Source organism: Schistocerca americana, chromosome 1, assembly GCF_021461395.2.
Source record: "Schistocerca americana isolate TAMUIC-IGC-003095 chromosome 1, iqSchAmer2.1, whole genome shotgun sequence".
Classification (NCBI taxonomy): domain Eukaryota; kingdom Metazoa; phylum Arthropoda; class Insecta; order Orthoptera; family Acrididae; genus Schistocerca; species Schistocerca americana.
In genome coordinates this window covers 673,178,688-673,250,776 of record NC_060119.1, presented here as the reverse complement: position 1 = coordinate 673,250,776, position 72,089 = coordinate 673,178,688, and the positions used below count along the sequence as shown (strand labels likewise).

The following is a 72,089-nucleotide window of genomic DNA, read 5'->3' as shown; positions in this document are numbered from 1 at the left end:
ATGACACACCACATTTGCTTCTCATTTAAAACGATCTCATTTTTTCTTTCTTATTCCATCTGTACGACGTACGGGGTGATTCAGTTAAGTTGTTCACCTCGTATATTTCCTGAACCATTTGCAATATCTTTATTCTATTTTCACACAAATGAAATGTGGAAAAGTTTTCCCTAACTGATGTATTGTTCCTTTTCATAGCTATATTAATTACAAAAATATAGCTACCAGATTATGCTTTTCCAAATGAAACTATAATAATTTCACCGTCTCTCATACAGGGCGTTTCCGTAAGAGCATGCAAAAATTTAACAGGACATAGAGAATGTTCTACTGAGAAATTTGAGGTAGGGAAGGGGTCGGAAAAGCCAGCTTAAGGAGATATGGAAGTAAATTTGTCTACCGCTTTGTCTAGCATTACTGATTTCCAGCTTACTTACAACTAACGTACGAACACGTTTACACGTACTGTGATGTTTCTTTACATGTACATTCTTTATTTCTTGCGAGGAAACAAGGGCGACGAGCCTGATTACTAGGAGGTCATGATGCATGTTTTGTTTACTTTATTTGTCCACAAGGTGGCTCTGCTGTTTCGTATTTACTTTGTCCCATTACAGAACGTGCTATGAATCAACGACAGATCCATTCGTTACTCAGTGCTATTCATAGACGTACAGTTCAATCCAATGAAGCAGTACCGTTACAGGTTCGCAGAACTCACAGTCATGCACCTTGAGTATGGGGAATATATTGCAATGCTCTGGCTGCTGAAAGGCTGTAAAGGGAAAGATTTCCTAACCATCCGTCACGATGAGTGTTTATTTGTCTCGATCGACGAATGCGGGAGACTGGTTCATTGCAAACAAGAAACGAGGGCCTGGTAACATGAGAATCTTTCGCACACCCGATTGTGAAGAGGAGGTGCTGAAAAGTGTTGCAGCGGACCCCACTACAAGTACTCGCCGTATTGCACATGAAATGTGCGCTGCACATACTAGCGTGTGGCGAGTACTCCACGAAAAACAATTACATCCATACCAGCCACAACGAGTCCATGTATTGGTTGTGACTGACTTTGCACCAAGGGTTGCATTGTGTCAGTGGTTGCTCCAACAATGAATTGATCGACCAGAGCCGGCCGCGGTGGCCGAGCAGTTCTAGGCGCATCAGTCCGGAACCGCGCGACTGCTACGGTCGCAGGTTCGAATCCTGCCTCGGGCATGGGTGTGTGTGATCTCCTTAGGTTAGTTAGGTTTAAGTAGTTCTAAGTTCTAGGGGACTGATGACCTCAGATGTTAAGTCCCATAGTGCTCAGAGTCATTTGAGCCATTTGATCGACCAGATTTCCTCCAGATCATGCAGTTTACTGACGAGGACTCATTTGATCGCGGTGGTATTTCGCACAGCAGGAACAGCCATGTGTGGGATGAGGAAAATTCTGACGCTGTAGTGAACTCATATCATCAAGCAGGTTTTGCTGTGAATTTAGCCTCACTTCAGTGCGGATGTCCGCAACCATCTCACTGCTGTATTTCCTGCTAGGTGTATTGGAAGGGAAGATCCTCTTCCATGGCCTACGAGGTCACCTGACCTTAATCTCCTTGATTATTTCCTGTGGGGATATCTAAAGTCTCTTGTGTATGAGACCGCAGTGGATGCGTAGATGAAATTAGTTGTTAGAATTGTAGCTGTCTTTGATGTGATTCGAAACACACCAGGGATGTTTGTCAGGGTGCATCAGACTTTGTTCACTGATGTCATGCTTGCATTGAGTTTGATGGCCGTCAGTTTCAACACATTTTGTGAGATACAGTACAAATCGTACGTTCATTGTGACAATGATAGTGTCTGTAGTTAACTATAAATAATAAAAATAAAAAAGTACAAAGTAAATATTACTATTATATACTTAAGCTGGCTTCTCTGACCCCAGGATCCCTACCTCATATTGTTCAGTGGAGAATCCTCTATGTCCTGTTGCATTTTTGCACGCTTTTACGGAAAGAACCTGTACATACGAAGTGTGTGAGAAAGAAGCGAGACTAACAACACTGCGAGTGATTTGGCAACGCTGTATTGTTCTACTCGTGTAGACGGCGAGTTCATCCCTTCCAGATACTCAGTCCGAGTTTCACGTACAGCCATCACGTGATTTTTAAGATCGCTATCACTGAAGTTGTTTTTCTTGTGTGTTATGAAAATGGAACAGCTGAATTTAAAACAACCTTATGCCATCAAGTTTTGAGTTGGAGAATCCGCGAGTGCGATCTTTGAAAAGTTGAAACAGGGCTACGGAGAACATTCGTTATCAGGGGCACAAGTTTTTCACTGGCACAAATAATTTCTGGAAGGCCGAGAACACACTGAATGTGAAATTCGCTCCAGGAGACTTTCAGCTTCAAATACCGACGAAAACATCAAACGCGTGCGTGCCCTTGTGTGTTCTGACCGACTTTTAACAAAAAGGGTAATGAGTGACTTGTTGAACACTTTCATCATACATATAATTTTGACCGAAATTTTGCACATGTGAATAGTTTATGCCAAAACGGTGCCAGACAACCTCACAACTGAGCAGAAGGACAATCGAAGAAACGTGTGCACTGATCTTCTTGACAGGATTGTCAGTGACTAGGATTGGTCCAGTCGTGTGATCACAGGTGATGATTCACGGATTCCTGCATAAGAATGAGCTCGAATGAGTAAATCAAAGATCAAAACAATGCTGATTTGATTTTTGACAGTAGGGGTATCGCGCTTAAATAATTTGTTCCTCCAGGACAAACTGTCAACCAAGTGTTTTACAAAGATGTCATTCAAGCCTCAGGAAAATGGTGAATCGAGTTGGACTGGGCATTGTAGACAAGTTGATGCTGCATCATGATAACGTCCCATTTCACACGGCTACTTTCATCACGGATTTTTTTTCCTCAAAAGGCTTTCTTGTATTTCCACAGCCCCCCTATTCATCTGATCCGAGTCTTTGTGCCTTTCTTTTCTTGAAGTTGAAAAAGTCTTAAAAGGACGTCATTGTGGGACTCTGGGGAACATTAAAGCGAATGCGAGCAACATGTTAAAGACCCTACCAGTTGAAGCACTTCAGCGCTGCTACCAAGAGTGGGAACAACGATTCCGTCGGAGTGTAGCTGCCGAAAGGAACTGCTTTGAAGGGGACAGTATTGTTGCTTAAAAAAAGAAATAAAATTTGTAGTCGATAGAAAATCAGTTTTGTTGCTTTTCTCACACTCATTGTATATTACTGGAGTGCAAAACTTAAGACGAAAGTAACTTTTGTGTGATGTGTCCCTGCCAAGTAATATAGTCTAATGAAACTCGGTCCATATACAGAAAGAACTGCTGCAATATAGTACAATAGAAAACAGGAAGAAATAATGACATGAATAGAAATGATACTTTGATCCAAAGGCAATAATTACACTGAAGGTACCGTAGTTCATGATATGATGGTACACGGTTCTTAATAGTCCACATGACCACCAAGAAGAACAGCGTTTGCTCTGCATCATGTTCGCATGCTCGCCACAAGTGTGCTAAAGAGTTCTTGTGGGAGGGCTTTCCATTTCCCCGCCAGCGCCGTTGGCAATGGCCGAATGGCCATTGGTGCACGTTGGACATCCTGAAATGCGTCTCACCACATATGCCACACGTGCTTGATGGGATTTAAGTCGGGGAAACGGGCAACCCAGTCAATTCGCCGAATATCCTCTCTTTCCAAGAACTCTTCCACCTGCGCAGTTCAGTGTAGTCGCTCATTGTTATCCAAAAAATGAAGTTAAGGCCATATGCCCCCCATAAAGACGCACATGGGGAAGGAGCACACTGTTACAATAACGTTGACCATATTCAAAGATGCGGACGGCAGTACATCCTTGCAACTTTATGCCTCCTCACAAAATGGTTCAAATGGCACTATGGGGCTTAACATCTGTGGTCATCAGTCCCCTAGAACTTAGAACTACTTAAACCTAACTATCATAAGAACATCACACACATCCATGCCCGAGGCAGGATTCGAACCTGCAACCGTAGCGGTCACGCGGTTCCAGACTGAAGCGCCTAGAACCGCACGGCCACACCGGCCTGCGCCTCCTCACACCATAGCATGTGGGCCACCAAACCGAACACGTTCGACAATATCACTGGGTGCGTTACGCGTTCCCACCTCTCGCCATATGACGGTGCGTCTAGAATTACTATTCACACTTCGTCTCTGTGCATTTGGCACCGTCACAAACTGTGCCGCCGATGTGCGGATGTCAGTGGTATGCAATGTGCTTTGGAAAAGAGATCACACCCCTGCTGTCACAGTGCCACTGTGGAACGTGAGATTGTGTGTCTTGCAGTCCCGTTAAATTTTGTCGCAGTTGCACACTCTGTTTGAGATGGACCCCTTCTTGCCAGCTCCACAATGTATCGGTCATCTACTGCTGTAATTGACTGTGGCCGACTGCCTCCTCATCTTTAAGCACCAATGTCTGTGGTTCGGAATGCTCTCCATGCAAGTGAATCAGGCTGTACGGTTCGGTACTTTTGGTACACTACGTAAATCACGTAATAAATGGTAGAATTACCGGTAACAATGGGAGCATTAATAGGGAAAGAAGCACAAATGAATGTGTGTGAGAGAAAATGGGAGCCGAAGACATTTACACTCCTGGAAATGGAAAAAAGAACACATTGACACCGGTGTGTCAGACCCACCATACTTGCTCCGGACACTGCGAGAGGGCTGTACAAGCAATGATCACACGCACAGCGGACACACCAGGAACCGCGGTGTTGGTCGTCGAATGGCGCTAGCTGCGCAGCATTTGTGCACCGCCGCCGTCAGTGTCAGCCAGTTTGCCGTGGCATACGGAGCTCCATCGCAGTCTTTAACACTGGTAGCATGCCGCGACAGCGTGGACGTGAACCGTATGTGCAGTTGACGGACTTTGAGCGAGGGCGTATAGTGGGCATGCGGGAGGCCGGGTGGACGTACCGCCGAATTGCTCAACACGTGGGGCGTGAGGTCTCCACAGTACATCGATGTTGTCGCCAGTGGTCGGCGGAAGGTGCACGTGCCCGTCGACCTGGGACCGGACCGCAGCGACGCACGGATGCGCGCCAAGACCGTAGGATCCTACGCAGTGCCGTAGGGGACCGCACCGCCACTTCCCAGCAAATTAGGGACACTGTTGCTCCTGGGGTATCGGCGAGGACCATTCGCAACCGTCTCCATGAAGCTGGGCTACGGTCCCGCACACCGTTAGGCCGTCTTCCGCTCACGCCCCAACATCGTGCAGCCCGCCTCCAGTGGTGTCGCGACAGGCGTGAATGGAGGGACGAATGGAGACGTGTCGTCTTCAGCGATGAGAGTCGCTTCTGCCTTGGTGCCAATGATGGTCGTATGCGTGTTTGGGGCCGTGCAGGTGAGCGCCACAATCAGGACTGCATACGACCGAGGCACACAGGGCCAACACCCGGCATCATGGTGTGGGGAGCGATCTCCTACACTGGCCGTACACCACTGGTGATCGTCGAGGGGACACTGAATAGTGCACGGTACATCCAAACCGTCATCGAACCCATCGTTCTACCATTCCTAGACCGGCAAGGGAACTTGCTGTTCCAACAGGACAATGCACGTCCGCATGTATCCCGTGCCACCCAACGTGCTCTAGAAGGTGTAAGTCAACTACCCTGGCCAGCAAGATCTCCGGATCTGTCCCCCATTGAGCATGTTTGGGACTGGATGAAGCGTCGTCTCACGCGGTCTGCACGTCCAGCACGAACGCTGGTCCAACTGAGGCGCCAGGTGGAAATGGCATGGCAAGCCGTTCCACAGGACTACATCCAGCATCTCTACGATCGTCTCCATGGGAGAATAGCAGCCTGCATTGCTGCGAAAGGTGGATATACACTGTACTGGTGCCGACATTGTGCATGCTCTGTTGCCTGTGTCTATGTGCCTGTGGTTCTGTCAGTGTGATCATGTGATGTATCTGACCCCAGGAATGTGTCAATAAAGTTTCCCCTTCCTGGGACAATGAATTCACGGTGTTCTTATTTCAATTTCCAGGAGTGTATTTGCCTTTTCTTTTTATAAGCGATAAAAATTAGTTGACCGCTTTACGTCTGCCCTTCAATGTAATCAAAGCAATTACTTTTTATGGAGGTACAGTTTACAAGCACAAAGAAAAATGATGTATAATTATTGTTGTTATTTTGTTCTCGATAGAACTTTCCTCATAATGATCAAAGGCAAAAGTTTTCTGTTGGTATTGATAAACGCGAAAGTTGTTCACGAATAACAGAAACATGTTTTATGTAAGATGACGAAGTATTGAAGCTGAGCCATGGCTGGCTCATGTTATACGTTGGATTAAACCTGGATTGCTATTCTGTGTTTAGTCTCCCGCGGTTATCGCGATTATGCTGTTATCCTCTCTCTCCACGAGTGGCAGCAGCGGTGTATACCGATATTCGCACCTTGTACTATCTTTGGCCTGGTGCTTATAGTTTCTGGCTGTGCTGTGTGCGAGTAGTTGGTCGGTTGGCGTGAAGCAGCGAGGAAATCTCCGCTGCGCGTAGTTTAGCCGAGGCCGTTGGCGGCGTCCACGCGCGTCGGAGTATGTGGTGCTGTTCCCATTACTACGAGGTCCGTGGCTCACCGATCCTGGACGCGAAAAGTTGAGTTTTGACTTAATCTACCAGCAAGTCACGACTCTTCACATTGTGTCGTTCGGATCCCGTTGTCGGCTGTTGGGACATTCCCGCAAGCAATAACGTGTGTTTTCAAGTTGGCAAATCTCAGCCACCCTCCCGTGAGTTTAACTGTACTTGGTTATTTTGAATTGAAGTGCACCAGCGGTATCTTCTGCCTTGTAGCCGTTAACGTTCCGTTTACCTGCCCTGGTCGGTGGCGTAAATTCAGGCAGTATATTTTCCTCATCGTGTCGTCACTGTCCAGCACGGTGTGTAGTTTGACAGTTCAATGTATAATTGGTTGTGGGCGCCGATACCTTCTACGTTGTTCCATTGAACTCCCTGTTGTGTGCTGGTCGGGTGGACCGGAAGTTATCTTGTCGGTGGGTCCGTTGACTGTCTGTTGGTTGGGTTGTCGTCGAATCGAGAATGTTTGAGCCGACTGCCTGCCTCACCTAAGCGAACGTTAATGTTTGAATTCCAGGCTGACCCTCGGAAACTTCTCAGCGCCGTTGGGTGTACTGTTTCTTATTTGTTATTGTTGTTTGTATTTGTATGGCTTCTAACCGATTTTTAAATTAAGATTGTTTTGCCCTTAAGGTGTCAGATTGTTTGGGCCTTCAGCCTAATTGAAAGAACTGATTTAAGATAAGGCCTTCTGCCTTTTACATTTCTGATTTTGGTTTGAGTCTTAAGTTATTGGCTTTTAGCCGATTTTAAATTAAAGTGGTCTTGCCATGAAGGCATGAGATTGCATGACGAATTTAGGCCGTAATTAAGTTCCAAAACTTAATGCTGTGTTTTTTTTAAAAAAACTTTTCTTGGCTCTTGTAATGTTTGGTCAAATGAATGAAGTTGTATGTTCGAGTGTAACTGACAGCAGCTTATTTTGGCCTCTTTCCACAATTTAAACTACCTGTTCTGCCCTCCGGGTTTAGTAGGGCGTTTCAGAAGCAACGTTTGATACATTTTTCCTTTGAATTTTTTTATTAATCTTTTTGTTGAGGAAATTGCGTTTGCTGTCACTATTAATAGAGCTGCACTTTGTCTTTATTTTTACTGTAACATCCCTCTGTTTCACGTTACAAGCTAGCAATTTTCGAATAAAACTTGAATTAAACATTAACAGTTTCAGTGTTGCTATAAATAGTATTTATTGTTAAGTCACAGACACGAGGATAACCATGAAAAACAAAAATGTTCCATAGGTTAACCGCCCTTTTTATACCCTCCCTCAGTTTGTAGACGGTTCATCACGTCCAGTTTTTAGGGGAACCTAATAAGACTCTGATCGCATACATAAAGAAAGCGATCGTTGCGATCGTTGTAGGTATGCAAAACACCTAAGCAAAACTGACCGAAGCTTCTAGGAGAACTACTGTAGTCTAAGCTTACTTGTGGTAGTCTACGGTAGCAAAAAAAAAAAAAAAAAGTTCAAATGTGTGTGAAATCTTATGGGACTTAACTGGTAAGGTCATCAGTCCCTAATATTACACACTACTTAACCTAAATTATATACTAAGGACACACACACACACACACACACACACACACACACACACACACCCATGCCCGAGGGAGGACTCGAACCTCCGCCGGGACCAGCCCCGAAGTCCATGACTGCAGCGCCTTAGACCGTCTACGGTAGCCTACAGTAGTCTTACGACTCTAGCTGTGAACAATAGTAAACTCTTGGGCTACACTCGTCACAGTTAACCCCTCTTCCAGGTTCCCAGTCATTCTTTCAGTCATTTAAGTCATACAAATGTTGTTTCCATGCCATGTTCTAATGAAGAACACCGCCACAGTGTACCGTAAGTGCAGCTGATCGACACACACTGTCTTTTTAGATTCCTTCAACTGCCTCGCATTGTGGGGCCACCTCGCAGTTGGCTCTATAGACACGATGAACTCATGTCATGTGACGTACAGTACTCTCTGCACGACTTTGACACCTCCGGCATTATGTTCCCCACCTTCAGTCATTTCCATTGGCGCGCGCGCGCGCGCACACACACACACACACACACACACACACACACACACACGCGCGCGCGCGCGCGTACTCGCCGTCGGTGGGTATGTAAATTACTAGAACTAGAATTCTCTGTGACAGGTATAACAACGACCAGAGTGTATTAGTATTGTTCGTGTTTAGTGTTTTTACCAAGTAAGCTACATTAGGGCCGTGAACAGTGTCAGATGTTCGTTGATCAGTATGAAGGACACAGTGCTGCCGTATACTCGTGTGAGACAGTGTTATCAGCACCTGAAAAAGTTTCATTCGGGCCCCCTTGTGGGTCTCCATTCGGCTAGCTTATTGAATACTGCAATATCCAGATTTGTAGGGCATGCCGATGTGATTGAGGTACGATGGTGGATCGCACGGGAATGTGAGTGCAGGTATATTCGTCCTCAAGCTTCTGGTCGTCCACATCTGATCACCCCCACCAGAGGATTGCCGTATTGTGTACCAAACACATTGTAACCCCTTCACACCTGCGCCTGGTGCTCGAGTACAGATAATGAGCTCCCTGCAACGTTTTTTGTCATCCCGCACTGTTAGTGGGAGGATGTCTACAGCTAGACATACATTGAGAGCTATGTGTACTTGTTCATCTTCACTCCCGTGAGACACATTTCTTCTACTGAACAAGTGCTAATAACCCTTATGGTACGCAGTTTGGATCCCATTTTATCAGATAATTTTTTTTGTTTTATTCCATACTACCCACTCCAAAATATGGAAAGCAAAGAGCTTGCAGTAGAAGAGACAACGTCGAAGACGATGAAGTACTCGCAGCTGTTAAGGTTCGTATTTCAGAGCCCATGTTAACTAGGCTTTTTTGCTGCGAATAATCGCTCCTGTCGTATCTCTGAAAACTGACCATTGCTCCTGGAACACCCTGTAAATTTTAGCAAGATATCTCCAACAGAGATCATTTGACTTTCATTTAGGAAAGTTACCCTCCTGTCAGAGCTGAATTATTTTTCTGTTTGTTTACTTCTTGTATTATACTGCCGGGCTGGTGTGCTTTTTCTAGGACGTAGTGTTACTTATTTAGGCTGCCGATTGATTTTCAAAATTGATACGGGCAGTATTGATTTCAGTCGTGATAAAATTCACAAAAAGAGGTACTGTGGTAAGAGACCTGACATTTATAATTCATCTTTTGCGGGTTTTTGAAATAATGACACAAAAACTAATGTATATAACAGAGAAATCCAATACGATGTCTAACGCTCATGCGTTGGCAGCGAGAAGAAAACTGAGACTCCTTGGGCAACATTCACTTGAAATAACGATTGTGTGAAACATTTCAGTCCCCCACTTATTCACGTGATTATCAGGGATAAATATTACAGCGGAAATTTTAATGCGCCGCTGGAACCCCCACATTTGGGTCACGTTGCTGTTCACATAATAACTATCAGCCAGATTCAAGTATCCCGATTATAGATGAATGAATCTTTTTTATCAGAAAACAATAGCCTCAGATTTAAGCTGCAGATAAACACATTCCAGATGGCAAGTATTCTTTCTAAGGTATACTGTGGTTTAACTTTTGTTAGCCATTATAACAGCTACTGAGGAGAAATGGCTCTGAGCACTATGGGACTTAACTTCTGAGGTCATCAGTTCCCTAGAACTTAGAACTACTTAAACCCAACTAACCTAAGGAAATCACACACACCCATGCCCGCGGCAGGATTCGAACCTGCGACCGTAGCGGTCGCGCGGTTCCATACTGTAGCGCCTAGAACCGCTCGGCCACTCTGGCCGGCTACTGAGGAGAGACATCAGTAGCGCTTCTTTGATTTTCAGGTTTTCAACCAATGCAGTGGAAAAGTACAGAGCTTGGCTATGACTAAAACGTATACATTCCTCCTTATGATGGTTACCTCATTATAAGCAAAACAGTGTTTTCTCCGTTAGATTTAGTGAATATTGTGCAGTTCATGGGACAGGAAATGTCACGGTAGTAGATGGATGTGGGAGAAGGGAAGTGTCAAAATACTCTCCTGACAATCAGCATAAATGTCTTAACAGGCAACTACTCCTCTTCTGTTGAGAAGAAAAGGAGAAGAGAAAGAGCGATAGTCCTATTGTGAACACAGAGCTGGACTGTAAAAGGAGAAAAAAATTTTTAACTCTGAGGTTGTATGAGATTTTGTTTCAGAAATGGAAAGAAGTCTCGAAGAATGAACGGTAAAATATAGTTTCTTTTACAAATTGGTTCTTGAAAAGAATCAAACAGAATCCAGCAGTTGTTAATAGTGCTATAGCGCCATTACCGATTTAGAACAGAAAGCTTTGTCTTCAGATCGCTGTTACATTTATATAGCGTTTGTTGTTGTTTATAATAGTTGCTGACATTTTTTAGCCCTTGTGGCAAAAGTTCCTTGGTGTGATCGTGCCCTATAGTAAAAAAATTACATGAGAAACAGCCTTTTTAACTGTAGCTGCAGCTAGTAACGAATGAAAACTTTGTGAACAAATCTCTAACGAAGAACTCTTGGAGTTTTTGGTTGCTTACCTCAAAATGCCGGTGTCATTATGTTGCACTTTTTTATTTATGAATATTCACATAGTGTAATGCACCCTCCCCCTCCAGACACACACACCGAAGAGTTTTCGACACAGGGGTGACTGTATACGAAGATGGCGATATTACAATTGCAAACAATTTGTCATTCGGAAGAAGGAAGGATGGGAGATTGGGGCTTAGCGTCCCGTTGACACAGAGGTCATTAGAGACAGAGCACAACCTCAGAGAGTTTCATTTATGGGGAAGAAATTAGGCTAAAATAAATAAATAAAGAAACCAGTTCGTTAGAAAATATTACAAAAATAAATATTACGTAAATTTTCTGGTGTAGAAAAGGAAATAAATGATGAAAAATTGAAAAACAATTCTACGTAAATAAATATATGGTAGTAGTCATCATCTTAACGTATGATAGCGAGTTGAAAGTTTACATTAATTATTGCATTAATGTATGACTAGGCAGGCAGTTACGATTAAGTGTAGTATTTCATCATGGGTTAGTATCTACATGTTGTTTTTGTCAAATGGAGGAGTGTTTGTCTATGTTTCAAACTAGAAATTAGCTAAATGAAATTCTGTAGAAAGGCTGCACTAACTGACTCTCTGTTCGTTGAGGAGATGATTAGTGACTCGTTTTAATCTGCGTGTACTTCTGTCTTTGGAGTAGATTCATTAGGCTACTTCTCTCCTCGTTGTGCAATGTCTGAATGTGGTCTTCGATGCTTTTTACTCTATGTCTTTTGAGAGTTGTGTGCTTTGCAAATGTGGATTTTGTTAACTGTTCATCCATATGCCAAGTAAATGCTCTTTGAACCGAGTCACGAAGCTTCCGCTAGATTGTCCTATGTAGTAGGAGGGTCAACTTTGGCAGCTGAGTTGGTATATGTCTCATCTTTTGTATGGGAGGCTGTTGTTCCCTAAGTTATAAACGACTAGTTGCTGAAGTTTATTGTTTGTGTGGAATATAATGTTTGTATTTTTAAACAGATTGCTTTGTTTGTAGGATATGTTCTCTAACAAAGAAGTGTAACGTCTTTTCTGTTTTAATCTTTTCAAGAATCAACTTGTACATTGTATACAGTCACTGTCTCGAAATGTCACATTACACGCGGAATCAGACACCAAGTGACATAGTGTCGTATTTGTTGCCAAGCAGCACTTTCCAACAACGTTTATTTGGTCTGCTTCTGTTGTATACCCAATACAAAAATGCAAAACTCTCTTCGCTGTTTTCATATATCACATACTGTATCCCAAGAAAAATATCTTCCAAAGTTGCAGGCGGTAAAGTAGCATAATATGGGATTTTTAAGTGAGTTCCGATTTTGAATATAGCCTCTGCATTAATTGTGGTTGGCAATTTGCGAAGGCATTCTGAATACTTGCATATATTACCCACAGGCGCTGTAAGGCCAGCGTTCGTTCGTAATGATGTTTATTTTTGCTTATTTCATACTGATTCAGTGAACAGAAAATTTCCAATGAGCTTGAAATTCGCTCTTTGGTGCTTATCATTTGTGCAAAAGACGTGAAAGCAGCCGAAATTCATCAGTAGATTAGTGAAATCTTTTGAGATGAGTGGTAATAAAATGGGTTAGAGCGATTAAAACTGACCGTACTAATGTTTACAGTGGAGTAGAAAGTGGAGATGATCTATAATCACTGGACACTTCTTGCAGTAAGTTGATGGAAAAGTTCAGCAAAATAAAAATTCAGTCCATATCTAATGAGTTTCTTTATGTTTCAAGAAGAGTTCTTCACGAAGTGGGTGGCTGAAAAGCTGACTGAAGTGCACAAAACCAGTAGAACAGTCAGTGCCATGAATTTCCTTGAACGCTGAAGTAATGGGGCGATGAATGTCACTGGAGAGGAAAAACGAGAGTGTGTGTAATGGTACATCACAATCGAAACAACAATGGAATGAACGGAGTCACTAAACTCCACCAAAGAGAATGAATTTCTGGCAAACAATTTCTGCCCGAAAAATCGTGTGAACTCTGTTATGGAGTGGGCGGACGCTTTCGCCTTGGGTTAAAACAATTACTCGTGATACATTTTATGAGAGCTTAACTGGATCGAGCAATCTGAAACAAAATCAGCGTGGCTAATTTTTGCTTCATAACAATTTCGTCCACATCTGGCTCAATGAATACAAGATCTCACCGCATCATATACGTGGAGCGTTAAATGACTATGCAACGGGTAAATGAACTCAGAAATGGGTATAATTATTACTGGACTAATTATACTCGTGAGTACAGTGAATCGAAAGTAAAATTACCTCAGTCAGCACGTTGTCAAGCAACCTGCCGTCAGTATCATCCACAACTGTACCGAAAGACCTTCCTGCACGCACTGCTGATGACGTAGCTACAGAAATTAGATGAATGGACCCGTCACGTAGATGCAACAAGTATAGAAAATTATCTAAGACTTTTTTTGCTAGCAATTTATCATTCACTTGTGTGATAACTCGGCACAGCTCTCCACTTGCAATAGTCCTGTAGCATGCGTGCCTGTATCACTGTCTTTCCCCTCCGCGGACATGAGTAGACACGACGATAGTGTCCCGTTACTCGGGAACACAACCTGCCTTCTAGCCCAATGTTTGTAAACTGTACTGCTGTTGTTATGCTCATTGAAATGAAATGAGCGGAATCAATGTAAACAACGAAATGAAAACACGTAAAACAAAAAGATTACAAGTGAAATATTAAAAAAAATCGCTAAACCCACAATGCAATGAACATGTCTTGAAACGTGTATTTAATCGTCAGCAGAACACTGGGCTCTTGCTTATTGCAAGCAGACACGTTAATAAATTATGTCATCAGATGACACCTACATGACCGGCTGAATCATTCAGTATTAAGTTTTGCTTGGATTTTTACGAATAAACTGCCACTGGTCCACCCGTATGCTGTAATAACACCAGAACATCAGTTGAGACGGAGGGCTAACGTATAGCCTGGCGTCATACATCAACCGCATTAAACGAAAGGAAATAAAATGAATAGAATTAATGGAGACGAAATAAACGAAAAAGACAAGAAAGCCTTCCCCGCTCAGAAACTGTCATGACATATTCACTGCATTTCAATTTCACCATATAAACTGACGAAAAAAAAAACCGCAGCACCAAGAAGGAGTTGTGGAACATAAATGAATGCTAGTAGGCTCCAATCTACATCTGAAAAATGATGGCTATTCAAATTCCGCGTCAGTGGCATAAGTAAGAGTGGCGCTAGTAGCGCTACGATCAAGATGCAAATCAGATTTGCTTTAAATACACGCTATAACGGTCGCGAGCGTTAGTCACCTTCGAGACTGGACGTGGTGAGTTGATGTTTGTCAAGGAACGCCTGTAAGGCAACAAAGACGCCATTTCAATACGTCATTCAGTAGGAACGAGGCTATGTAATAGAGCTACGAAAAGTTGGACGTTTCTTCTGCGATACTGCAGAAGGACTTGGCAGGAATGTAGCCACTGTACGTGACTGCTGGCAGCGATGTTCACGAGAACTACGGTCGCAAGAAGACAGAGTTGTGGATGGCGGGCGTTGCCGAGACGGAAGACCATCGTGTTCGGTGTATGGCTCTGGCACATCGTACTGCATCTGCAGTAGCAATTTCAGCAGCACAGTGACACGACAGGCTGTTACAAATCGCTTACTTCGATGACAGCTCCGCGCAACCCGCCCTGTAGCGTGCATTCCAGTCATCCCAGATCACCGCCATTTGCGACTTCAGTGAGCTCAAGCGAGAGCTGATTGGAGAGCAGAGTGGAGGTCTGTTGTTTTTTACTGGTGAAATGTGGTTCTGCCTCGGTACCAGTGATAGACATACGTTGGTTAGAAGGAGACCATTTGACAGCATGCAACCAACCAGTGTGTGTGCTGGACACACTGGACCTAAATCTGGAGTTTTGATGCGGTGTGCGATTTCTTACGACATCAGGAGCACTCTTGTAGTGCACCCTGACTGCAAATTTGTACGACAATCTGGTGATTCGAACTGTTGTTCTGCCATTCACGAACAGCAGTCCAGGGGGTGTTTTCCAACAGGATAACGCTCTCCCATCTACAGCTTTTGTTATCCAGCAAGCTCCAGAGATAGTCGGCCTGCTCGATCACCAGATCTGTCTTCATTTGAGCACTTCATTGGACGACAGCTCCAGCGTCATCCACAAAGAGCATCGACCGTCTCTGTATTGACCAACCAAGAGCAACACGGATGGAGCTCCATTCCACAAACTGACTTCTGGCGCCAGTTCAACACAATGCATACCCGTTTGTATGCTTGCATTCAATATTCTGGCGATTACACCGATTATTCATGTATCAGCATTTCACATTTTCAATGGCTGATCCCGCGCTTACATTAACCATTGTTCTTACAATGTTAATCACTGAAATGTATTAATAATTTTTTGATGTTGAGATTTTTTCCGTCAGTGTATGAAGAGAATTACCAAACACAAATGAGTTGAATCAGGAGGTGTGGTACGAATTTGCGTTTGCCGATACGTATCCATTATACAGCACATTCAACATTTATGAATGGAGTTCATCATTTCGTTTAATGTAATTGCACTTTCCCCGCGGAAGAAAGTTTTTTTGTCGTCTTTGGAAGTAATAGGAGGAAAAAAAGACATTGCAGATCTGAATCGATCTCGGACAAGCGTTCGTATTGCTTAAGTACTCGTAATTTAGGTGGCAGCTCACGACAAGTAGGAGATCCGCCTTTAAATTCTGGAGTAGCATAAATTTTAATTTATCACGACTTATTCATTGAATATAAGCATAGTTCTAGCAAACATATAATATCTTAGAGTGTGAATGCCACACGACATGGAATGATCACACAAAGCGAGTACGAGGAAAAGCGGATTCAATATGAGATTCATTCGAAGAATCCGAAAAAATGTAAATTTGCGTGCAAAATCAGTTTTCTTGATTCTTTCGTATTTACACTCAGTATGGGCCCCTTGCAGGAGAGATTTAATGGAGGAGATGAGGGAGATCCAAAGAAGAGCAGTGCGTCACACTTTCGTTAAGTGAGCGCAAAGCATCACGCACATGCTCACCAACCTCCAATGGCAAACGCTTTAAGAGAAGCGTTGTGCATCACATAAAGGTTTAGTTTTGAAATTCCTAGAATGTACACTCACAGCACAAAAAGCGGGCGAAACCTGAATTCCAATGTGTAGGCCGCACCTGACTGTTTGCAACCATCATAGCGTAACTGTGTCGCAGGTCCTCCAGACCCTCTGCAGTACAGTAGTTTGACTACACACAGTGGGCACCAAAAAAGACTACAAGAGGATACTTCTCTTTAAGGCATCAGTCCAGTTGCAAATCAATACCGTCATACAACGAATATCAGAAAACTCGTTATTAGAGACGAGACAGTTCTTAACCCTTATAGATTACACTTAATTACACCAAGTGATAATGCAGGAGTCTTATCACACTCATTAAATGACATGACGAGTTATTGTTCGTGATCTGAATTTGGACCCTCTGTTAACCAAATAAAGCTTACGTGTCTGGTAGAGACTCGACTAGGCATAAAGAGACGTAAAACACCAAAGAATTCACCAGTATCAGTTTACGAAGCCGAATGTCCGAACCTGGAAATAAATGACGATACGTTTAGCGCTGTACCGGGAACCCCATGACGCTTATATTGCCCTTGAGAAGTAACCACGAAAGAAAGTGCAATGCACAAGTGTGAAACGCTCTGAAGTAAAGTTGTGGTGATGGACAGATAGTAGAACCCAGTGCTTATATGAATTGTTAACTAATGACAACCAGATGCCAGACGTTAAATATGTTCACCAATAGCATGATGTTGGAACCTGGAACGACGATAGAATGATTTTTACCTGGCAGAGACTCGAATCCAGTATCGTTCGCTATTCTCTTGTAGCTACGAATGGACATGAAATATTTATTGTTTCTTCACCAGTAGCGAGAGGTGCACACGTTCGGCTACAGGTAACGCAACGACTTGTTCAGTGTCGCCTGGGACTCCAACCCTGCGCATATCGTCGTTTTTGACCCTACACGGAGAGATGCCAACTATCAAATTCCCTTTCACTACTAGTAAGGACCCCGCCGTTCGTTGAGGTCTGGAGGAACTTGGCATCGTGAGAAAACAACAAAATGACGAGACAGTATCATCACGAAGGGTTCAAATACAGAGAAAAATTATAATCAGAGAGCGAATCCCATCCAAATTCCAATATTTCACAATTTCTAGGTCACTTAAATTAAAAATGAAGGTCTTATGACCTTATCTGACGATTGGTTCATGAAATAAAGTAACATCACTACATCTACATCTACATCTACATTGATAACCCGCAAGCCACCCAACGGTGTGTGGCGGAGGGCACTTTACGTGCCACTGTCATTACCTCCCTTTCCTGTTCCAGTCGCGTATGGTTCGCGAGAAGAACGACTGTCTGAAAGCCTCCGTGCGCGCTCTAATCTCTTTAATTTTACATTCGTGATCTCCTCGGGAGGTATAAGTAGGGGGAAGCAATATATTCGATACCTCATCCAGAAACGCACCCTTTCGAAACCTGGCGAGCAAGCTACACCGCGATGCAGAGCGCCTCTCTTGCAGAGTTTGCCACTTGAGTTTATTAAACATCTCCGTAACGCTATCACGGTTACCAAATAACCCTGTGACGAAACGCGCCGCTCTTCTTTGGATCTTCTCTATCTCCTCCGACAGACCGATCTGGTACGGATCCCACACTGATGAGCAATACTCAAGTATAGGTCGAACGAGTGTTTTGCAAGCCACCTCCTTTGTTGATGGACTACATTTTCTAAGCACTCTCCCAATGAATTGTAAGACAGTTTACTAGAGACAGAGTTTCTGTAAGCAGCGACTTCGGCCACTGACAGCCAAAACTAATCCGACTCTGTTCCAGTCAGTAGCGAATGGATATGTTTAATGTTGATCTGGACCACGGCACAGTCTTGCGTCCTTTATTTGGCGTCCCTGGAGGTGAAGAGGGTATGTTTGTGGCAGTTACTGGTACCCCCAGGGAATCGAACCCGCACCTTAGCCGTTACAAGCTAGCCTCAGTCCAGTCAACAACCGAATTTCACATGTTACCTTCATGTTTTTGTCATGATGGGGTACGCAGCACACTTTATGAGAAGTGTTGACTTCTACTTGAGCTGTTGTGAATAAGCTATTTCGTGGTCTAGTAGTCAACGTCATGCAAGAATGACGCAAAGCCATGATATCAAATCCATCATTTTACTTTCTTTTTTTCCCCGTATTCCGTCTGTCTGCTCAGAGCATCAGTCTGACAGGAGGCCAGAGACAGTTTAGATCATTTTCTAACCAGCCAGTAATAGAGAAATCATGCGGAAACCTGTTTATGAAAAGGATCGTGGGTGTCTGTGATGGTAAGACCAAATTCAGCGCCACCAGCCAGCGGCCACTTGATACAGACCGGCGTCCGCCCAAGTGATCGCGACGCGTCGGGAATAGATCCTACAATCTCCAGCGGACTTCTCTGCGCTCGAATTAGCAAGCATAGCATTATGTAACGTTCCTATGATATAGCACTATGTTTCAGCATGTTCTGTGGCGATTTTGAATGGCATGTTGCTATAAGCGTATTTAACTATGGTCTAATTTTATTCAAGTTTCTGATATAGCTCGTGCCATGACAACTTGAATATTTCTCAATGTTGACGCCACGAAGAAAGTCATTTATGCATTAGAAAACGGAGTCTAAAATGGAGTAAAGTCTAATATTGTTGACATTGTGTTCAATAAAAGGGTGAAAGCAGTGGAGGCAACTCAAAATACCTGTGCTCTATATGGAGTGAGTGCTACCGAGAAAGTCAAGTTCTAGCATTTCAAGTACGATCGTTTTGAGATAAATCAATCATCACAGCCGTTGATTAAGGACGTTCCTGTGATTTACTACTATGGTCTGTGACAGTGTCTCCAGTAATTGGCAAGTACGCCAACCAATTAACCTTCGTGCGACGCTTGCCTTCGGCAGTCACAATGAGGTTAAAAGAACGGAAGGAGGATTATGGAACAACGTCTCGTCGAACACTACATTAGATGCGAAACAGAATCTCGAACTGAGGCTAGCTTGTAACGGCTAAGGTGTGGGTTCGATTCCCGCCGGGGGTACCAGTAACTGCCACATCATACCCTCTCCACCTCCATTGACGCCAAATAATGGACGCAAGACTGTGCCGTGGTCCCAGATCAACATTAAACATATCCATTCGCTACTGACTGGAACAGAGTCGGATTAGTTTTGGCTGTCAGCGGCGGAAGTCGCAGCTTGCAGAAACTCTGCCTTTGGTAAGCTTTCTTACAATACCAGAGGTTGAAAATACAGCAGTTGAAAAGTTCTTTTATTATCACACGACCCGTTTCGGGCTCTTATAAGCCCATCTTCATGGTATCGTACTGGAAATAGCAACAGACGGCAGATAATTTTCACACTTAGCAACATACTTAAGAAACAAAAAAATTCATAAAAAGTTAAAAAGTAAATTTCAAAACTTCCGGTCAGGTTAGATGCTGTGAAATCTGTGTGAAAGCGAAAGTGACACCACACAGTACTACGGACAACTGCCTGGGTAGGGAAATATACAAATAATACCAGGACACTTACACTTGGTGCTGTGGCCCCCGAGGGCCTCGGTGGACGTGTACTAGGAGCGGTGTGCTACCTACGAGCTCAGAACAGGGAGTAGCGGATGCGAAAGAGGAAGCAAACTGGTAAACCAGAGTGGCAAAAGTGCTGCCATCTATTGACGGAGAAAAGAACGCAGGGCCAATAGCCAGGCCGTTCACAATTTGAATTAGTAGTTCACATTTAAAATGAAGAAAACACAAAAAAATTACATAAAAAATACACGAAATAAGATACACTACTGACCATTGAAATTACTACATTACGAAGATGACGTGCTACAGACGCGAAATTTAACCGACAGGAAGAATATGCTGTGACATACAAATGATTAGCTTTTCAGAGCATTCACACAAGGTTGGCGCTGGTGGCGACAGCTACAACGTGCTAACATGAGGAAAGTTTCCAACCGATTTCTCATACACAAACAGCAGTTGACCGGCGTTGCCTGGTGAAATGTTGTTGTGATGCCTTGTGTAAGGAGGAGAAATACGTACCATTACGTTTCCGACTTTGATAAAGGTCGGATTGTAGCCTATCGCGATTGCGGTTTATCGTATCGCGACATTGCTGCTCGCGTTGGTCGAGACCCAATGTCTCTTAGCAGAATATGGAATCAGTGGGTTCAGGAGGGTAATACGGAACGCCGTGCTGGATCCCAACAGATGGGAACGTTTGCAAGGCAACAACCATCTGCACGAACAGTTCGACGACGTTTGCAGCAGCATGGACTATCAGCTCGGAGACCATGGCTGCGGTTATCCTTGACGCTGCATCACAGACAGGAGCGCCTGCGATGGTGTACTTAACGACGAACCTGGGTGCACGAATGGCAAAACGTCATTTTTTTCGGATGAATCCAGCTTCTGTTTACAGCATCATGATGGTCGCATCCGTGTTTGGCGACATCGCGGTGAACGCACATTGGAAGCGTGTATTCGTCATCGCCATACTAGCGTATCACCCGGCTTGATGGTATGGGGTGCCATTGGTTACACGTCTCGGTCACCTCTTGTTCGCATTGACGGCACTTTGAACAGTGGACGATACATTTCAGATGTGTTACGACCTGTGGCTCTACCCTTCATTCGATTCCTGCGAAACTCTACATTTCAGCAGGATAATGTACGACCGCATGTTGCAGGTCCTGTACGAGCCTTTCTGGATACAGAAAATGTTCGACTGCTGCCCTGGCCAGCACATTCTCCAGATCTCTCACCAATTGAAAACGCCCGGTCAATGGTGGCCGAACAACTGGCTCGTCACAATACGCCAGTCACTACTCTTAATGAACTGTGGTATCATGTTGAAGCTGCATGGGCAGCTGCACCTGTACACGCCATCCAAGCTCTGTTTGACTCAATGCCCAGGCGTATCAAGGCCGTTATTACGGCCAGAGTTGGTTGTTCTGGATACTGATTTCTCAGGATGTATGCACCCAAATTGAGTGAAAATGTAATCACATGTCAGTTCTAGTATAATATATTTGTCCAATGAATATCCGTTTATCATCTGCATTTCTTCTTGGTGCAGCAATTTTAATGGCCAGTACTGTAAAAGTGCATTATTCGCAGTAAAGGAGCGTATTGAACAGGTCAATACAGAACTGTGCTAAAACTGAGTGAAATCTGCTATATAAAATTTATATTTAATCCGTAATGCGCGGTTCTAGGCTCTTCAGTCTGGAACCGCGAACCGCTACGGTCGCAGGTTCGAATCCTGCCCCAGGCATGGATGTGTGTGATGTCCTTAGGTTAGTTAGGTTTAAGTAGTTCTAAGTTCTAGGGGACTGATGACTACAGATGTTAAATCCCATGGTGCTCACAGCCATTTGAACCGTAAAGCGCAATGAAACTTTCCTTTCACGGTCAGACACGCAAGTTTTGTTTGGTCAACGGAGGGTTCAAATTCGGATCACAAACAACAACTCGTCATTTCATTTAGTGAGTGTGATAAGACTTCAGAAATGTCATTTATTGTAATGAACTTTAATTTACAAGCATGAGAGGCTGTCTCACCTCTAATAACGTGTTTTCTAATATTTATGTTATCGCGGTATTAGTTTGCACCTGGATTGACAGTCACAATGAGCAATGGTGTCTAACCCACAGGGTTGCGGCGTTTAGAGGACCTGCAACACACCTATATTATGTTGGTTGCATTCAGCGAGGTCCCACTTTTTCTCCTGCCAAGACTTAGAATCTTCGTATTTATTCAACCGAACACACTCTTTATCGCAGACTGACGATAATAGAATTTTTCAGTGTCGTTATCCACTGTCGTGAAGGGATGTCTCTTCGTTACACCCACTACCTATTTGATCTGCATTTACTGGGAATCGCTTGGAGCGAACTTATGCTGATGTTCTAAAATGAGGTCGAAAGTCGGAATTCTCTATAGAAACCTGTGGCATACAAGCAGTGGCTTGTCCCAGATTATCGAATGAGAGGGATTCTTGCACAGTGTATGACAAATTTTTTACAGCCCCTGTTCAGTAAATTTACAGTCTAAACCAAGACGATGTGATTCCCGCGAACAATTTCAGTCGGATGTTTCTTTCACAAAGACAAATCCTTATGTTCCATTTCTCCAATTAAATTATTGTATTTATTCTAGAGGCTTCAATGCTGAAATTTGTGTACTCTTTCTTCCCCTTTCCTCTGCGACAAAGTCAGAGAAGTGATATATCTTGCAGAGTGATGTTTTGTCAAGTCAAAGATGAGAACAGGAAGAGAAGAAGTTAAATAAATACTCTTAATTTCATGGAGTTGTTCACAACTACGGGAAGTATATCTTACTATGTAAATGTGTTCCTCTTAGCCGTATACGCAACACATTTCCAGTCTGCTTTCGTTTATAGGATTGAAATAAGCGTCATTGCCCTTTCCGCGACCCGTTCTCCACTTGTTCAAGCAGTCGACTGCTTGATAAATTCTTGCTGGGAGTCATTCGTTATAAGTAAAATTCAAACGTGAGTGCTGCACCAAACGTTAAAGTATCATATAATAGGAGATAAGTGTGCGTTCTTGACGTGAGTGAGTGCATTAAGCAACCATTTAGTGTGAATTTAGATCCACCGACAAAAGCCTTAAACTTGTTCTTAAAGCTTCCTTTCACTTTTATTAGGATAGTCAAGATTTTAAGTGAAACGGGGAAGTTCTAACTGGTAAACGCTGCCAGTAGTATACATTACTTCCAATACATTTCGTTGTACCTCCAGATGATCTATTTTTCGTTGTACTGGCAGCGTCCTCTAGACCTAAATAACTTAGTCAGGATATGTATCTACACAATAACTGAAATAATGTAGAAAAGTGGCGCTATTGAGATTTTGCTGTTAGAGGAGGTGAAATGTTTACTACGGATTCTTGTTTATTGATGAGGTATGCTTCAAGTGGGTCGCTGATATCGCTAGCACTCACGGCCACGTATCGGGTGGTGTACCTGTAACTTCGTAATCATTCGCTGAGGCTTCCTATTCCGCTCCCTCTAAATATCGTTTAGAACACACTTATGAGGATGTTACCCTTACTGTACTAAGAAGCACAGGGGTCCAGCGAATTCTTGCCAATAATGCTGTAAAGCTGAATAAAGCAAAGGTGAGCAGTATATAATAGGAGCGTGAGAAAACATGCTACATTTGTGAAGCTTGTTGCTTGGAAGCACAGTCTCTGCTTGAGAAGGTATTGGAAACCCACCTCCATAGAGACGCTGAACTCGGAGGTAGCTGGTTGTAATCCTGGCAGTAGAAGAAATTTTCATCGCAAGTATTTGTTATCATCAGACACTGTGTCAGTGCCCTGTATTACATCCGAAAACACTCCGCTGTGACTCGCAGTGTGAGCGCAGGGGATACTGTTGATAATGATCAGTCATCCACGCGGCAAGTTAAGCTCATGGCCAGCTTGGAGCTGTTCAGCCAAGTGTAGGTTCTCCCTTCTCGCAATATCCACACCCCACATACTCATTACACTCAAACGCTCTCATCAACGATCACCTAATTTCGATAGATGATACACTTAAGACAGCTCTCATACTTCGCAAAAGAATGTTGCTATTATATCCGAAGAAAGAAAATCCTGTTACTTACGCAACTGCCCGTTCTCTTCGGGATCTGCTATTCAACAAAGCTATACAAATTTTTCGTTGGATTGTAGAAGCATTCGAAGCCTTTGAACAAATTCTGCATAAACCTCAGATGTTCTAAAGAACGACAATTATTGCTGTGGTAGTATGAGTGCAATCAGTTTCAACTTGGATATATCCACAACCTTCAATAAACAGATCGCAAATGTACTTGAAGAATAAGAACATAATTTACATTTCTCTATCTGACTGACCCATCAAGTTTTCTCTTTTTGATAACTCCTAATTTCGGCTATTAGCACTTTCTCTGTTTACGCAAGTTTCTCACATACACAGCGGGTGGGAATGAACACATACAGACTCAAATCTGTCAATTCAGAGATAGTTCGCCGAACTGCTGACAGACTCAGCGCAAACTTGAATTCAGAAGCAGTCATATAAGTGGCGAAGTGATAGGGCAAATTCCGTCAGTTATTAGATAGCAGAACGTTCGCTGATTTCGAATCGGTGATCACGGAAATATGATGGTTGACAACAGAGCGCATATATGTATTATGAGAGGTCCACCACTGTACTGACTAGATTCAGATCGTACTTCGGACACTTTGATGAGCTGCTAAGGGGAAATCAGCACCCAGACCACCACTATAGCAACGGCGAGTTAACTCATCAACAACATACTGCTGGAGCACATAAGGCCCGTGTTATGTATCGGAAAAAATGACGTAGAAAGGCTGAGGTTAATTTTAACGGACCTGTACGAAAATGTAAGCGACAGCAGAAAGGAAAATTTTGTGTAGACAAGAAAACATCACGAAAAAACAAATAGAGATGAACATACATACAGAAAACAAAAACAGCAGTAACAGATTCCAGAAAAATAAAACTAATTGTCTGTATCAGATGCAACAAAACAATGCTGCCAGATTTTATACAAGACCCCAGAAGGCAGTAGGAGAATGATGAAAATCGTGGGAATCCTTAATCTGGCTCCAGATGCCGGATTAGAAGGCATGAGGTACATACGAGAGTTAAAGAGTATAGATGAGGACCAGGCTTATACCTTAAACATGTTGAATTATGAAGGTATCTGGTACGACCTTCTGGCTGAGATGGATAATGCTGAAATGGTGTCATAATGATAAAAATAGGAAATAAAGTGTTCTGTTACTCTGGATTAACGAAATCTCAGAATCCATATTTCTTACCTGAGCAGGTGGAAAATGGGACAACATTCTGCTGCAGAGAACACAGCTGAGAAAAGCGCTGAAAGGCGAAACAATATACATGAACAAACAGGCAAGCTTTTCTTTTCGCTGCCAGGGACTAATGTTCGATACAAACAAATAATTCTACACCTCACCTCAAGGGTTAGTTTGGGTGTGGAATTCATGCAACAGCATGCCGCTTTGAGAGACATGGGAAAACATGAAATTTCTCTCGTTATAGGGAGACCAAATGTTACTCTCTGTTTCAGAACAAAACCAGGCAGAAGGTTCGTTGGACAATTAATTTTTTCTAGGAGTTTCCTGGAGAATGACGTTCTGGAATCTCGCAGACTGTGCACTCTCAGAAGTTAAAAACGCCCCATAGACCTGGGTGAGGAAGTTTAATTCATTAAATCAAGATATAATGAGCATGCAAGTCCTAGCTCGCCCTGATATCAGTATTCTATTTTTCTCATTTTGTGTCCCACGTACAACCGCAAAACTGGAGTCGTGGAGCTGTTTCTAGAAGTGAATGTCAAAGGAGAAACACAGCACAGAATGATTATCTTCACAAATGAAGGGCTGAACAAGTGTGAACAGAGCTACTCTGTCATGGAAATGGAGGCTTTAGGCATCACCTACTACTTCGAAAAATTCCATTATTACCTGATGACTGAGGTATATACAGACACAAAGGCCACAGAAATTTTTATGTTGGTCAAGCTGACACATTGTCTATGCTAATTATCTGCAAGAATTCTATTTATAAGCAAAACATACCTCCAGAATTTAGAATAAAGTGCAGACGCACTATCTAGCTCACTTTTCAGGCTGAGTCACGGAACAGAAGAGGAAATCAATTAACACAGACTGATTATTTCATTCGTGAATAACATTCCATTCGAAAATATCATAGAAAATACCTTAATGAATATAGGTCAAGACAAGACAAAGTAACAGTACTGCGATCAGTAGAAGAAAAGGTGAAAAATATGAACTTGCCAGTGGTGAGGCAGGATCATCTGCTGAAGGGCGATATGTTACTCCATCACCGAAATCCTAAAGGCTCCATATGTCAGGTATGTCTGCTGGAGCGGCTAATAAACGAACTCAACTGGTACACATGTGAGCTATGCCTATTTTGAGCCAGGCAAGTGCGTAATTTAGTTTAAGGAGTCGATCTATTTCAATAGCATGGATATGTGAGCGAGAAAGGCACTTGCTGTTGTGTGAAATACCAAAACCTCAGACTCCAAAGCTGGCTGTTCCCTTTTTGGCATTCTTTCCAAGCAATTAAAAGACTATGCTGCCATCGATCTCTACACACCGGTAGCGAGAACAAAAATCGTTACCATTACATCTTCATAGCTATTGAGCTGTTATCTAAATATGCCACCTTAACACTACTTAATGAGGCTACAGATAGCTCTGTCTCAAAATAATTTACCAGATATTTTGTGAGAATTGTGGGATATGGCATGAACGGTTTGTATGACAATGGGAAAATGTTTCATGGAAGTGGAACGGAATGAAATGTTGCTCAATACAAAATAAAGGGAATAATCATTGCAAAATACCATCCACGGCCCAACTCAGCAAGAGGAATGATTAGAGATTTCGGGAAGATCTGTTGCACTTACTGCAACATGCAACATGACACGTGGGATATGTTCCTTAAGGATATAGAGTTGGTACTGAATCAGCTGCCACATCATCCAACAAAAGACGGCATCAATCAAGATCTTGTCAAATAAGAAATCTGCGGACATGATTATCAAAGTAGTGGCGTTTCCATCACAACAAAAAGCTAAGACACAGACAGAAGATTGCAGAAATAATCATTAACTTCAAGAAAGTGGCATTACAGACACAAAGACAGAGGAGAAACACCAAGGGTGCGAAGCAGCGATTTTTCCACATGGACCAGTAGGTATTCGCGAGGAATCACCATCTGTCTCTTGGAGTGAAAAGTTGTTTCTTTTGGTACACAAGCCCATTTCGTCTAGCGCTCAGAAATGCAGCAGTCTTGGAAAATGCTAAGCTAAAAAAAGACAATAGGTTTGCAGCACCTATCGAATTCAAAGCCTTCCATTCATTAGAGTTTATTTCTTTGTATTAAACTTAGTTTCTGTTATGATATGCCTAACTTTTAATTTGTGCTCTTAGCCAATAAGTATTTAGATTTATGTGCCACATCTAATAGGCTGTGAACGGGTGTGTTTTGTAATGTGCTGGAAAAGCACACATCTACCACACTATCTGTGTCAATCATAAGGTTTTATTTGATATTCAGTAGATATTATTACTGAACTGTTTGTGTTTAAAAAATGTGTATTTTGATGGTATCCACAGAACAAAATGTTTTGTGGAGCTGAAAAACCATACGAAATACTGACCAAGGTGTTGTTGAGAGGCACTCCTGAGTCAGCGATCATGTGCATTAACGTATTCTTAATTCTGTATTTGAATTGTGTGTAGGGCGTCGGAAAAAGATGCACCTCACAATTCCATAAAGTAAGACATAAGTTTGAGGAAACCACCTTGTCACTCAGAATGAGTATCTTTGTTGTCTGTCAGATTTTCCCTTTCGTTTTTATCAGTTAGTAAGTGCCTTGCTTTGTAATCTTTTCATGCAAGAATTAAAATGCTACAGCAATAGTCAGTGAAAAGTGTTGGCAGGACCCATCTATATATAGTTTTTTTCATTTTACTCTGTCACAGTCTGACAGAAAGGTAAAAAAAAAAACTATCAAGTATTGTTCCTCCTTAATTTGGAAATTGTAGAAACTGTGTCTCATTTCATTTCTATTTCGATTATGAATACTTTATCTTGTGAGATTCTTAACTTTTTAAGAAGACCATGGGTTCCTTTCTTTATGTAAGGTTTTGAAGGATGAGGCTGTATTAATTTATGTATGAGTGTTTGGAGTGTATAGTCCAAGGAATATTTGCAGGATTTTCTTAAGTGATCTGACTGGTCATAAGGATGCACTGCAGACTCTTTTTGTTATTGCATGCCACTGTTCACAAGTAAATGTGCTTAGGGACCGGGCAGAAGGTTTGATGTGGTTTATGAAAGTTTTATCAGACACCAGTTAACCAAGAAAGTGCTGATGAATTTTGAATTTTTTTTTAATGTTGTGAGATTTATCATGAAATGCACTTGCCTAGAAATCACTAAGTGATATTGATTTTATTGATCTTAGGGACTACGTTTTTCTCTGTGTCAATTTGAATTGTTACAAAAAGCCAGCGGCAACAGTTTTTCTTTTTTGTGATCTACATCTACATTTATAATCCGCAAGCCACCCAACGGTGTGTGGCGGAGGGCACTTTACGTGCCTCTGTCATTACCTCCCTTTCCTGTTCCAGTCGCGTATGGTTTTGGTGGGAAGAACGACTGCCGGAAAGCCTCCGTGCGCGCTCGAATCTCTCTAGTTTTACATTCGTGATCTCCTCGGGAGGTATAAGTGGGGAGAAGCAATATATTCGATACCTCATCCAGAAACGCACCCTCTCGAAACCTGGACAGCAAGCTACACCGCGATGCAGAGCGCCTCTCTTGCAGAGTCTGCCACTTGAGTTTGTTAAACATCTCCGTAACGCTATCACGGTTACCAAATAACCCTGTGACGAAACGCGCCGCTCTTCTTTGGATCTTCTCTATCTCCTCCGTCAACCCGATCTGGTACGGATCCCACACTGATGAGCAATACTCAAGTATAGGTCGAACGAGTGTTTTGTAAGCCACCTCCTTTGTTGAAGTACTACATTTTCTAAGGACTCTCCCAATGAATCTCAACCGGGCACCCGCCTTACCAACAATTAATTTTATATGATCATTCCACTTCAAATCGTTCCGTATGCATACTCCCAGATATTTTACAGAATTAACTGCTACCAGTGTTTGTTACGCTATCATATAATCATACAATAAAGGATCCTTCTTTCTGTGTATTCGCAGTACATTACATTTGTCTATATTAAGGGTCAGTTGCCACTTCCTGCAACAAGTGCCTATCCGCTGCTGATCTTGCTGCATTTCGCTACAATTTTCTAATGCTGCAACTTCTCTGTATACTACAGCATCATCCGCGAAACCCGCATGGAACTTTCGACACTATCTACTAGGTCATTTATATATATTGTGAAAAGCAATGGTCCCATAACACTCCCCTGTGGCACGCCAGAGGTTACTTTAACGTCTGTAGACGTCTCTCCATTGAGAACAACATGCTGTGTTCTGTTTGCTAAAAACTTTTCAATCCAGCCACACAGCTGGTCTGATATTCCGTAGGCTCTTACTTTGTTTATCAGGCGACAGTGCGGAACTGTATCGAACGCCTTCCGGAAGTCAAGAAAAATAGCATCTACCTGGGAGCCTGTATCTAATATTTTCTGGGTCTCATGAACAAATAAAGGTGAGTTGGGTCTCACACGATCGCTGTTTCCGGAATCCATGTTGATTCCTACATAGTAGATTCTGGGTTTCCAGAAATGACATGATACGTGAGCAAAAAACATGTTCTAAAATTCTACAACAGATCGCTGTCAGAGATATAGGCCTATAGTTTTGCGCATCTGCTCGACGACCCTTCTTGAAAACTGGAACTACGCTTGCTCTTTTCCAATCATTTGGATCCTTCCGTTCCTCTAGAGACTTACGGTAATGTCACCACCCAAGACAAACTATCCGTGCAATACGCAAGTCACGCCAACTCACCAACATGACTACAACTACAAATGAGTGAAAGAGCATAACGATAAAAATATCTTTTAATAGACATTCATTTCTGGGGGGCAGCACTTCATATAGTGTAAACTTAAAGAAAGAGTTAAAAATTTTGCACAACGCAATAGATAACTGTGGAAACTTTGTTGGTATCACTTTTTAATTTTCACTAAATGACTGAGGAGTTAATTATTACAACTCTCATTTTAAAGTTCACACATACACATTTTTGCTTTTTTCAGAATCAGATATGAAATTATCTGATTGGAGTACCAACTGGCTAGCTAACACTGTATTTAAGTACTAAATATGGTACTAGTAATGTCTTTCCATTTTGTGGGAAAGGTGAGATATGACGTGAATTAGAGGACACATACGGGAAAGAGACACCGTAAAGAGCAGACAAAGGACGAATTACCTTATCGGCCAGCCATGGAAGATCCTTAGCACCATGTTGGCCATGTCACTAACGCGACTGCCGACGGAAGCTCCAGAGACCTGTCTGAAATAGGCCGCCAGGTAGTGAACACCCTATATCAAGACGTTGTAAATTACAGAATAGTCAGAACTGAAAAGAAATTAGTTTTAAACATTCTTTTTGCCTGATGGTCTTTAAACGTAGACTTCTTTGTTTGCCTTTATGCTGGCATGTCATTTTTGTCAACCAATTAATTTTTTAATAACTTGTGTACTCAAGCTACAAGTTTTTTTCTTGTATGAATACTTTTGTCACCTCTCACGAAGTTAAATTTTGAAACGGAAATTTGTCGTTATGCTGGCATGTCATTCCTGTCAAACAATTAATCTTTTTACAAACTTGTATAATTAATCGCAAACTTTTTCTTGTAAGAACCTTTTTGTCATTTCTCTCAAAGTCAGGTTTCTGAATGTGAACTTTTTTCCTTTTGCTATTATGCTGGAATGTCATTTTGTTAAACTAATTTTCTTTAAAGCTGCACACTCTCTTATAAGCTCTTTCTGGTGGAAACACGTTTTCCCATCGCTTTGTATTATCCTCAAGAATTGGGAACGAAAAGTTTTGTATGAACTTGTATAGTAACACAGGTGAGTAATTCCAGAGCTAAATATTTGTTCATATCCTCTTTAATTTTACGCAATTTTTTTGTGTTTGACATAATCATATTAGCATTCACATGATTCGGCAATTTGCTCTTCAGTGATTTGTACAATAATTTTAAGAATTCTGTTCAAATGAACAGACAAGTTTACTAGATCTTAAGTCATTTATCTAGTCTTCCGTTGGCGCCCAGGGTAGCCGTGTGGTCTGGGGCGCCTTGCACGGACCGTGCGGCTCCCTCGGAGGTTCGAGTCCTCCCTCGGGCATGGGTGTGGGTGTTGTCCGTAGCGCAAGTTAGTTTAAGTTAGATTAAGTAGTGTGTAGGCTTAGAGACCGATGACCTCAGCAGTTTGGCCCCATGAGACCTTACCACACTTATGTTTTACACTTCCGTTGTATCAAGCTTCTCAGCTGTCAAAGCAGGTAGGAAAGTAACTTATTTTCAGTTTTATGTGGGACTGAATTTTCAATGCATCTTAAAATTATTTTGTTTCTGTTAGTTGCTCTAGTGCCAGACGTGGTATCCAGAATTTTTATTTCCTTTCATCTTGCTGTAAAAAATCACATAAGTGGCAACGTGTCTTGCCAGTACACTCTTCGGGTAGGAAGACTGTTAGGTTCCATTTTCTCTTATTTTATGGTATCGGTAAATTTTTTGCAGTGCCCAAGCCAGGTGAAGAACGAATGTAGCTAAACAAGAAAAGAAAGTACCATCAATCTTTTTTGTGTGTTTTGAGGGAACGAGGAGGTGATGTAAGATGGCTCATACAGATCTCTTTACGATTCAGTTCAGTTACATTTATTTCAGAAAAGCGGGCAGTACAAACTATGGGGAGATGATTGAAAGGTTCTCACATAAGAAAGCAGATTCTGTGACACCCCGCGTTTACCGTCGAGTTGCGGCAGAAAAGCTTTCCTCAAGACTTCGGTGGTGTTCTCGACGGTTCCCAGAGACTGTTCGCCATATTTTCGTTCGTCTGAAATGTGATAAATTTCGTACCATCTCAACAGAATTTCTATCCTTCCTATTCTGTACAGCCTGACCTACTTGATACTATGTGTGCTACGTCCGCCCATAGTAATTAAGGCCATTCAGACTTTGTACCAACCCAATAAATTTTTATGCACATTTTATCCACACAGTATAGTCCTCAGAAGGGGAAATATCAGATTTAGCGTTCTCATGTAATTTTAGATTACAGTGTTTACGCGAATCTAATGCGCCATCGGATGTGATGCTCACCCATATTTTAATACTTAAAATCACAAAAAAAGAGTTTGTTGGCGCATCACTGGTAGGCTATATTTATTGTACACAATAATGGATGTGTACATGAACTATCAACTCAACAAGTTTTAAGAAACCCGTTCTTCTGTGTCACAGTCATTATTAAAAGAGAGCGCGTAACTTGATAATCTACATGACACGCCAACAAACATACCGTAAATTACAGGAGCTACTCATCATTATTCACTAATGTCGTAATTAGGTCTACTTGTATCCTCGGAGGAGTCTACATCAGAAAGAAATTCATTTTCTCTTTCTCCATCATCTCCGATGTCGTTCCAGAGCACATCATCTTCACTCCGTCTTGAGTACCTGATTTTACGATCATTGGTGTTTCGATGGTTTTCTAGGGAGCTGCAACACAGAGTGCAATAATGTGGGGTGCAGAACACTTAATTTTTTTTGTCAACGTCAGTTCACGGTTCGGTTCGCAAAACCATTTTTCGTACTGTTTCTGAATGTAACCTTTGAAAGGTTTATTTACAGTGAACTTTAGGGTTGTAACACAGAAGTCATTCCTCCAGGAATGTTGCTGGTCACTGGTTAGGCTGTGGATCTTCTTTATTACGTCGACAGTGAAATGACAACGAAATGCATCAAGACAAAGCATTGATGGTAGTTTGGAAAGCCCACCAGGACGGAGTTCCCACACGTTTCGGAGACAGTCAAGCATTAAAGTTTTAGTCATCCAACCCTTCTCTCGGTTTCGAACAATGAAGTAATTAAGGAACTGTTTTTCAGTTTTATGTGTAGCGTAGCTTGTTTCCCGCTTAAAGATTAAGAAAGCGGGAAGTCTGCGCCCATCTGCTGTGACTGCCAGCATTACAGTTATGCGCTGTTTTTCACAATCTGATGTTCTGATGGCAACTTATTTTGTGCTCTTCTTATCAACCGTGTAATGACATGGCATAGCCAACAAAACTGGCGTTTTAACAGCGTTGCCTATATGGTCCATCGAAAAATTCTTCTCTTTCGGAAGTATGATGATATACCGCTGAAATTCTTGAAGTTTTTAACATAGTGTTGTTCGGTGTCGTAGAGATAAGCCCGCCCGTTTCATAAAACGATCAACCCATCCACGGCCAGCCTTAAACTCTTGCCTCGGTGTAATTAAGAACTACAGTCACCACTTTTTCTTTGTTTCTTACGATGTCACTAGTCACAGGCTGCTCATTCTACTTCCATTCACGGACGAACTCCACAACTTTTACTTCAACGTCGGGATGTCTTCCTTTAAGAGGATCAGTGAATTTATTTCTAGTAGCGGCAGTTGCAAATAATGCCAATTTCTATTTCTTCCATAATCGAACGTTGCTCTCAGCTACGTTCAACGCTTGTACCGCCATCCTGTTACCATATTTTTCAGCGCAAAGAGTTATTTTACACTTGAAAGTAGCATCATACGATGTTCCTTTCCGCTTGCCTTCTACGCTTGCCTATTGGCGCAGTTATAGGCCAACAATAATGTACGTAATTGAGAATTACAACAGTGAATAGTTAATTTTAGTTCTTGTTGTTGCGGTCATCAGTCCAAACGGTCGTCAGTGCAAAGACTGTTTTGATGCAGTTCTCCATGCTACTTTATCCTGTGCAAGCCTCTTTATCTCCGCGCAACTACTGCAACCTACATCTTTCTGAATCTGCTTACTGTATTCATCTCTTGGTCTCCGTCTACGATTTTTATCTCCCCCCCTGGTTTCCTCCAGCACTAAACTTGTGATCCCTTGATGCCTCAGAATGTGTCCTACGAACGGATCCCTTCTTCTAGCCAAGTTGTGCCTCAAATCTCTTTTCTCTCCAGTTCTATTCAGTTCCTTCTCATTAGTTACGTGGTCTACCCACCTAATCTTCAGCGTCATTCTGTAGCGCCACATTTCAAAAGCTTCCACTGTCTTCTTATCTAAACTGTTTTATCGTCCATGTTTTATTTACCTACACGGTTACACTCCATGCAAATACCTGCAGAAAATGTTTCTTCACACACAAATCTATACTCGACGTTACAAATTTTTCTTCTTCAGAAACGATTTTCTTGCCACTGCTAGTATACATTTTATATCCTCTCTAATGCGACTATTATCAGTTACGTTGCTGCACAAATAGAGAAACGTATGCACTGCTTTAAATGTCTCATTTTCAAATTTTTCAGCGTCACTTTATTTAATTCGGCTCCATCCCATCATTATCGAACTTTAATTTATACTCCAAACTTTTCTTCTTATAGTCACGTAAGAAACACCAAACAAATTTCAATGATGTTGCCGGTGAACGATGAATTCAAGTTTGTACTCGAATGTAATGCTCCATCGAATCTTATGCGCATCCCAATTTGAATAGAGCATATGGTAAAAGAAAAGGTGCTCATCAGATTCGCGTAACCACGATGTGTATGTAGATAATCTCATTATTTCGGATAGTTTTCTTCCGTTTATGCAATCAGAAAGTCTTCTAATAATTAGGAACATCATGTGTTTATTTATTGAAACAACGTCTCTTTTTCATAAAGTGTCTTAGAATAAAATTTTTACCCGTACACGGTCGTCATCAGAAGTGGAAAATCCTGAACTATCGTCCTCTCAAAATTCATGCAAAACTTCCTGGAAGCCCAAAAGCTTAATAAGTTTGAGTATTGTATCATTTGTGAGTCTACATATGCACTACATAGTCTTTTTTACGCATTGTTTGTACATTGGGCTACATATACATATCAAATGCAGACAAATATTTTCTTAGGAGAGTCATGTATGATCTACTGTGCAGCTGGTCCCGGCGGAGGTTCGAGTCCTCCCTCGGGCATGGGTGTGTGTGTTTGTCCTTAGGATAATTTAGGTTAAGTAGTGTGTAAGCTTAGGGACTGATGACCTTAGCAGTTAAGTCCCATAAGATTTCACACACATTCATGTATAATCTATTATTATTATGATTCAGATCTGGATGACAAACTATACTCAACAGTTACTTTTAGAGGTGAGGACTGATATTCAAGACATAGTGTTCACAAAAGTGAAAATAAGAACTTAACATGGACATACACATAGCAATATTTTTAAAATGCTTGGCAAATATTAGTTTCCGCTTTGTGGTTCAGATCTCTCACTACTCTATGAATTATTACGTTATTTCATTCACAGAATGACGATCACAGCTGCATGTCGTGGAGACATCTTAAGATCTTCAGCGGCACATGACGATGTTCTCTGGTAAGTTCAGAATCTCTGCGTCTCACTCAGGTTCCTCATTTCCGAGATCAGCAGTGAGTTGCCGACTACTTCCGCCGAATCGAGCGTCCATCTCCTGGTTGATCTGCGCGAACGTCTTGCCCTTGGTCTCGGGCAGCAGGAAGTAGGTGTACACAGCGCCGCACACACACAGCACGGAGAAGGCCCAGAAGGACCAGTAGGCGCCCACGCTGTCCGACACCACCTGGAACATCTTCTTCAGGAAGAAGCCGTACAGCGCTATCACCGTCGTGTTGATGGGTGTGGCGGCGCCCTTTACAGAGACGTGGTATATCTCGCCTATTATCGGGTAGAGGACTGAACCTGCGCCGAAACTGAAGGAGACCTGCAACACAGTTACAAACTCTTGCAACAGGGTGCAATGGAATGTCGACCTATCAGTAAAAGTCTAATGCTTGGTTACTGCCAACACCACGCCCAGTTTCGTGCCACATTTAGATGATATGAGTTTTATTAAAAGAAGAAATGCGCTCATAATCAGTCACTGAACAATTCGCGACGCGCTTCGAAGGCTTTGTTTCACCTTTTGCTGACACTCTTGAATTTTTACCCCTCATCGCATCTCTGATGAACGCAAGATCGTTAAAGATTTAATTGAATTTTACCTCAGATAACATAGAATAAGACTTCTTCAACACCGTATGCGCTCCTCTCTTAGGTTTGCTGCAAACACCAGCAGTTTAGTTACATTTTGTTGTATACTTCAGTCTAAGAATTCTGAAACAGAACTCTAATATGTTGTTGTTGTTGTTGTTGTGGTGGTCAGTCCTGAGACTGGTTTGATGCAGCTCTCTATGCTACTCTATCCTGTGCAAGCTTTTTCATCTCCCAGTACCTACTGCAACCTACATCCCTTTGAATCTGCTTAGTGTATCCATCTCTTGGTCTCCCTCTACGATTTTTACCCTCCACGCTGCCCTCCAATATTAAATTGGTGATCCCTTGATGCCTCAGAACATGTCCTACCAACCGATCCCTTCTTACTCTAATATGATCAATACCAAATATTTTTAAACGTTTAATGCTAGTTTGAAGTTACAAATATTCCTAAATGGCTATACATTTAAATACAGAGCTCTTGAAGTTATTACCGCAATATACAGAAACAGTCGGAAAAGTTTGTAACAGTGTTGCAGGGTAGTTTGTGCTGAAAAATAATTGTTAAGAAGCAAAATCGATAGTTTGCGCCGTTTTCGAGTTAATTAGCACTGAAGTTAGCCAGTCAGGTTGTTGCGCGCACAAATCCAAGCAACCTGGCAGAAACGGTGTCGCCAAACGTGTTCTTTGTCTGGTTTCTTAAAAGCGAACAAGATAGCGATACAAAAATCGGACAAGGGACTTTAGTACGGACTGAATCCGACCCTAAGGCTGAGCAGTCTCTTGCGCTATCATCTACAGTTTTAGGACGACGATCACTAATTGTACCTGGCGGGCCGCTTGAATCTGCTCGCGCAACGGCCTGATTGGCTAGCTTCAGTACTAATTAACTCGGAAACAGCACAGCGTATCGAATTTTTTATCAACAACTATTTCACATCACAAACTATCCTGCAACACCCTTACAAGCTTTTCAGACTTTTTCTAACCATCCTGAATGTTGTATATTCCTTGAATGATTTGGGATAGGTGTGTAAAAGTAGTGACGTACTAGCGGGAATTAAGTGCGGATAAAACACACATAGTGTTACTGGGTCGAATACAGAGGTGTAAGAGAAGTAATATATAAAATTAATAAAAAAAACTACCTACAATGGTGTCGAATTCGTATTCTGGTGTTCCTAGAGTGATTGCAGACTGTTACGATGTCATTCAAGGTCAAGTTTAGATGGTAATAGGAATAGTATCCTGTACGACCTTCTGGATTGACTAATGGGGCCAGAAACATTACTCCCGTGTCTCTATCGCTTGAGAAAATGGAATAAAAAGTAATCGAGCACACTGTGTAATCAATCACTTGCTGACAAAAGTCTGATTATGTATACGATACTTTTACGTCTTTTTCCTCAGATGTTTTTTCCAATAAACAGCTGTAGTCAGACATGGTACCGTGCATACGCTGCAGCATAATATTATATAAAAACAGACGTCTCTTACATTGAAGCCAATCATGGCAGCGAGTGGCACCCAGGCGAAGGCGGAAGGGACGCCTCCTCGGACGTCGTTGACGTAGAAGTAGGCGCCCTCAACAGCGAGGCAGACGCCGCAGGTTACCAGAGACACCATGGCGAGCGTCTTCCGACCGAACCGGTCAATCACTAATGACGCCCCGACGCTCGACAAGAGCTGGACAGAGATCTGCATAATAGAGGACAAGTTCGGATCGAGTTCACTGCCGCTCATTTTGTATATCGTGTTCGTGTAAGTCGACAGCGCTATAGCGCCGGTGGACATTTGCAGTATAATGAAACCTAATGTTACGAGCAGTGTCCGACGATGCACTGGTATCGTCAGCAGGTCTTTAAGCTTTCCTTTCGTTTCTTGCTTCCGCCGTATGCTGTCATGCATCATGTCCAGTTCCGCCTTTAGCTCCTCGGGGCTGAGATTTCCCTTTATCTTCTGAAGTGTATTGACGGCGTCTTGTTCCGTGCGTCGCATTAAAAGGAAGTACGGTGATTCGGGCATCCATACAAAGGTGATGAAAAAAATAACGGGTAAGGTTGCACAAATAGCAGCGGCATTCGTAATAGAGAGGTAAGGGCCGAGGCAGTAGATCAACAAACTGCCAGTATCCGTCAGCACATTGTGAACAGTTATGATTGTGCCCCGTATGTCGGCGTCGGCAATTTCAGACAGGTACATTGGCATCACGGTGTTGATGAGTCCGCCACTGAGGCTGCCGATTGACCTCGCGGCAAGGAGCATGCCGAAGGAGTCGGCGAAGGCGACCATCAGCCACCAGACGAGGAGGGGCAGGGCGGCGGCCAGCAGCAGCTTCTTCCGGCCCACGCGGTCCACGGCGAACCCGGAGGCAAATATGCCGACCAGCATGGTGAGCGAGTTGATGGACGCCAGCCACGAGGCCTCGTCGGCCGTCAACGGGACGGGCGAGTCCTCAGACTCGAGGATGAGCAGAGTCGGCGCGGGCCATCCCATGAACGACCCGTACGACGCGTAGATCAGTGTCGCTACAACAGACAGATAATGTAATTCGTCAGTGCCCCTTCAGCATTGGAGACAGTTTTCAAAGCGCGGATACACGATGTAAAAAAGAAGGCTGTTGAAAGGTTTTTAGAGGTTTCTAACTGAGTACCCAGTGTTGCCCAGGTATGTACTTTATTCCAACTTTCTGTTAGTCCACCTCCCTCTTCCTTCTCTCTCTGTTCACTTCCTCCTCCCGTCATCTATGTCCATCTCCTCCTGCCACTCCCTCGTCCATCTGCTCCTTCCCCTGTTTGCCCATCTGTTCCTCCCTTCGCTCTCCGCCCATTTGCACCCCCCCCCCCCCTTTGTCCATCTGCTTCTTCACCCTCTGTCCATCTCATCCTCCCTCCTCTGTCCTCCTCAAGTCCTCTGTCTCCTCCTCCCCTTTGTTCATCTCCTCCTGCCTCTCCCTCTGTCCATTTCTTCCTTCCCTCACTCTATTCATCTCTTCTTCCCTCTCCCTCTCTCTCTGTCCGTCTCCTCTCTTCTCCCCCGTATTTATGACCAACTCATACTTTCCCCTCTCTGCCTGACCATCTGCTCCTTGCCCATTCTCTCTATATGTTATGGCTCTCACAATATTTCTTTGATAGTAAGTAGTATGTGTACGAAGTTTTGTTGAAATCGATCCAGGGGTTTAGGAGGAGCTTTTTACTTTGGACTTCGACAGCATACTCACTTCTCATATTTTTCACATATGTTTAACATATTTCATAAGTGTTTGTACAAATATTTCACTTGTACCTCTAGTGATTTCGCTCTGCAGTTTCGTTTTCACGCTGGTCAATGTTTGTGACATCATATCTCGTGAACTATATGTCGTGCATTAACATAGTTTTTTTAGGTTCATCCAGCGGTACATGTGAATACTGTCCACGAAATCCGTTGCGAATAGATTTAGTAGTGAAGAAGTAATAAATCAGTACGTCGTACATTATACAGCTGTTTTCCACGCATCTCAGTGCTTATGGCACCATATCTCATGAACTGTATCGCACAATGCTTTATTTTTGCAAGTATATTCAGTGGTATATGTGAATACTGCCTGCAAAATTTGTTGCAAGCTGAGTTAGAAGTAAAAGTTCATGCCTGATGCCGCCGTTTTACTACAAGCGCAGCAAAAACGTAGTAAGCGTAAACGTTTCTTCCATTCACTATTTTGTGGGGCGTGTCAGCTAGTAGAAGTCTCGTAAAGTTCGAAATCATGTGTGTAGGTGGTTGCAAGTCACTAACAGCTCTCATTCTCAAATACTGGATGAATATAGTCTGCCTATTTGTGCATCGCTAACTACGCGTCTGTCTCACCGCCACCCCCACTCCTACTCTTTTGGGAGGTAGGTAGTTCTTACCCCGACAGTGGTTCTTTCCAGACAGTAAGTGATATCCAGTTTTGGTTGAAATCCAACCAGTAGCTTAGGAAGAGATGTGGAGCATACATTCACTGATACTTTACACTTTCATGATATGTGTGGATTACTGAGAAACTTCACCATTTTGTTGTTCCCATGTAATTTAATTCACCTAATAGCTGAACAGACACGTTTATAGAAAATTCGTAGAACTTATCCGTCCGCACTTTCTGGAAGTTGTATCGCTGAGAATTAGTTTTCAACACGTCACGGAGCCTGTTATGAACTGCACTAGATATTTATACAGCAGTACCCAACACGTCCAAATCATCGTGTCTAATGGTCAAACTCTTAGACCAAAAATAGTTACAATAAATAAACAAATAAAGTGGGTAAATTAATTCGCTGAATTGGGATCAAATTATCTTTCAAATAATAAACAGCCATTGAGAATAAAATAGCAAGATTTGTTCGGTGTTTGTATGAGGAGAAGTGGCAGTAGTGTTCTACTTCTTGCCACAGGATCTTGGCTCCTGACATAGATCTTCAAGGTTTCCATAATTAAAGTTCCACTTTCAAAACGCCGTAGAAAGAGAACTACTGCTTATAATGACATCAAATTTGAACAGCATATTTTGATGCAGAGGGAACGCTCATGGAAAAAAAGAAACTTAGATTTGACCAATAGATAGCGCTGTGTCAGATTATGCTCACCAACGAACGCGCAGCACACGGCTGTTACTCATTTTGCCCCCGAGACTTCCAACGTGACTGTCTGCACTACAAATTGCGCGCTGGAGCTATTTCACAAGAACACTGACTATTCTGATGGCCCTGCAGAAGTTCCAGACACTCAAGGGTATAAAAAAACGTATTGGTCTGATATTTGCCAAGTGTCTGGAGAAAGTAATTACAATATTCGAAAAGACACATTCTTTTGAACTCCAGTGTGGCAGAGGCAGCAAAGCAGTTGATCTGACGTCTGTCGCAGGGTGTGGCCATAGGACTGCAGGAGAGGTTGTAACGTGCGCGTGGGGCACACAATACTCGTTAAAGCCTGTACTATGGTAAGTGAGCGGGGTTCACCTTATGAGACAGGATTTTCATATAGATATCGACCGCGTGTACCTGAATGGTGGCAAATCAGACTTACACCCACTCTGTAATAACAATGATCCGTCGAGCAAGTCCGAAATGTTAGTACACGTCAGGATGGACCAAAAGCAACACCGAAGATACTACCAATTTAATAATAATACGGTCGCCAGCCTAATTAGGCATTAACTGAGTTTCTTCCCTGTACAAGTTGGTAGATATTCAACAACAAGTAGTAACACTGCATAATATAGTAGAATTTTAGAACCAGAAAATCTATTGAACTGATAGTTTCACGTTCTGTACTGATATGGAAAAACCATGAATACACAACACTACACTACAATGTATACTACAAAACTTCATACTGTCTATTGATCTGATTAAAATCGGGCATAGGTTACCCTAGAAATAGCACTTTCGAGCCACACACAAAATGTCAATTTTGATAAAGATAAAACACTGATAAATTTTTACTTTTATATTGACTTTAACTTTTACTGGTCAAACCAATTTAGAACATTTCAGAATTCAAATGAATAAAAAGGGGAGGGGGGTCCTGAAACTGTTATGATCACTGTATTAAAAAAATTGATTACTGAAATTATTATGTGTTCAAGATTTCCAGTATATGAGTTACTACTCTTTTTATCTTATTTACTACTCATTTAAATACCTTCATATCTGTCTCGAAATAATTAAACTTCATTACTATACCAATATTAAATTCATCTTTCAACTTCGTTAGTCCTTCGTTATTCATTTACTGGTTCATTAACAAAACAGTTCTTTAAACACCATTCTAACATAGCTAGGTATGCAAGTAATTATTATTAACACAAAGTTTAATTTTTCATTTCGGGACACTCGAATTACACAACATTTGGAAAGGACCCTGTCTAGGTTAGTTGTGAGGATAATGGGGGAAAGTTCTGGTAAAATTTAGGTTATTATTGAACAGTTCACTCTATGGTCCATATGAATACAGTACTAAAAGTTTCAACCTGCTTGTATCGATGCGGCGGTTGGCGGGCGGCGAGATGGCGAGGCACAGAGCACACATACAACCACAGCTATGGCTCTCGATGTATCCGCACTTTAATTCTTCTTAGCGTCGCAATACTTTTCCATTTAGTGCCTACGGAATTTTGCCATGCTGCGTGGAATTTGGAACGGCATACCCGAGGCTCAGTGAAGCTACGTCTCCCAGTAGAGCCTCCTCGATCCAGAACGTGTTGCTCAGACCAACGCCAAACTCCAACTACTACTGCTGAGCCCGTTGTGCCGTGCAGTGCCCGTGCGCATTTTCCCGCGCTCGCCTGCCATCCACCTTTTACCGCTCCCTTACAGACAGGGTATTCACCCGAGGTTTTGCATTCTACATATCCTAACACATTGCCTACGTATGGACCAGACGCACATTTACAATTTTAAACATCTTACAACAGTTTCAACATTTGTTACATTTCAATTCTATTACCATATTGCTTGACATTTTACATAAACATTAATATTCACATTGAAACTCGTTTACAGTTTTCTTAACACAATGGATGAAACAAAAAAGAAATGAAATCAGAACATGAATTACACTAGTTTATCGAAAAAATCAGATGGAAAAAAATGTACTTATATGTACAATAGTACAACGTCGTTGTTGGTACAGGGTCGAGCAGTAGTGTGTAAACATGCAGTGTACCGGGAACTGCTCGAACGTAGGATATGCCTGCAGCCTAAGGTGAATTAAAAATTACGAAACATCCTGCATTGCCGTCCATACAAAATCACCCATGTTCAGTAGTTGCTTCTTGTTGGTCTGCCAGCAAGACAAACGATCGCTCTCGAATTTCCTGCTCGCATGGAAGTGGCCTATGAATGGTCATGGAACATTCTGTGAACAAACGAAGCCCATTTCCATATTCAAGGACACGCCAATACGCACAATTGCATAATACGGGAAACGGAAAACCCGCACGATCATCAACCGGTAGTACTTTATTCTGCGAAGGTCACACTGTTGTGCGGATTGCCGGCATCATTTATCGAAGGACAGAATTTTTTCTTTGAGATGAGTCCTGCTTGTCCTGTTGCGACTCATTTATCATTTGTAGCCGACCCCAGTTACGGTAAGGCGCTTATAGTGCCATCTATTGATAATTATTTTTCCCCGTAACGTTTCCCCTTCGTCAGTATCACGCTGTTCAGATTTGACGTCATCCTGAGCAGCGGTTGTCTTTCTACAGCTCTTTGAAACTGGAACTTCAACTATGGACGCCAACGGCCTTTCCGTAGTGGTAACACTGGGTTTCGTCAGATCACTGAAGCGCTGTTGGGCTAGGTTAGTACTTGGATGGGTTACCATTCGGGTCCGCCGAGTGCTGTTGGCAAGCGTGGTGCACGCAGCCCTTGTGAGGCCAATTGAGGAAGTACTTGACTGAGAAGTAGCGGCACATGTCTCGAAAACTGACATCGGCTGAGAGGGCGGTATGTTGACCACATGTCCATCCGCGTCCCCTGACGCCTAGGGGCTGAGGATGACACGGCGGTCAATCGCTACCGTTTGGCCATCAAAGCCTGTTCGAATAGTGTATTGCCCCCTTTTTTAAAAAACTATTGGCACCCTGAGCATTAATAGACTGGCAATAATGAATAAGCATCACTGGTGTCACTGAAGTCAGCACTTTGCGCTCGCCGTAATATTATGACTCTAGGGGTCGTGTAAACAACTATTTGCGTAGTGATAAAACAGTCGTAAGAAATAGGGATAAAGTTTTGGCATACAGGTCAATATGTGCAGCGTGTTAGGCTGCAATTTTTCGTACCGCAAAAGGGAGATATAAGGAAAGGAATATGTTTCAGTGCATGTTTAAGTAGAACACCTTGCGTATATTTGAATTTGTACTGTGTGTAAATGTAAATAACTACATTACAGTTTATCTTGCCTGACGCCAGACTTTAAACAGTTTATGTATGTTTAAAGGGTTTTAACAAATTTAGTACCCTATTGACCCAAAAAAGCCGCACTTATTACATAAATTCCATCCTCTAAAAGTTAGGATGCAGCTTATTTCCGTTACGTTGTCTTTTTACACACAGCTGCTGTACAAAAATTAAGTTCATTTGCAACAGTACAACTAGCGTTTGTAGCCGAAAGAGGGGACAAGGTATTTATTACACAACAATTCTAACTTTTGGCTTTAACATTATGTAGGTCTACCAGCGTTGTTTCCTTAGCTTATAATTCAGTTTCGGTTAGATGCTAGGAAGAAAGCCAGATTTATTACGATATGAACGATCATTTAGAGCGAAAAGCAACATCAAGCCAAGGAATTCGGCGTAGTTTCGATGCAAGCTTCAAGCTTACCATTTTCCGTTGTGCCGAAACCACAACCAACAGAGTGGGCTGAAGAAAGTATGGACTGGACGAATCTAATGTGTGACGTCCGATTGGTTCAGAACAAAAATGAAAGAAAGCAGTTTCAAAGAGAGAATCGTTCAGGGGACCGAAATGAGCCAAGTATGCGGAAACTGAATCTAAGTTTCTTTCCTATGTGCAAGAATCCAACTCTAGGCCTTGGAATAAGCAGAAGTCTTAAATGTGCCACAACGAGAGTTTCGTGCGAGTATTGGTTGGAGCCGTCGCTTGATGCGGAAAATGGCCTTGCTTTCCGACGAAGTACTACGCTATCAAAGAGAATGTCACCAGATTTCGAGGAGAAGCTGGTCTGTCTCCAGCATTACGTCGTCCAGTTGCGAAAGTGTCACTCATAACCTTTTCATCAATTTGGAAATGCTGACAACACATCAGAATTTTTAACTTGCCGAGCAGTACGACAGTAGACATGATAAAAAAATGGCTCTGAGCACTATGGGACTTAACATCTATGGTCATCAGTCCCCTAGAACTTAGAACTACTTAAACCTAACTAACCTAAGGACAGCACACAACACCCAGCCATCACGAGGCAGAGAAAATCCCTGACCCCGCCGGGAATCGAACCCGGGAGTAGACATGATAGGAGCAAAAAGTATCTCATGAAGAGGAACTGAGGATGATGAAAATAGAATTACTGTGGTGTTAGCTCTTACAGCCGATGTGGGAAAGTTACCCTTTTATGTCATTCTGAAGAGAAAACCCACGCCCAAAGAAAACTTTCCTATGGGTTTCTAGCCCAGTTTTAAGAGGGTTTTCAGCTTACATTAATTGTGGCAAAAGATTTTTTTCTGTGATCGTTTGGTGTGGTGTGGGTGTGCCAGATCTAAGTTTTCGACCTCGAAAGTGGGGGGACAACTTTTGGTGGTCGAAAAATCTCGAAACTTTCGGACTTTTTCCATATTTTGGAAATAACCGTCCTATATTAAAACAAAGAGAGTGAAATATTGCGTCGATTAAAAGAAGAAATTGAAAATTGATCCTGAAGTTTGATTTTTATGGGGACCCAATAAACAGCAAATTTTTCCAACTTTGTGAAAATGTGCGGCAAGTGCATGCACTGGTGCATTCCATTTTGCAGCTGCAGGGCGTCAGTTTCAGAAGCTCCTGGGGAGCAGGTTCTTTCATTATAGGAATGGGAGTGAGTCTGAACCTGTCCCATCCCCAACCTCATTCAAGTGGACCTAGCGTGTTTCCCATCCACCACTAAACTTGGAGGCATGCTCTGTAACTGTGCAGGTCTGCAGCATCGAGTGCTAGAGAAGTCGGGGTAAGATGAACTTCACCTTTGTTGACATCTTCACAAAAAGATATCTCAGCTCATTGATAGTGCGGGTGGTCGTCCTCGTGCCATACATTGATCTTCTCCCCACAACTTTCTCTCACAACACTTTGGTAGTCGTACACATTGGCTGAAAGATCTTAACTGAAGAGCTTGATGGTAAAACTAAGGTAGGGGAGTAGGCCATCCCCCCCCTCCCCCACCACCACCACCACCATTCGGTCCCCTTAAGGCACAATGACGTTCCCACACAAGGGAACCGGCTACCTGCTCTTCCCTTTCTGCGATCCAACTCTTCGTCCCAATCCCTCCTTATCTCAACGTTACGAAACAGCTCGCCAAGCGCCCTTCTTTGATGTGCACACAGTCACCTATTCATTGAAGATATAAGTCATGTGGGATTTTCTTCAGGCAGAATGTATTCTGGATGACCAACTTCCCTAAGTTAGTAATAAAACCCAATTTTTTCATATGTATTTAAATGGATGTACAAGTAGGTACATGGAAAATATGCGTTTAGACCTAACATAGCTCTTCAATTATTAGAATATATATTGCGAACAAGACACCAGTAGTACTAGGCGAAAATTACCAAAAAATTAGATTTTCAAATTCTCACAAATTCCTTAAAACCAGTTTCCAATGCATTCAGAAGTCACATTATATACTCAGAATGAAATCAGACTTGTAGGCATCAAAAAAGAGCGAAAACCCGATAGTGTGAATAAAGGCTTTCCTCAGTTTTGCTTTATGTGGAGAAAAAATTTCAAAATTGGCCCAGTTTGGAAGAATTGGAACTCATGGCTTGATGCTATATACAACTTTTAAGCAGGCTGGGGGTGGGGGGGGGGGGGGGGGAGGACGGTATTGATAAAATTTGCTGTTGGAAAGTTGCAGCACATTTAAAATAGATAAAACACAATTTTTGGCAAAGCTGGAAAAATTTTCTGTGTTTTGGATACCCTAAAAATCAACAACTGGATCACTTTTTAATTTTTTTCTTTTAACCGACGCAGGATTTTATCCTCTTTATTTTACTATAGGGTGATTATTTCCAAAATATGGACTGTTTTCGAGTTATAAGCGGAAAACTGGAAAAAGTCCGAAAATTTCGAATTTTTTCGCCCACCAAAAGTTTTCCCACTTTCGAGGTCTAAAACTTAGATTTGGCATACTCACGCCATACCAAACGATCCTAGAAAAAATCTTTTGCCAGAATTAATGTAAGCTGAACCACTTTTTGGATCCTCTATGTACTAGGCTATTTGTGATTCGCTGCCAAGATAAGCGCTAGATGATAACGCAATATATGGTTGACTGTCCACTATTTGGAATCGCAGATCTGGCACATTGTTTGCTAAGAGAGCCATGTTAGTTTTGAGTGTTTTTAAGAGACATCTAACAACTGAAGTAAAAGATAAACTTGTTGTCCTAAAGACAGATCTTGTCGTAATACCTGGAGGAATGGCTTCAAAACTACGGGTACTAGATGTGGCAACAAGCAAACCGTTCAAGGACAACCTGCGAATATTGTATTCAGATTGCCTCTTGGAAGAAGACCACGTCCTTACACCATTTGGTAAGACAGACAAGCCGCCTATCACACTTTTGTGTGAGTGACTTCTTACATCATGGCCCTCAACACCGTCAGAGGCCATCATGAAGGGGTTCAAGAAGTGCTGCATATCCAATGCGCTGATGGCACTGAGGAGGACGTACTATGGGAAGAGAATGAAGAAAATGATAGGAGTGAGAGTGAAAATTGTGAAGTGAGTACGGGTACTGATAGCGATGAGACTAAATAACATAAAATACGTTGCGAACATTTTGTATCAAATGTTAGAACAAATGTTTTCGATACATACCTATGGCTTACGTGTAAGTACAAATAAATTTTTGGTATTTTTTCTCCTCTAAATCAGTGTGCGGCTTATTTTAGTGCAATTTTTTTTTAATTTGTTCCTTGAAATTTAGGAGTGCCGCTTTTATGCGTTGGCAGCTTATTTTTGGGTTAATACGGCATTAACAGAGGTAGCTTAATGATGTGTTTATAACCTATGGCTCAGTCACCTTGGCGTTAGTTATTTTACTAATGTTTCTTATTTCGTAATTATTACGATATTTCAGGATTCAAAGAAAAAGGAAAGATCTAATGCACGCCTGGGTAAAAGCCGTTAGCAGGCGAAACTGGTCACCCAAAAATGATTCATGTGTTTGTTCCCAGCACTTTCGTGAAGAAGACATGAGTCTAGCTGGTGAGACGATGAGACTTCGAGAAGTAATTGTTCCGTCTGTATTCCCTTAGTATCCACCGTATTTTCAGAAAATGGTCGCCTGATAGAGATGCTGGTGATAACAATTTACAGCCATTGATAACGGTTTATCGTCAAGTTATGATGAGCTTGATATAGCTGATCCGTCACGACGCAAAACGAAACTGTTGGAAGAGCTGACAGAAAGAAACGTAGTTAATGAGTCGGTAACGATGAACGAGACGTCATTTTGGGTCGGTAAGAAGTAGCAACAAAAAACTTGTATTATTCTTCACTATTTACTATTTTCTGATACATATAGTAATGAGTCGAGTTGCCGTAATGGTGTTACTGTATTCATAATTATATGTTGCCAGTTTCGGTCAACTTCGATTTTTCTTCGAATAGTATGCACTTTATAAAAGTCCTCCGATAAGTAGAACGTGACGTTTGTCGTGGATAACAAGTGGCTTTACTTATTTGAGTGTTGTTACGAAAACTACCGTTTGCTTTAAACGTGTGTATATGTAACTTGATGTTCTTCTCACAACACGATTTTACAATATACGTGTTAAACTCTACTAGTATGGAAATATTAGCTCAACTGTACAACTTGTATAGACCACCTCAAAAGCCCACGTTTCGGAAAATCGTAGTACGGGGGTTGTCCAGAAAGTAATGCACTGCATTTTGTTTCTCAGCCGACAACAGTGCTACGAATGCGAAACATTAAGCCTAGTTTGCCGGCCGGAGTGGCCGAGCGGTTCTAGGCGCTACAGACTGGAACCGCGCGACCGCTACGGTCGCAGGTTCGAATCCTGCCTCGGGCATGGCTGTGTGTGATGTCCTTAGGTTAGTCAGGTTTAAGTAGTTCTAAGTTCTAGGGGACTGATGACCTCAGAAGTTAAGTCCCATAGTGCTCAGAGCCATTTGAACCATTAAGCCTAGTTTACACGAGTACATAGGGTTGTGCTTCTCGTTGTGTGGAATAATTTGCACGCAAATGGTTTCATATTTGACTGTAGACACGGCGAAACCAGTATATAATTCAGTTTCATAGTTTTGTGGGTTCCTGAGTCGTGTCTGAAATGAAAGTTTTGGCAGCTGCACGTCGCACAAGTTGTGATGGAGTTAACGCTTGTTGCGCGCAATCGCTGCATAAGAAAAAAATAAGAAACGTGTTTCGATTCGTGACTGGATGAAGAAAAAACGTCAGCTCGGTTGCTCAGCATCCTTGCTGAAATAATTTGTAATGGAAGACCCAAGAAGTTCTTTCAATTATCTTAGAATGCCACCAGAACTGTTAACGTTTCTTCTAAATAGAGTTAATTATGCGGTAAGGAATGAAGATATTGTAATGCATGAAGCACTGTCGGCAGAACTGAAATTACATATCACATTGCATGCATTACAATCGAGAACACTCGGCATGCTATAAGATGTGGTTTTAGTTGGTGATGACGCATTTTCATTAACACCAGTAAGTATTGACAGTAATAAATATTAACATTAACATCAGTAATTATTCGAAGCAGGCCGCATTAAGAAGAGAATGGTTTGCAAACTACTCTCTTGAAGATGGATTTGTACAGTGGCGATATTTCAAAATTCTAACACGTGTGAATGGGGAGCACAGCTGCGACGATTTGCGTAGTCTCCCTCCTGTCAACAACATTCCTTAAAAAATGAGTCGGCCAACTCGAACGATGGGATTTTAACTTGTAGACAAGAGTGTTTCTACAGCTAGAATAACATTTGATTGTATTTTTCATAATTCAGTTGCATATGTATTTATTATCTGGGGGCCGGCCGGAGTGGCCGAGCGGTTCTAGGCGCTACAGTCTGTAACCGCGCGACCGCTACGGTCGCAGGTTCGAATCCTGCCTCGGGCATGGATGTGTGTGATGTCCTTAGGTTAGTTAGGTTTAAGTAGTTCTAAGTTCTAGGGGAGTGCTGACCTCAGAAGTTAAGTCCCATAGTGCTCAGAGGCATTTGAACCATTTTATTATCTGGGGTCTTCTGAGTGAGCGCGCCAAGTTTCCGTCACTTCCGACAGATAACGTAGCTGCAGTACAGTTTCAAAACAAGCAACGTACCAAATTTCTCACTGCATAGAAAGAAACTGTGTGAAATATTCACCATCGCTTGTGTGAAGTCTATAGAGCATCTGCTGTCGACAGAAGTACAGTTTGTCGCTGGACGTGGAGGGTGAGGTCATCAGAAGGCGGTTCGGCGGAGCTTCAGGATTTGCAGCGGTCAGGTAGACCATCCACATCTATTACGCCTGACGTGTTGCAGCGAACTGATGTTGTCATTAGCATTGCGACTCGGCAGTTAGCGCTGCATCGGTCAATCAGAAAAGGAAGGTTGGATGCAATTAACCGCACTCTTGGATATTTAAAAGTGTGTGCAAGATGGGTCACGTAGTATCTAACGGTGGATCACAAATCACACAGAATAAACATTTGTCTTGATTTCTTGCAACGTTTTGAAGCTGAGGGGGAGGCATCCTTGTCCCGGACTGCTACAGGTGATGAAACCTGGGTTCACCATTTTGAGCCCGAAACAAAATGACAGTCGATGGAATGGTGCCATTCCCACTCCCCACAGAAGAAGAAATTCAAAGCAATTGCTTCCGTTGCTAAGATAATGACCACTGTATTTTGGGACTGTGGAGGTGCGATTATCATTGACGTGATGCCAACAGGTGACACCATTAATTCAAAAGCATAAGTCAACACATTAACAAAACTCAAGAAGAGCTTCCGGCGACTTCGACGCTGCAGCAACCCAGGAGATGTTCTGGCGCAACACGATAACGCTTGGCCCCACACAAGGTTGAGGACTGTTGAACACATCGCAAAACAGGGTTGGACAGAGGTACTGTATCCACCCTACAGCCGTGAACTAGCCCACTCACACTCGCTTGTTTGGGCCATTAAAGGAGGCCATTCATGGAAGACATTTTGAGCATGATGAAGAGGTGATTCACACAGTGAAGCACTGCCTCCGCCACCAGGACAAGGATTGATACCAACTGGGCATACACGCCCTTGTTTTGCATTGGAGAAAGGCCATAGAATGAGATGGAGATTACGTGTAAAAATAGTGTAGATAAAACACAATTATTTCGCGTGTGTAATTCTCATTATGTTCAATAAGGCATACCGACCAGCGTGGGAATGGTTTTTAAGTGGTTTTCCGCACCTCACTAGGTTAATACTGGGCTGGTACGCAAGTTACTCCCCAGTTACACCATTTGAATACATTTAGAACATTTTCGCTCACTTTCATATGAAATAGTGCACGACGACAAATGGGAGACACATATTTCATTCTTGGGGTAAAGGGGTGCAGACAGGGAGGGCATCCAGCCACCGTTTAAAATTAACCATGCCATTTTTGGAGTATTGTATGGTAGTGAAACATGGACTGTGGGAATACCGGAACTGAAGAGAGTCGAAACATTTGAGATGTGGTGCTGTAGACGAAGGTTGAAAATTGGGTTGACTAATAAGGTGAGTAATGAGGAGGTTGTGAGTAGAATCGGAGAGGAATGGAATATGTGGAAAACACTGACAAGGAGAAGTGACATGATGATAGGACATCTGTTAAGACATGAGGGAATGACTTCCATGGTACTATAAGGAGCTGTAGAGGGCAAAAACTGTAGAGGGAAACAGAGATTGGAATACATCCAGCAAATAATTGACGATGTAAGTTGCGAGTGCCACTCTAGGATGCTGTGCTTGGCACAGGAGAGGAATTTGTGGCGCGCTGCATCAAATCGCTCAGAAAACTAGTAGCTCAAAAACAAAACAAAAAAAGTGCTAATTCCGTTCATAAGCATACCGACACTGCGCCAATGCGAGACTAAGGCACAAGAAAAAGAAGAAAAAGAGTCATGATTGTACCACATGGTAAACTTAAGCGATTTGACATTTAAAGAAAACAAAAATTACTTCCAAAGTGTGGAGTGATGGACTCGGCTATTCTGTGCATTTATTCCTAAGGAATACTCTTAACAAAACTCACATTTTTTAAATATGACATACATTAAAGCAGTTCCACAGTGAGAGCAATCTTCACAACTTGCTTCAGATAACGGAATACAGATTTTCTTTAAAATTTCTCAATACTTTTAAAAGGCTGAAATGAAGTTGCGGATAACCCATCAGCAAAATTCTACTACTACAAATGCAGAGAATAAGAACTCAGTCTGATCAAACTGGGAAATTCAGTTCAATCCTAATGTCTGTCCCACTTATACAAAAGGTAACACGTTAAATTGGGTCTTAGTATATATTCATTTAACGAACAATTAATTTAATCTTAATTTCCTTGAACAGGCGGAACGCTTTGGATGAAGACTTTATCAAAGGATAAGGCATAAGAAAATATCACACAATAACAAAGAATTTCCGAGGGCCTGCCCTCGTGTGACGAACCAGTTCAATTGCAAAGAAACGCGATCTAGCAAGCAAATTCGTCACACATCACGAAGCAGAGGTATGCATCAAATAAATATATCAGGTAACTACTCAGATGTAGAAAAGAGTAATATGAAATTACGCCCATGCTCACACTACTGTTGTAACTGCAGTCAGGTTTAGGGCGAGGAAGAGGATGTCTGGTAAATGATTTCAACATAGAGGCCTGCAACGTAAATACCGCTGGAGCCGGTTTCCGTATCCAGAGTGCAGAGAAATTTAGGGGCCTCTCCTAAGTTAAGACTGCAGACACGATATAGTACCTCATTTCTCACTGCGTCAGGCACACCACGACGCTTTAACAACAGCAATTACACAGGTCTGCAAAAAAATATTTTTTTAAGTTGTTTGAAATTTGATAACTGACTTTTATGTACTTTTCAGCGCTGATTTCAAAACTGCATTCCATTTTTTTTCATCACGTCACGTTTTCTCACAAGAAAGGCAGTATTTTTGAGTATAATACCAAATTTAAGCAATTTATCACATTTTTTCCAACGTCATAAAATTTTACTTAATTTATAAATCATGTTCTAAACTATATTTCCATTATATTCCATTTCTCTTTAAGCTCGTAAGTCCTTCTAATAACGCTTTTGCTTTCTGTCTAAGCTTCTTTTATTGCTTTTCCGGCTGTGGACTCGTTGAGGATCATCTCTTTTTATCATCCAACAGTAGTCCGCTATCATGTCGACGTTCTATCTTCCTTGATATCTTCTTTCCATTTCTTCGATGTCTTGGTGGAATCTTTCGCCTGCTCTTCAGTTACATCACCAAGCTTTGAAGGGAAGTAGTCAAGACGTCAGTGGAGAAAATGAACTTTAATGCTCATGTTACAGCTCAGCTTCTTAAAGTTGTCGTGCATGTCTGTGACGATTGTATTGTAGTTTGGATCTCTTTTGTTTCTTAGGAAACCGATAACAACTAATTTAAAAGATGTCCATGGTCCCTTTTCTTTTGTTTCCATTTTGTCCACAAAGTTGGGATCTGTCATTAATTTTCTAATGTCTGGTCCGACAAAGATTCGTACCTTTAGATTTGCCAAGGATAAACCAGGAAACTGTCCACAAAGATATCTGAAACACTCCCCTTCTTTTGGCAATGCTTTAACAAATTGTTTCATCAGCTCGAACATAATGTGAAGTGGTGGAAGTAACACCTTTTTGGGATCCACAAGGCTTTTCCTCTCAACATTTTTAACCCCTACCTGTAACGTTTTTCTCAAGGACCAACCTTTTATCTGCAAGGTTTTTCTCAAGGGCCAAGCTTTTTTTATGTAGTGTTGCTTTCTGTCTCAGCTGTCCCATTCGCAGAGAAAGCAAGCGAACTTTGTATAGGCACTTTGTTGACCAAATCACCACATAGTGTCCATTTGTGGTCTGAATAGCAGAGTTTGCTTAAAACCATTTCAAGGTTTTCGTAACATTTTTTTAAGTGAACCGAGTGTCCAACTGGTATAGAAACGTACTTTTTGCCGTTGCGTACAAGTACTGCTTTAAGGCTTCTTTTGAAGAATCAATAAAAAGTCTCCACTCCTCACAAGCATTATCTATTTTGAAACGTGCCATAAGTCCAGGAACATCACTGCAAGACACCAGGTCACCTTCTTGAGAGAAGAAAGATACAAACTCTTTTCCCTCGATCGATGCCAAGAAAAAGATGTACCTGGAGCCTAAAACCTCTGCCGATTCTTTAGAAAGGCCTAGTTCTCTATCTAAATAGTTCATTTCAGATTGTGAGAGTGGAATGGGATCGGTTGTGCCAGGATCGTAGCAATCTCTGTCTTCTTCACCATGACATTGCTGAGTCAATGGCTCGTGATCATCTGTATCACCCAAAGGATCTGGAGGAGAGGGTATTGGTACTTCAGGTCCATGAGGAATAGGGCGAATGGCTGATTGAATGTTAGGGTAAGAAATATCCTTTTTGTTTTTCAAATTTAAACCTCGTACGTTGCAAGAACAAAATAGCAGTCATCACTATGATTTTTGGGCTCACTCCAAACCACTGGTGTTCCAAATCGTAGGGACTGATTTTTACGTTGAAACCATTGCCTCAGTTCTTCAACACATACTGAACAAACTTTTCTTTGGGGCCCAAGGCTTATCCTGATCTCCTAACTTTATACCAAAATAGGCGAAATACACTTTTCAACAAAATCGGAAATGTTTCTTTGTTGCGTTTTAACGCCATAGTAACCACAAATGTAGCAGAAGCAATCTGGAGAGTTTGTACATCCTCTGGTAGCCATTGTCCAGTGTCCATAAAACAACTTCACAACACAAGAAAACAATCACTACTTTAAAGCACTAGTAACAATAACACATGAACAGCACAGAGTGAAGAGGTACTGTGAACTGAAACACAATAAGAGAAGCTCACTGCTGGGTGATGGCGGGGGAAGGGGCAGCGTGACAGACAGGCACTGACAAGAAAGTACTGCTGGTTTCTCCTAATTACTCTTTATTTTACGTGTATCTAGTATAAAAACGGCTAAATAACAGTTTATGGAGATCCTAAAAACCAAAATTCGAACTCACTAGAGCGCAGAAGTATCGAAAAAAGCTAAAACTAGACAAGCGGTTTGTGAAATAACTGTACGTGATGGAATTTTTCCCTATTTTTCCCGAAATTAGTGTTGAAAACACTATAAAAATCACTTAAAAAATTTGAAACAATTTTTATGTCGCAATCCTATGTTATCCACCCCGCACACTCTGCTTTGCTCCTGGCGTACTCCTGGTGCGGCAACAAGACGCTACCAACCGCGCCACGGCCCCTGCTCCGTTCCTCTGCGCCTTCCCCCTCTCCTCGTCGACAGCGCTAGTTGCTGCCCCGCGCGCCCCCAAGCCAGGTCGACTGCCTGCCGGACCGCACGGCTCGGGTGTGCTGGCGGCCAGGAAACACAATTCCCGCGAGTTGGCGCGGACTCGGATTCCCAACAGCCGATCGCAGGGGGCAGAATCTCCAAAACATGGCCAACACGCCAAGAAGACGTTTAATTCAGGCAAAACGCATCATACGGGGATTTTTTGGTCTCTGGTTACGAATTGGAAGTTAAAAATCGTCTAAACAAAGTGGAGTATCAAAATGCCAACGAGACGCATGAAAACCCTTCATAATTTTTAATAATAGCGTATTTAGAGGATTTGGAGATAAATAATTACAACAATTAACACAGCGACAACGTGATTTGTTTCTTAAACCAAAATACCAGAATATTCGTCGAAAAGATATTGGAGAATAACACTTTTTAGATGCCCCAAAAATTGCCATATAATAACATACAGCTCGACGCTTGCTTGAAAATTCGAAAACATCTGCTCTCATAAGATCATTGGACATTATTATTATTATTATTATTTCTACTATAATAATAACAGTACCTATTGAAGACAATCGGTCGCAACATTCAAAACGCAATCGGATTGATGTTAAAGATGTTCTGCTGCATACAAAATGATGTGGTTGGTTTCATTCCTTGTAATCCGAATCAGTATCGCTCTCAAAGTCAGCATCAACATCGTAATCTTCTACTGTCGGTCGTGGTGTGATTGGTATCGCAGGGGACAGTAATAGCCCTATTGCCTCCTCTTGAGAAACAATTTTTATGTTTTTGTGACAGTTTTCTAATACTGTATATGTATGGATCGGATGTTATTAGAAGCCGCTTGGAAACGTTTTCCATTGTTTTTACTCGTGAACACTTCCTGGAAAAGTCTTCGCCGTATCTTTTAATACCTTTGTTACTCGCTTCTTCTGCTTCTTCGTATAATTGACCGATTGGTAGCAAAGCGTGGGCTGTTATTTGTGGAGTGTGAATCAATAGCTTATGCACTGTAGTGGACATGTAATTCCATGGATACAGCTCAGCGAATTTTCTCGCACTTACCAGCGCATAACTGTGGAACTTACGAATATTGGTTTCAAGTCCACTCGAAATGACTTGTAAAATGACGTGAAAACATTCAATCAAATCTATGTCCAATGATCTTATGAAAGCAGATGTTTTCGAATTTTCAAGCAAGCGTCGAGCTGTATTTCCATCGTTCGTACTTCAGTAGCCAGGTTTCGGAAGATCGACAATAAGTTCCAGTTTTGAGCTGAATCCTGACATAAAGTCCGGGAACACTTTCAATTATTTATTGCACAAGAACTAAACATTCTAGAGATGTCATACATGTTGCAATTTGAAGAGAAACTCTGAACGTCTCTCTTTGCTTTTCTTTACACATTCGATATGCGAACCATGATTGACCCGGCAGACGTCAATACGGTAATCGAATTCTTTCCATACCCGTCCCAGCATGGCATCATCGACTGTGACAGTCGCTTCCCGTATTGTCTCCCGGATCTCTGCTACATCACGTGGTAGAGGCGGTACATACACCATATCTTTAATGTGTCCTCACATAAAAAAGTCAGGCAGAGTGAGATCTGGTGATCGCGGAGACTATTTCATGAAACAGCTGTCCCCTTCTGTAGTACGGCCGATTCATCGATACGACAGCTCCGTGATCAGGTACCCACGAACTACACGATGAAAATGGGGTCGAGCCCCATTCTGTTGAAAGATGAACAGAGAGCCTCATTGCGTTTGAGGCATCAGTCATTGCTGCAACGTTTCCAAGTAGGAATATCCAGTGACGGCGCTCTCGGTGTAGCAGAATGGCCCGTACACTTTTCTACGTGACAATGCACAAAAAACATTTACCTTTGGGGAATCACGCTCAAATTCAAAGCATTCGTGTGGATGCTTCCTTGTTGGCGGCTTCTTACCGTACTTGGTTCTAAACATCCGTCGAACACCTGTAGCACACTTGTTTTTGTCGAACTCCGACACACAGAAAGCTCGCTCCACACCTGAACTCGTTATGTTTGCGACTAGCGCTGACTATCGGCAAATTACCAAACTATGCTGTGGCGGTATACATGAAAAAAAAAAAAAACTTCAGAGTTTCTCTTCAAAATGACATCTGTACAATTTGGTTCTTGTGCAATAAATAATTGAAAGCGTTCCCGGACTTTATGTACACCCTGTATATACTCAGAGTTGTGTTAGATTACCACGGACAGACTTACGGTTGCGACTGACAAGGAAAACGTCATAGTAGTGAAGAAGCTTATTGTGAGTGCTGCCAAACGGTACCTAAATATCCTGGCGTTCTGTGGACGAAGTCCCGCTTGGCAGAACATTAGGTACAGGCGTCGCTGAACGTGTGGGTGTAGCACTCAACTGTTATTTTATCTTCCACACTTGACGCAAGTTAGCAGAGATTACAGTGGGAAGATGATTACTCATAATTAGTGGCCCCTGTGAACGCTCCTTGAAATTCGGTGGTATGCACATATTTATAACTGAATATCATATTTATGTATACTGAAACGTCCCCTTAGAAAATTTTTTGAATTACTGTGCTGATAAACCTCTTACGTTATTTGATTTTCAAACAGCTGAGCAAAACTGAACGTACTCAGACATTACTCTCTTTACTTATTCTGATCAACACTAAACTGACACACAATTTTTTTAGCGCAACGCAGTCCGACTTTCAAAAATCCCTACAAAAGAATGGCCCTGACTAAGAATAACCTATACCTTTCATTAATCACTTACCTCACAAAAATCTTCGTTACTCGAACTACTGCAATACAGCGAACGCCAATACTGCCAGCTAAATAAGATTCTACCTACTGAAGGCACTAAATACTGACAGGCATAGTTAGGAAATGAAAGATTGTGACAGAGAACAAACAATGTATTTACCTTAATAGTGTTCAAATATATATATATATATATCTCAGCTCATGACATCCAGTCTTACAAATTTACTCTTCCTGATGGACACACGTCCAGATCATCCGCTCTCAAAACTCCGCCATTTCTCTCCCCACATCCACCATTGCTGGCGGCTCACCTCCAACTGCGCAACGCTATGCGCTGTTCACATCCAACTGCCAGTCACTACAATAGAGAATATTTCAACAATGCCAACCAGCCACAGACTGCACACAGCACAATCAGTGGTTTTCATACAGAGCGCTACGTGGCTTTACTAACATAAAAACCTAAACAGCCTACTTACAATACCAACATAACTTGGGTACATTGGGACTCAACAATATAGCCTTTTCTTACCAGACGACTTTGTTCCTTAATTTCTGACCAACCAATCTCTTTCCAGAGCTAACATTGCATTCAAAGTTGTACACATGTGCCACCGGCAGGAGTGCCATGTCAGAACTTGTGCAGCGAAAGTAATGCAGGTGAGTTTTGCAGGCTGCAGTGCCGCTGACTGTGCCGAATCATTGAAACAAACAGGTGGGCTCACCGTAGAGCCCAATTGTGCAAGCCTCTAGCTCAGCCAGCCGCTACTGTACAGATTCTTCTTTCTTAGAGCCTTTGTGTGTATTTTACTTTTCACCCAACATAGAAATCGATGCATTATTAAGAGATAAATGGTGAAGTTACAAAGTGGTGCATTGTAGTGCTGGAAACCGTTATGTATACTGAAACGGAGACCATCAAATCTTACTGAGTTTTGTATCATTCTCCACGTAACAGGATTTTTGAAGAGGCACTGAGAATACTCATTTGTAGCTTTATAACCAGAAGTGAGAGTTTTATGACTGTCCACTACTCTGTGACCGAAGGCCGGCAACAGAGACTGCAACAAAGGTAGCAGGAATGTAGTTGGGCCATGGTATTGGATTGGTGAATAAATTAGTAGCGTTTTTCCACAAGTTTAGTAAAAACAACAGATACACACAACAGACTTTAGTCATCAATCTTTCGCTGTGTACAACGGTCTGCCCACGCTGTGGTATCTTTTCGATTCCGCGACTGTAGAATCGCGTGGTTTTGAGGCGGAGAACTCGCCGAGTCATGTTCGGAGTTCATTTTCATACGGAAAGGAGTCTCTTGAAGGTTTTTCGGTAGAGAGTGGAAGAGGCGAAAGGGTGTAAGATCAACTTAATAAGGTGGGTGCGGGGTGACTTGTCAACCCAGTTCCTGTATAGTGTTTTTTGTCAGTCTAGCAGAATGGGAGCGGGCGTTATCGTGGAATAGAATCACATCACGCAGTCTTCCTGGTCGTTGCTCTTGAATTGCTTCTGCAAGATGTCACAGCTGTTGACAACAAATACCAGCAGTGTAGGTTACCCCTCGGTGAAGCAATTCGTAGTACACCACACCGTTGCTCTCACACCAGGCGCGCAGGGCTTTGTACGGGGAGTTGATGCTTTGTTTGGGCTCGACCATTCCTTTCTTTTCCTTATGTTAAAATAAAGACCCAATTTCTCGTCAGCAGTAACGATACGGAATAGGAATGGTCGACGTTGTTCATGAGCTAATTGGTGACGAGCAGGCGTAGATGCACGTAAGGTCACCTGCTGATTTTTATGTTTTTGATGTATAACGTCCGATACCCAAACATCCGATTTTCGAACCTTCCCTGTTGGATGCAAATGTCGCGCTATGGTGGTATGAGCAGAATTCATCACATTTGCCAATTCTCGAGTACGCTGACATGGATCATGTAGATTAATGCATTTCAACGATCTTCATCAAACCCCGAAGGTCTTCCTGAATGTTGAGTGTCACTAATGTCAAAACAGTTCTCCTTGAAACGAGAAAATCATATCTTGCCGTTCTCTGTCTAGTGGCATTATCCCCATACATTATGTAAATGTCTCTGGCTGTCCCCGCTGTTTTTACCCTTCCGTTGGACCAAACCGGAAGAATATGACGGAAATGCTACATTTTCTCCACTTGGCACTTTTTTCCAGCGTTCACAGCTCCACTCACTATCTCTAAATGACAAAATGACAGTGTGTAAACTCAAATAGCAACAGTGAACTATAAACCAAATATAACAATCGATAAATAAACTCATAGCAACTGGTATACCAACATACAAAACAAAAGCGCTACGAACTTGTACACCAACCTATTATATCACGTACGTATCTGTCGGCTGGGCGAGGGGCGCACCCGTCATCCTTCGGTCGAACCTCACGCCTGGGGGCGAGCAAAACAATGAGATCACGGCTCTCTGCTCCCCAACCACCTCATAGTTTCTGGCTTTGTGTCAGAAATAATTACGTGAAGAGGTTCCTCAAAAGCTAAGTCGAAAAGTAATTTTGCAAATGCTGGGCGCTTTTGTAAAATTCCAGAACAGAATGGCCGAGAGTAACAGAACAAGTAGTTTCTACAGTATGTCACTTGGTGATGTTGAATGTAAAATTAATAGTTACAGAATTAAAGATGAGGTCACCACTACAGATTTCATGCCTGATACGTATTCCACTCACATTAAGGACGAGGAAGAAACCTTTGAAAAATTGCTCGTAGCTTAGTTGAAAACGGAATGGTAGAACTCGGGACTGGTGATTCAATATTAGTGCCACTGATAACACTCACGTAACGTCGGAATCAACAGCGGAAAACTGTGTCTGGCTGTCAAACAAGATGGGAAAATTAATAACGTATGAATATAATTTTCGTCTGAAATCTCTGACTTGAAATCGGAAATGAAACAGGGCATTGAAAATCAGTTTACCCACTACTGAGTACAACTGAATTAACATGTCGATTCCAGATTGAAAGTTATTGCTTCGAATATCAACCAAGAACTTACAGTTGTGTGGCAACTTTGTGAAATGTGCACACAAGAATTTGAGCTAAAACTCGAGAAAAACTTGGAACCAAATGAAAACGCCTATCACACTTTCATTGAACAGACGAAGGTAAAGTAAGCTGCACACTAGAAAGCTATCTCTACAGGGTTATCTAATATTAGTGCTAATACAAAGTGTCCCAAAATAATATATACACTGTTTAAAACTGAATATCTCTTTAATTAAAGGAGACAGAATTACAGTTTTTGCGGTTAATAATTCAGAAGGCGGCTAGTAACATAACGCTATCTTTTGTTTTAGGATTGTAAACAAACATGGCATTATCGTTGAATCAATGGAAATGGGTGCTAAAGTGTTACTGGAAAACAGACAATGTGAGTGAGGGTTGAATTTGGAACACTACTAGCAACAAAGGAACATTTAAAAGAGTACGAGATAAGTTTGACGTCGAAGGAACGGTGGAGGATAAGAGGACTACGGAAGAGAGAGATGTTCTACAGACAATGAAAGTGTTGACGCAGCGATCCAAGCGTACACACAATCCCAGAAAAATTTGTGAGGTATAGCTCTCGTGAGACTGGTATCTGCAAAAGCAGTATTGATAGAATCTTGCGGGCTCAGAAATTTAAGCATTACATTCCAGCTCTTAAAGAGGATGATCCCGACAGACGAAGTGAATTTCGTGAGCGGTTCATTAACAGTTGTGAAGAAGAGGAACGTTTCCAATATCTAATGCTTTCGTTGGATGAACAGATCTTTATTTAATCTTAACGGAGCAATTAACCGCCATAATTGCGGGTACTGGGCCAGTGACAAGCCGAGGAAAGGCATGTTAATCTGCCAGGAGTATCGGTCTGGTGTGGCCTGCCTTCTAGAGGGTTACTGAGGCCATACTTCTTTGGAAACATTGTCACAGGTGACTCTTCCTTAGAAATATTGCACTTGACGACTCTGGTCCTTTTTTACGTGAGGGAATTTCTTAATCGGACATTCGGTGGCGAATTGATACGGAAATCTCCTTATTTAACTCCTCTAGACTTATATCCACGGGATACTCTCAAGATCAGAAACACTGGATGTTCTTAAAGAGCCAGTTGAGTAACCCTGTGATGCTGTTCTATTAGGAACAATACAGTTTTCTTGTCGGTCTGTTGCAAGTTGTTGTCGACGGTGTATTGCGGTTTAAGGAGATCATTTTGAATATTTACCACCTTTAGCTGGACCATAAGGTTGACCACAAACAATGTACTGTATTTCTGTCTCCTTTAATTAAAGATATATTCAGTTTCAAAGAGTTGGGACACCCTGTACTATGCAAGAGCAGTGTACTAGTTTTACTAACATGTAGATGATAACCATCGTACACTTTGCACTGAAGCACTCGAATCGTTCCAAAATGTGTAGTTGGTGCACAGTACCACTGTCATTTGACCATTACATTCACCAGTTGTTGCAATGGATGGCATAGCATTCGCTGTTGCCTGAGCAAAAGCTCCATTAATAAGAGTGTGTTGTGTTACTGCTATCATGCTCAGTGCAGGAACAGATTTCCTTTATAATGGGACAATCGAAAGGACATGTAGTTTAGTGACTGACTGAAATTTTGAACACCTGCACAGATCTGAAACAATTCTATGACAAATTTCTGTGTAGCTATTGGTATGCAGAAATTCAGCAGGAATTATTAGCTGATTTTTAAAGTGGTGAAAGATATCAGTCAAACTCAAGCACAATGCAAGGTATTCGTGAGTTCTGGTGGTAGCATGTTGAATACGCTGACGGATACAGAGGTAGACACTATTGAGAGAATGTTGTCTTTCTACATCTTTAGATATGCAACTACAGCACCATGGGCAATTATCACAGCTACGTCAGATTTTTGGAACAGGTAGAATATTTGCATGGAAAGATGGCAACAAAAAAATGGTTCAAATGGCTCTGAGCACTATGGGACTCAACTGCTGTGGTCATCAGTCCCCTAGAACTTAGAACTACTTAAACCTAACTAACCTAAAGACATCACACACATCCATGCCCAAGGCAGGATTCGAACCTGCGACCGTAGCAGCAGCGCGGCTCCGGACTGGAGCGCCTAGAACCGCACGGCCACCGCGGCCGGCAAGATGGCAACAGTAAGATCCCACAACACAGGCAAGATGCCGGTTGGCCCATGCGCAATCTATGGCACGCAGTCGGTAACACGCAACATAATGTGGACGATAATACGACGTCGGAATATGTAAATCATCGTATTCCACCTGAGCAGTTAAACCAGGTAGGGGCTCAGTACGACAACAGATTCCGTTGTCCCAAGGTATTTGTTAAATTTGAAAGATGATAGAAAATGTTTTACAGTGGACAAAAAAGAAGGGCAGAATGATGACCCCAAAATTAACCTTGAAGTGCGGAGGTGGGCGCATAGTTATACTAGCGACCCATAACCTGACAGTGTGACCATCTTGGCGGCACTTCAAACAAGCTTGACATTTTTGGCGAGATAAAAGCTGATGACATTTTCGTTATTGCAGTGCTATTTAATGAGTGGGAACTAAACTTGATAAGACAAGGGGTAAATGGTAGAACATTCAGCTGGCCAGTATGAGATTTCTGGTCTCAAAAAATAACTTAGAAGAAGATGTGGGCAAGTACACATCCATGGGGACTTATCTCGGAACTCAGCAAGGTAGAACAATTTGAATGCACAGAAGTGCCAGATAATGAAAGAGAGAACATATACCAAATCCGAATGAGAACCGACCTGCAGGCTAGATGATAATGTTACCTTTGTTTTAGATGCATGTGAAGTGTGATGCAAGTCACAGTGCCTATGTGAGCTGTTACTGCACGATACTGTTTACCAAAATGTTCAAATGTGTGTGAATTCCTAAGGGACGAAACTGCTTAGGTCATCGGTCCCTAGATTTACATACTACTTTAACTTAAACTAACTTATGCTAAGAACAACACAAACACCCAAGCCCAAGGGAGGACTCGAACCTCCGTCGGGAGTGGCCCACTGTTTACCTTTGGAGAGAGCGCGAAGTATGATTTCACCTGTTAATAAAGGTTTTGATCACAAAGTAGTTATTGAAGGTTTGTTGTACACATATGACCCTATGATGAATGGAAGCAATATCAGTACTGCTGCATACTGCACGAATAGCGTTGACTCTGAAATCTTAACAGACAGCGATTCAGAGATATCTGCAGTGCCAAAGGAATATTAACGTTTATCCCAGTAACTAAGCAACAGTTGTAATTCTGATGTCTGGTGGAAAAAAAAAACTGGAGCAACCGTCCAAAGATAATAATCATGAGTTATGATGCCTTTGATATTTAATAACGTTAAGCTTTCCTCGTCTTAATCTTGATATGATAATGAGTGTTGAATTCCTAAGTTATTATTACTGTGGTGAGCTTGATTTTAATGCATTCTACATAAGTTGAATGTCGGTGAAATGCACCTTTTAATGTGTTTTGTAAAAAGGAAAGACGAAAATTTGGGTGCTTCAGAAAATCATTACACTGAAATACTTGAAGGAGAAAAATAGATAAGAGTGAATAATTATCATGTGCTTAGTATACTGAGAAAAGAAGATTGACTTAGGATCAACAAGCCATTGTCTGATGAACAAAAAGAAATAAGGGCCGAGACAACCTACAGAATTCACGCAATGGATGTATTGTCACAGCAACAAAATGCAACTTTTAAAGTAAGAGGTCCTGCAAAACAGAAAATGGTGAAGTATATTCAGACCAACCCACAGTAGTCATAAACTTCGAGTGTATGGTGACAAGCCACATAAAAGTTCGCGACAAAAACGTATTCGGTGTCTTTCGCAAAAAAGATGCTCTACAGAAGGAAATAAGTGTGATGGTAAATTGAGGAATCGGTGAGCATGCTTGAACTTTTATCAACTCTTTTCCTGTCTCCCAAAACGAGACTGGAGTGTATGGCTGTTTCTCGATGCACAATGGTGTAATGAAATCGTAGAAAGACAAAGTGAAATACAGGTTCTATTGACGAACTTTTGTAAAGGTTCCACGGAGCGAAATTCTTGACATCACTGAATATCGCTCGTGGATACTGGATTCTACAGCTACCCCCCACGGCCGTCTTGGAATGTGAATTGCGTTACCAGTTCTGTGTAGTGCTTTTTGGGTTGAATATATACGTCTGGAAATTAGTGAGGACAACACATAGGGTATTAGAACCAGAACTAATGAATCAATTGATTGTATATGTCTTTAACGTACTGCTGGCTATGCCCAGTTGTCCAGAATATTTTGAGTTATTTAAACGGGTTTTAGTAGCGATGCACGAAGGCTGAATGAAATCAGAGCTCAGTAAGGCTGAGCTGGTCAGGAGAGATATTAAATTCTTGGGAACATCATTAGAGTGGATGGTATACTTCCTGAAGTAAGTGAGTTAAGATTTAAAGAAGAGTTCCCTAGTCACAGGAATAAGAAACAGTTGCATGTCATGTTTGGCTTGTTTTCTTTGAGTAAGAGTTTCATATCAATGCATCCTTGAATCAATTGCAAAATACTAATGGCACATGGGCATGGATAGAGGAATACGAAACTGGTTTCCAGAAACTGAAGTCGGAATTAGTCCAGAGTAATATTCTGTATCAATCAGATAACTTGAAATTATTCTTTGTGTCTTTCAATGCGTGTATTTATGGTACTGACGTTGAGAGTTTCCAGTTGGAAAGTAAGAATGGAGAGAGTCACCACTGCACTATAGCATTTGTGAGTAAAGCGTTGTCAGCAGTAGAAAGAAACTATTGTACTACAGAACAGGAACCTTTAGCAGTTGTGTATAGGTTCCAGAAATTTGAAAGTTATTTGTTTGGTAACAATACAGCGGTGGTAACAAATCACAAAGTACTTAGTCTCCTTAAGAAGTGACGACTAAGTCATCGTAAGTTGGACCAAAGGACAATTTAGAATTGTTCGATTTGAAGGTACACTCTTTGAGGGTGAGGCAATATTATAGTTGGATGCTCTATCCGAATTACCTGCTGAGGTTCAGCCATAATGGTTTACAGTTGTTTTACTTGAGAGGAACACAGACTGGAGCTGCAATTCGGTAGATCTGCATATAAACAGACAGGGACAGAACCGTGACGAATGACTGTCATTTGTTAAGAAAATCCTAGATTTTTGTAAACACTGTAAGGTGTGAATATGCTATAAATTGAACCAAGGTATTTTCCTCCACAGAATTAAAGACGATGGGGAGGACTGGAAGTTATGCTTGCCAAATGAACAGACAGATGAGCTAATTAATTTAATGCATGGTAGTTATGGCCTTTATGGTGTCAGAAAATGTATTGCATAGTTAGAAGAGATGCTGAGATTTGAAAACCTGTGGAGGTGGGTATAGAACCAGGTCATGGCGTATGACGTACACCAAAATTTTAGAACAGCTTCAATACCTACTCAGGGTTTAAGACAAAACATCGAAATGGAAAAACCTACACACCTAATAACAGTAGATTATCTTGGTCCGTTGCCAGTGTCCAGAAGTGTGTGTACCTGTACTTTGATTGTATTGGATGTTTCCACTAAATGCGTGAGATTTTACAGCATCTGCAAAATAACTAACGAAGTGCTGGTAGATCAGTTGGAAAGATGTTATTTTGTTCAAATTGTGGAATATCAGTCGTTACTTTCAGGTTATGGTTCACAGTTTGTAGCGAAGAAATTTGAAAAAAAAAATGTTAGAAAGAAACAGCATTAGCCGTATTAGGATTGCCACTTATTGTTGGCATTTAAAGCCTTCGGTGCATGGCACGAGACAGCAAACGCTGACGTGCACGAAGACTGGATATCCAAAGTCACGAGAGACAGTGCTGTTAGCACATGGCACTAGCTGGTTGACGTGGTACTGCGCTCTAAGCGCCCTTCAGCGGGAGTCGCCGGCTTTATTTGGCTCCCAAACCACACAGTTTGTTCACGAAAACGGACGCTCATCGAATTCCTAATTGTGGTTCCACACAAATTAAAACTTCAATGCCTGCAAATGTGTAATAAGACGAAAATGAAAGATACATGTCCACTCAGTATGGATATCGGCCTATAAAATTTCACCAAACCAAACAAACTCACTCTGGACAGAGAGCGCAGTTATACACTCCTGGAAATTGAAATAAGAACACCGTGAATTCATTGTCCCAGGAAGGGGAAACTTTATTGACACATTCCTGGGGTCAGATACATCACATGATCACACTGACAGAACCACAGGCACGTAGACACAGGCAACAGAGCATGCACAATGTCGGCACTAGTACAGTGTATATCCACCTTTCGCAGCAATGCAGGCTGCTATTCTCCCATGGAGACGATCGTAGAGATGCTGGATGTAGTCCTGTGGAACGGCTTGCCATGCCATTTCCACCTGACGCCTCAGTTGGACCAGCGTTCGTGCTGGACGTGCAGACCGCGTGAGACGACGCTTCATCCAGTCCCAAACATGCTCAATGGGGGACAGATCCGGAGATCTTGCTGGCCAGGGTAGTTGACTTACACCTTCTAGAGCACGTTGGGTGGCACGGGATACATGCGGACGTGCATTGTCCTGTTGGAACAGCAAGTTCCCTTGCCGGTCTAGGAATGGTAGAACGATGGGTTCGATGACGGTTTGGATGTACCATGCACTATTCAGTGTCCCCTCGACGATCACCAGTGGTGTACGGCCAGTGTAGGAGATCGCTCCCCACACCATGATGCCGGGTGTTGGCCCTGTGTGCCTCAGTCGTATGCAGTCCTGATTGTGGCGCTCACCTGCACGGCGCCAAACACGCATACGACCATCATTGGCACCAAGGCAGAAGCGACTCTCATCGCTGAAGACGACACGTCTCCATTCGTCCCTCCATTCACGTCTGTCGCGACACCACTGGAGGCGGGCTGCACGATGTTGGGGCGTGAGCGGAAGACGGCCTAACGGTGTGCGGGACCGTAGCCCAGCTTCATGGAGACGGTTGCGAATGGTCCTCGCCGATACCCCAGGAGCAACAGTGTCCCTAATTTGCTGGGCCGTGGCGGTGCGGTCCCCTACGGCACTGCGTAGGATCCTACGGTCTTGGCGTGCATCCGTGCGTCGCTGCGGTCCGGTCCCAGGTCGACGGGCACGTGCACCTTCCGCCGACCACTGGCGACAACATCGATGTACTGTGGAGACCTCACGCCCCACGTGTTGAGCAATTCGGCGGTACGTCCACCCGGCCTCCCGCATGCCCACTATACGCCCTCGCTCAAAGTCCGTCAACTGCACATACGGTTCACGTCCACGCTGTCGCGGCATGCTACCAGTGTTAAAGACTGCGATGGAGCTCCGTATGCCACGGCAAACTGGCTGACACTGACGGCGGCGGTGCACAAATGCTGCGCAGCTAGCGCCATTCGACGGCCAACACCGCGGTTCCTGGTGTGTCCGCTGTGCCGTGCGTGTGATCATTGCTTGTACAGCCCTCTCGCAGTGTCCGGAGCAAGTATGGTGGGTCTGACACACCGGTGTCAATGTGTTCTTTTTTCCATTTCCAGGAGTGTATTTATATAACATCAAATATTATGGAAACTATTTCTATTAATCTCATAGGAAAGAGACACAACCTTTTAGAAAATATGAAGGCGAAAAAAAAAATATTGGTCACATCAGGACACATACCTTCTATTGATGTGATCCTCAGCTATCTACGTTAATCTGTGAATTTATTTCTACCTCCCTCGCTGTTTATATTACAGTCTTCTAAAGGTTATAGTAGCTGAAATGTTATTGGTTGACATTTAAGTGTAACAAATTGTAACAAGAATGACACGTTTTCATGAATCTTCAGTGGGTTGTAGCCTTAACTCAGCTTACTCAAATAACACTCAAGTTATGTTGCGAAAATAATTGTATACGAAAATTAACAATATTATGAAAAGGATAATTGCTACCCACCACATAGTGGATATGTTGAGTTGCAGATAGGTACAACAAAAAGACCGTAACAAAATAAGCTTTCGGCCAACACGTCCTTTGTGAAAAATAACGGCAGACGCCCCCCCCCCCCCCACACACACACACATAACTGTCATGCAAATGCAACTCACACACATGTGGCTTTAACTGCCAGAGAATGTGGTCATGTGTGTGTGAGTTGCGTTTGTGTGTGTGTGTGTGTGTGTGTGTGCGTGTGTGCGTGTGTGTGTGTGTATGTGTGTGTGTGTGTGTGTGTGTGTGTGAGTGTGTCTGTCGTATTATTTTTGACGATGGCATTGTTGGCCGAAAGCGTATTTTGTGACGGTCTTTCTGTTGTGCCTATCTGCGACTCAGCTTCTCCACTATAATAATATTGTTACATTCCATTCTGGATTTTCCATTGTTTGAATACGAAAATACTTTAACAAGCAGTATGACGTTTTCCGTCATTTTATTACAACAAATCGTACTAGTAACTATTTGTTGTCGAGACATTCCTTATGCTGGTGCTTGGAAGCAGTATATATTCATAAGGTGCAACATATAACATGAAACCCACCGTATAGTGTCTGATGAACACGACAAATACTATACAGGGTCTTACTTTCTGCTTGTGAAGTAGGGAGCGTTCTTGCTCCCTATTGGTTCTTCTTTAAGCACGTTGCCGAAATGTCACAGAACCTACTTTGCCTTTCACGTGACGAAATGGCTGCTCAGCGTGAAACAGCTGGAATTAACGTCACAAATCTTGTAGAGCGCCACGTCAACTATAGCTAACTCGTCTCGAGTGGCGATGACTCGATCCTAGTGAGCGAATTATGAAAGAACGGAGAAGGCAGTATGAAACTTTCTGTCGTAGAAGAAAAACTGTCTCTACCATTTTTATTTTGTAATGCGACGAGATAGCCAAAAGCTTTTGCATGAAGCTACGTGATTTGCTCCATGCAAGTTAATTTTTCGCAAAAGATCAACTAACTTCTTTGTCAAAGAAGTGAATTTCCTCTTAGGACCAGTGCCGACTACAGAAGACATCGAGGAATTAACGAAAGACTGAATGCAAAAGAAGGCCAAAGTATGGGAAATCAGACATGACGAAAGATCAAAGCCTATCTTATTCAATCCAGCAGATTTCGTGTGGGTAAAAACGAGGAAACGATCAAGGAAGCTGTTTCAAGAAATAAAAAAATTTCTGCTAGTTTATCATGGGCCATTTTTAATGGAATGTTCTGCTTACCTGAACGCATACTGATTACCGTACCTAAATCAAAGAGGCTCTTTTGGTTAAGGAATAAGCTGGACTTCAAGAACTACGTTTATTAAAATGCAGTTGCGGGCATGATTGGCTTTGGGAGCTTCACAGTTGGCTACTGTGCGCACTAAAACTGGTTAGGACAATTCTTCCTTTTCTTCTTTTACTCTCCCTGTTTCTATTCAGTTAGTTGTTTTGTAAGTATTGTTTGTTACAAGGGTAATACTTGTTTTGAGAGTAGTATTTGGTTACTTAGATTGTGTTTTAGGACAGTTTCTAGGTAATGTGAGGAATTATGAACATTAAAAGGAGAAAATAGACACCGAAGAATGGTGACAGAATACGTTGGACAGAAGACGGAAGTGTTAATCCAAAGAGATCTACACAGACCTAAGAAGAGCATAGAAGTAACAGTAGCCTTTGGCATGAATATTCTCGCAAGTGCAGGAGTTGCTATTAGTAAAGATAAGAAGAAATAGACTGAGGTGAAGACAAAGTTGTACGACTTGCAGTAAAATGTTTCGTATCTATAGTGATACTATCCTTGTTGGGTAATCATGTCTGGGATAAATGAAGGACACTTGTCATATGGATGGATTAAGCAATCAGGAGTGCTTTTCTGTATATTTAAGCGTATTATTTTTAAAGCCGTGGATACTGTAAAATTGACTGATACCGAGAGCGCTAGTGTCCAAAAAATTACTTAGCTAAGTGGTTTGAAATCAGACAACTGAGCGATGCCTACTTCTCCCCTCTCCAGAAGAAAGTTTGTACCCACTTGTGGCTGCACGTCTCCCGCTGCCGTCTTTCATCTCCTTGCATAACAATGACCAAATATGGTAGCTCTGCACCTCTCTCAATTCTGCTGTTCTGCTCGATGAAAAATTCCATAACTTCCAAACCAAACATTAAATATAGATGCAGACTGCATGAATACTTTGCAAAATTCCAGTCGCGTATTTTACAATCTACTTTACCATAAGTTATGCTTCCTCTCTACAAGGGATTACATAATACCATGTTCGGAAATGCCCAAGGACAGGGAAATGGCGTTCATTGCCACATCCCAAGCCGTAACCATGTATCGCCCTTTCTCGCTACCCAAAGCACAATCTGCAGTTGCAATTTCCATAGTTGGTAGCATCAGGGAAGATAGTGTGGCAAAGCATATCCTCTGGTATAAGCTTTAACAGAATGTGATTATCTGTAGCTAATCTGTCGGAAAGGTATCGACTCCAAAGGAAATTGACTTAAACGATATGACAAGTGCACAACCAATCGTGGAGTGACAAGTATCTACACTGTCCTGATAACGACTCATTGTACATTATTAAAAATTAATTTTGAACGTTTATTCGAATTTGATACTAACGAGAAAACTCCTTTTTAATGAAATTTTAATTTTGTAATGAAGTAACCCGGTGTCCAGTCCTAAAGCATACAATTTGTTCCTGAAATCAGCCGGCTACGGTCGAGCTGAAACATATGAAACAATCATTAACGCATGTGTAGGTGACGTCCGTTATTGCTTACTTGGAAACTAATTTGCATATATAAGTGACCAAAACAATTAGTAAAATCCAGGTAGACATTCAAAAC

General features: G+C 42.2%; 1 protein-coding gene across 1 annotated transcript; it reads right to left on the bottom strand.

Annotated features, from left to right (window-relative positions):
- Positions 1-35,564: 35,564 nt before the first annotated feature.
- LOC124589866 (facilitated trehalose transporter Tret1-like) lies at positions 35,565-70,485 on the bottom strand. The gene is made up of 3 exons (XM_047131608.1): positions 70,476-70,485; positions 37,676-38,706; positions 35,565-35,906 (listed from the first exon to the last, which is right to left on the bottom strand). Exons 1-3 carry the CDS (start codon positions 70,483-70,485, stop codon positions 35,565-35,567), a joined length of 1,383 nt encoding a protein of 460 aa, XP_046987564.1.
- Positions 70,486-72,089: the final 1,604 nt, after the last annotated feature.

Excerpts from the sequence above, each read along its gene's own strand:
- LOC124589866 (XM_047131608.1), bottom strand. Across the intron at positions 35,907-37,675 it reads CTGCCATGATTGGCTTCAAT|GTCTCCTTCAGTTTCGGCGC; the intron begins GTAAGAGACGTC and ends ACTGTGTTGCAG.